Source organism: Ambystoma mexicanum, chromosome 5p, assembly GCF_040938575.1.
Source record: "Ambystoma mexicanum isolate Mex_15411 chromosome 5p, UKY_AmexF1_1, whole genome shotgun sequence".
Classification (NCBI taxonomy): Eukaryota; Metazoa; Chordata; class Amphibia; order Caudata; family Ambystomatidae; genus Ambystoma; species Ambystoma mexicanum.
Genome location: NC_090930.1, coordinates 1,005,792,308 through 1,005,864,396, shown reverse-complemented (window position 1 = coordinate 1,005,864,396; position 72,089 = coordinate 1,005,792,308).

Genomic DNA, 72,089 nt, shown 5'->3' with positions numbered 1-72,089 from the left:
GAATAGTGTACCTTCTGGTGCCAAACCAGAGGGAGGCCAGAACAAGCCACCATTCCAGAAAGCATTTGGAAAATGCTTTGTTTGTGGCTCTACTGACCATGTGAAAGGAGATCCCAGATGCAAGGGTAAACCTTCAGGGGTCCAGCTTGTCTCCTTAGCCTTCGCTCCAGAGGAGGAAGTCCAAATGGCAAGTGGAAACTTTCTACTGCTGGCTGATGAACCCATTGGAGTCTCAGCCAGTGTTTCTTTAGTGTCTCTGGGGTGTGGGAAAAACAGAATTTAGATGTCTATAATTCTATCCCAGATAATACTAAAGAGTATTATAAGGACAGTGTCCAGGTGAATGGCCAGGAGACTCTTGCCATTAGGGACACTGGAGCCAGCATAACTGTGGTGGATACATCTTTTTTTCAGGCCGTGGATGTTGCTAAGGCACCCAAACGCCTCACCAAGTTAGCTGGAGGGCCTGTGCAGATGCTTCCCCAATTACCAGTTCTCATCCAGTGTAATGACATGACTGTGAAGATACCTGTCAGCATACAAAGTGAGGTACCAGGACGAGTTCTGTTGGGTAACGATTTAAAAACTCTCGGAGTTGTGTCTCATACCCCCAGACCTCCTAGTAAACGGTTACAGGAGCTAACCAGACCTGCAAGGGAGAGAACCATGAGAGGTACTCCCCAGGAGATGATGAAGAAGGATATCACTCCTGCTCCACTGGATTTGTCAGCTGCTGTCTCAAAGAAATCAGAAGCGAAAGGGAAACCTAAAACTTCTAAACCGAAACCAGCAGCCAGCACTTCAGTGCAGCCAACAAGGACCTCCCCTCGGTTGTCCACAGTTACACCCGTAACTCCCCCTCCAGCTGAGGCTGAGAGGGTGGTACAACCCTGTGTGGTAGAATTAGACTCTGAGGAAGAGCTAATGGAAGGCCAGGAACTAATTGGAGATCTGGATCCTGTTGATTATCCTGAGCTGCAGTCTTTACTGGCAGAAGGTGGACCCAATAGGGCAGACTTCAGTAAGGGACAGAGAGAATGTCCAACTCTGAAAGGTCTTTGCCACCAGGCAGAAGCTCAGGCTGAAGGGCAAGAGCCTGGGAAATACAGGATGCACTGGGAAGATGGCCTCTTCTACAGTTAACCGACCGGGTCTGCGCCTGTAGACTACAAACGTCTTGTAGTACCCCAAGAGAACAGACAACAGTTCTTGCAGTTAGCCCACGAGATTCCTTTGGCTGGTCACTTGAGTTTCAAGAAGACTAAGGAAAGGCTCTCTCTCTGCTTTTATTGGCCAAAGATGGGGGCCGAAGTAGAAAAACACTGCAGGAGCTGCCACACCTGCCAGACCTCTGGTAAAATTGGCTCCAAGAATGCGGCACCTTTAGTGCCTCTCCCAGTTGTGGGAGTCCCATTTGAGAGAGTAGGGATTGACATTGTTGGTCCCCTTGATCCTCCAACCTCCTCAGGCAACAGGTTTATACTTGTTGTAGTAGACCATGCTACTAGGTATCCTGAGGTCATTCCTATGAGGACTGTTACAGCTCCGGCTGTGGCTAAGGCCCTCCTTGGTATTTTTACCAGGGTTGGGTTTCCTAAGGAAGTAATCTCTGACAGGGGGTCAAACTTTATGTCCCACTACATGAAAGCCATGTGGAAAACCTGTGGAGTTACTTACAAGTTCTCAACAGCTTACCACCCACAAACCAATGGGTTGGTAGAAAGGTTCAACCGAACCATGAAGAGCATGATAGGTGCCTTAGAGGACCCCCTTAAATGAAAGTGGGATCTTCTACTGCCATGCCTTCTCTTTGCTTATAGAGAAGTCCCTCAGGAGGGAGTAGGTTATTCTCCCTTTGAGCTTCTCTATGGTCATCCCGTCAGAGGTCCATTGGCCCTGATTAAGGAGGGGTTGGAGAGTGCTCCTTCCCCCAAGCCAGTCAGAGTGACTGACTATGTGATAGGTCTCCGGAGCAGAATGTCACACATGATGGCGGAAGCAAGTGATAACTTGAAAGCTGGACAAGCATTGGTCAAGCACTGGCATGATCAAAAGGCTAACTTGGTTGAGTTCACTCAAGACCAGCTAGTTCTCGTTATGATCACAACAAGGCAGAGGGCCTTGCAAGACAAATGGATGGGACCCTTCAGAGTTGTGGGTAAACTTGGAGTGGTCAACTATCTGGTGGACTTGGGCAATCCCAAGGAGGCTCCAACAGTCTTCCACACCAACCGACTCAAAGCGTATGTCTCGAGACCTGATGTAAGAGCGTTGCTTCTAGCATCATCAGAGGAAGAAGAAGAAGAGAGTGAAGCTCTTCCGGATCTCCTCAGAGGCTTACCTTTAGACAAAAAAATTGAAGGAGTAAATCTCTCTTCAAATCTGACACCTGAGCAACAAGAACAGTGCAAATCTATGTTGAATCAGTTTGCCTCTCTGTTCTCACTTTCACCAGCTTGACCCCTTGGGGCCAGCATGACATACTCACTGGTGACTGTCTGCCAGTGAAAAGCAGAGGATACAGAATGTCAGAAAGTGTAAGAACCCAAGATGCTTGATCTCGGGGTAATAGAGCCCTCTACTAGTCCATGGTCTAGCCCATTTGTGTTAGTACCAAAGGCAGGATCTAAATAAATTCTGTGTGGACTACAGAGCTCTTAATGCAGTCACCAAGACTGATGCCCACCCTTTGCCAAGAACAGATGAGTTGGTGGATAGACTTGGTTCAGCCAAGTTCCTCAGCACATTTGACTTGACGTCAGGCTATTGGCAAATAGCTTTGACAGACCATGCCAAGGAGAAAACTGCATTTTCTACCCCAGCTGGCTTGTACCGTTTAAGGTAATGCCTTTTGGATTGAAAAATGCACCTGCCACATTTCAACGGATGGTAAACCAGGTTCTGAATGGGATGGAGGACTTCTGCATGGCATACTTGGATGACATAGCAGTGTTCAGCAATTCCTGGGAAGAACATGTAACCCACCTAAGATATGTTTTGCAGGCTCTTGGATGAGCCAATCTGACCATAAAGGCGAGTAAATGCCAAATTGGACAGAGTAAGGTAGTCTATCTTGGACATGAGGTAGGAGGTGGTGAAATAAGGCCTTTGCTCAGTAAGATTGTAGCTGTGCAAAATTGGACAACACCTACTACTCAGACCCAGGTGAGAGCCTTCTTAGGACTCACCAGGTATTACAGGAATTTCATTGAGAACTATGGGACCATAGCTTCTCCTCTGAATGTCATCTCCTCTCCAAAATTCCCTAAGAAGGTTAGATGGAACGAGGAGTGCAATCAGGCCTTTGAAAACCTGAAAAAGGCTCTTTGCCAAGCCCCAGTACTCAGAGCTCCTGATTACCACCAAACTTTCATTGTGCAGACAGATGCTTCAAATGTAGGAATAGGTGCAGTACTCAGTCAACTGTATGGAAAGGTAGGGAGCACCCCGTTTGCTTCATCAGCCGCAAGCTGAAGGATCCTGAAACAAGGTGGGCAACAATCGAAAGAGAGTGCTTTGCTATCGTGTGGGCTCTGAAGAAGTTTAGGCCATACTTGTATGGTTCTACTTTTGTCATTCTGACTGACCACCAACCCTTGAGATGGTTAATACAAATGAAAGCGGAAAACCCAAAACTACTGAGATGGTCAATCTGCCTGCAAGGGTTTGATTTCACCATTGAGCACAGGTCAGGGTGTCACCACCAAAATGCTGATGGTCTCTCTAGGATGTATGTCATCGACTAGAGGTATGAGACTCATCCAGGAGTGGATTAAATCCTTACCTTTCCATTGGGTCGCCTCCAGACCTTCTTAACTTTTGTTCTAAAACTGGTACAACCTTTCTTTGACATTTTGCTACAAAGACTTGAAGTGCATTTCCACTGTGATACTTTTGGGACACATCGCCTTGCCTCTCTCCGAGTGGGCCTGGCCTCTGAACTTTGTGATCTACAGTTGACCCTGCCTTGCTTGCCTTGCGTTTGCTTCGTAAAAGTGTTGGTACTGAGTTGGTTTCATACCCTGCCTTTTTCTCTCCCGTTATAACGAATACTAGAGTGCCATCTAGGTTAAAGCATTCACCTCTGTCTGCAAATAAGTGGTGCCGTTGAACCTAGACTTGTCGAAATATTGTTATGGGATTGATATATACTTATAGTAATTGTGATTGAAGTTGTTTGCCATATTAGTGCCAGTGTGTTTTTCATAGATGTGTTTTTAAATAAATAATTATATATCTTTACACCCAAGCTCTGATCAGTGTCTGCTTGTTCTACTGTGTAAATTGCCCTATCTTGTATACTCTAAATACGGCCTAACTCGGGCAGACGGGGGGGGGCGCTGTTGCGCTCAGTGAAGATGGCCGCCTTCTGATCTGCTCCGAGCCGTGAGGCGCCCTTCTTGCAGAAATCCTCCTGTTTGCCTCGGCGATATACATAGCCATCCGACGGAGGTGAAAGCTGATGTGACGAGACACCCGCCGGTCGCTTCCCGTCCCCCGGACCTCTGCCGCTGCGGGGCTACGAGCCGCCGCGGGTGTGACGGGAGCGTGTGCTTCCTCCGATCCCGTTCTGAGCTCCGGAGAATCGCGGCCGTGTCCCGTGGCTTGAGGCCTCCTGTGGGGGAGGGGCGTCCTTCCCGCCCGACGCGACCGCTCTTTCTACCTTACGAGCGAGTGGCTGCTCGGCGCTACAGCCTGCGCCCCTGAATCTTCGCTGGACTCGAGAGCGTTTCGCTCCGCTGCCCCATCCCAGGCGGTGTGCTGACTTGGACCGGTCCTCCGCTCCTGGCTCCGGGTGGTGAGTTACCCCCGGGCCCCTGATCTCCGTTACACCTATCCTGCTGACAGCCCCTCCGGAGCTCCACTTTCCCGGCGGCCTTGGGCGGCGTATCGGCGTCTCTGAATCACCGTGGGCCATCACCCACGTTGGAGCCCTCCCCATGTTTTCGGGCACTACACTTGGCCCTATCTGGTGGCTGCAACTCCATTCCTCTTCTATCCTGATACCCTGAGAGGTGGTGCCCTCCCTACTCCCTGGCTGATCCCGTCTCCGGCTACACCACCCCCCGGACCCATCAGCCTACATGAACTGGCCCGGGGGCGGCCTGTGACATCTGCCCCCTCCTAATTACCTATTATCGAGTCACCTTGACACGTTGGGGGGCGCTCTGTTCCCCGATCTCCCGTACTGATGCACCACTTACTCGCCTTGCTGGCCCTTGTTCCTCTGGAGTGCTGACCACCCTGCAACTTCACACGAGGATATACCCCTGTCCCACCTCATCGCAGTGGCTTCCCCTGGCTCTCCTACTAATTATTGTCTCCTTGGCCCCGGCGCCCACAGGATCTCTGAGGTTTGCTTGTGGTTTCCTGACTACCACATGTGTTAACTGTCCGTGGAGACACTCCTGACCCGGGGCCGGCGGTCCGGCGGAGATTGGTCCCCCCATCTGAACTCGAGTCGTCCCGTCCTGGGCTCTGGCCGGTGGCGGCCCCATACACGCGTCCGGGTGCCCTCCCTTGGCGCCCTGCTCACCCTCCTGTCTGGCCCGCTGGTTTTGAGCTCATCTCGGGTCGGCATCATGTCGACACGGACGGGAAAGAAGCAATCCTCCATCAATATGTTTACGAAGCCTCCGGGGGGATCCGGGGCGGAGACACCTGCACAAGAACCATCCGCTTCACATGAACAAGAACCATCCGAATCTCAGAAAATGTTGGAATACATCCGTGAGGGATTCACCACAATCCACAGCAAACTCGACGACATGAATGGTACCATATCCTCTATTAAGGCACATATGGAGAGGACAGATGGTCGTGTGACCGAGATTGAATCGCGGGTGAGCACCGCTGAGGATGGTCTGGGCTCCCTTCGGGCGGAGATCTCCACGCTATCCGCCCACGTGACAGAGGTGGAGAAGAAGAATGAGGATCTTGAGTCTCGCTCGAGGCGCAACAACCTCCGCATAATTGGGGTGCCGGAGGATGGCATACAAGAACCCATGGAGGACTATGTGGAGAGCATGCTACTCCGACTCCTTGATTCCCCAAAACTCTCCTCACAATTTGCAATCGAGAGAGCCCACCGTGCACTTACAGCGAAGCCCAGGCCTGGCGCTCCTCCGCGCCCCATCATAGCCAGAGTCCTCAATTTTCGCGACCGGGATGCCCTCCTTAGGTCGGCGAGAATTAAGGGAGACCTTTTGTTGGGCGCAGCCAGAATCCACCTATATCCGGACTTCTCGATGGCGGTCCAGCGTGAGCGTAAGTCCTTCCTGGCGGTGAAGAGAAGACTGCGCGAGTTCCAGGTCAAATATGCAATGCTATATCCCGCCAAACTACGAATCGAACATTCAAACCGAGTATACTTCTTCACGCTACCAGAGGAGGCCTCTAAGTTCATAGACGAACACTTTCCCGGCTGAATTGTACCCACAACACTCACTGCCATTGCTGAATATCTTGTTACATTGGTCCACACACTGTGACATCGGCCTAACACTACATGGGCTCATTGGTGTAACGATGCCGTTGGGCCCTGGCCCAGAACTCAGCTAGACTTGTAGCATTCCGTCATTCCCGGTTGCGGCATCTACGTAGGCTCGTGGACTGACAGGATTGCCGTCCAACCCATCCTGTTCACATCGTAATGGAGTTTGTTTGTGTCTTTGTTTTCTCCCTGTGCGATTCGTATCGAACACACTAACCGGGTTTACTTTCTCACGCTGCCCGAGGAGGCAGCCAGGTTCATTGATGTACGCCTTCCCGGCTGAAATGTTCCCGTGACAGTCACTGACACTGGCTCGCAACGGATCGCCCTAATTGCTGAATTGACACCGTTTAATCCTGCCTTAATTCCTGGCTGAATCTTTGTCATTGCGCTATTACCTGATAAGTCTCCCGTGTATTGCCTCGTTCACATCTCTTGACAAAAATGTTGGTATCACTGGTGTTGTTTCTCACTGTGACTGTTGCCTCCAGTTCCACTGGCCTATCACAATATGGCCGGGTTGCTGGGCAGCCTCCTGCTCGGCCCACCCCCCTCCCCGATAGGCTCTGGATGCCCGTCAAATGCTTTTCTCACCCTTGTTCACCTCTCCTTAGGATTTTCTCTCAGTTCTCGTAGTTGAGCTAATACGATTCTCGGTCCAGTGGATCGGTTGTACACACATTCCATCCCAGTTCTCTTGTTGCATCACCTGCTGTCCATTCCCCCCTCCGTCACCCACGGACCCTCCCCTGGGTGGGAACGGGGAATATTAGTGGGCATTATGTTTATCCTAAAAATTGCCTTATGGTTCGGAGCGTCGCCGCCAGGCCGGTACACAGGCCCCCCAGGCGTTGATGCCATCGTGTTTGTTCTGGTTGTTTGGGTGCGGGTTGTTCATCCCTTCGATTGGGGGAGGGGTGTGGGAGGGGGAGGGGGGATCGGGGTTAAATGCTAAAAGCAGCTTGGTATTCGCAGAAAGGGCAGAGCCCGAAGCATCATGGCCCCTTCGGCGTTTTAAATTGATCCGCATTGAGCACCGTCCTTGGGGAGCACATTTTCACCCACCCGTATTTCTCTATGACTATCCCTGGAGGGTCGAGTGAGGAAACCCTGACATTTATGAGCTGGAACGTACGGGGACTGGGTAATTATAAGAAAATGAGGTTACTACAACTTCAAGCCGAGCGACATGGGACTAAAATCCTTTTCCTTCAGGAGACACATGCATGCACAGAATACTGCGAAAAATTTGCTAAAACATGGGGTTCCCAGAGGTACTTTACCACCTATTCTACCCAGAGCCGCGGGGTTATGACCCTTATTCACAGAAGTCTCAGATACAACCCCATCGCCACGATTATCGACCCCCTGGGCAGATACGTTCTACTCCATGGTATCCTGCAGAATAAGGAAGTAGTCCTGTTGAATATATACGGCCCCAATATCGATGATCCCGGATTCTATTCTGATCTTATAACTCTCTTAGATGGCTTCCCTCTGATACCGATTCTCTGGGGAGGCGATTTCAACACAATATTCGACGTGGATCTGGACAGATCTGGTTCCAGACCCCGTCAACTCTCCAGAGCGGCTTACACTACACTCTCCTCTCTTCCCCGCCTATCCTTATTTGACGCATGGAGCCTTCTCTACCCTGATTCCCGCTCTTATTCCTTCTACTCTACGGTTCACGACTCCTTCTCTCGGATTGACAGATGGCTGGTGTCTGATGGGCTAATTAGGAGTGTATCTGGCATGACAATCCTCCCCAGGACCCTATCCGATCACTCCCCTGTAACTGTTACATTATGCTGGGGCCCGGATCGGGATCGATCCAGACACTGGAAAATGAAGCCGCATTCTTTACTCGATTCGGTATTTAGCTCCGAGATGGAGTCGGCGATCGAGGAGTTTTTTGAGATCAATACCAACTCCGTGTCCTCTCAGGCTACCCTCTGGGAATCCTTTAAGGTGTACATCAGAGGCATTGCCCTCTCCAAGGAAAACGGTATCCTCAAATCTATTCGCAGGGAGATCGCCGAGAGCGAGGCCACGTTATCTTCACTGGAAGCTCAGTATTCCCTAGATCCAACCCCTGTAACCCTCGCGTTAATCGGCACTGAATTGGACATCTTCCGCGCCCTTGCGGACCGCGAGCTGAAGTTTCTTGATAATCCCGGGCGGGCGAGGAGGTATGGTGAGGGCGAGCGCCCTGGCCGTCTCCTAGCTAGACTCCTCCGCCATGAGTTTGGCTCCCCACCCATTCCCGGAATCCAGAGACCCGATGGGTCCATGGCCACCTCCCCTGGAGATATCAATGCGGAATTCCTTTCCTTCTACCAATCCCTATATGCACACTCTGACAGTGCCACCGATGCAGAGATCGATGCTTACCTGAATGGACTCCCACTCTCGGTCCTCTCTCCCGACACCATCGGATCCCTTGAGAATCCATTCACCCCTGAGGAGTTCTCGGATGCTATAGACTCTCTATCCTCGGGTAAGGCCCCAGGTTCAGATGGTATCCCTGTCGAATTTTATAAACATTTCAAATCACTCCTGCTCCCCCACCTGGTGGCTCTTTGGGAGGAATCGTTGGAGGCGGGCCAGTTCCCCCCTTCACTCCGCGAAGCCACCATAACAGTCCTACTAAAACCTAATAAATCCCCCACTCAATGCGGTTCTTACCGCCCGCTCTCACTGATCAATTGTGACGTAAAAATCTTCGCAAAATTACTCGCTCTACGACTGGTCCCATACATGCCACATATCATCCACCCTGACCAAGCGGGGTTCATCCCGGGCCGCTCCACCTCCTTAAATCTGAGACGTCTTTTCAACATTATAAGCAGAGTGAACCCTGGCGTACACGCGGTGGCCGCGACCCTAGACATGCAAAAAGCTTTTGATTCCGTTTCGTGGAATTACCTCTGGCGGGTACTCGATAAATGCAAATTTGGTCCCACCTTTGTATCCTGGATCAGGCTACTTTACTCTAATCCCGTCGCCAGAGTTCGCACTGAGGACCGCTGCTCCCCCCTATTCCAAATAGCTAGAGGTACCAGACAAGGCTGTCCCTTTTCGCCCTTAATCTTCGCGGTGGCAATGGAGCCGTTTGCGGACATGCTTCGCCAGAACCATGCACATAGGGGTCTACGTACTGCCGGTCGCTCAGATATAGTCTCTCTATATGCCGATGATGCTCTTCTCTATATCCGCTCCCCCGAAACTAATCTAGCCCCAGTACTTGCAGACGTCGCTCTCTTCGGACGGATCTCTGGTCTTACAGTGAACTGCTCTAAATCAACCCTTTTTCCGCTCACACCCAGCACGCTCCCCCCTCCCGATGCCATGGGATTCGCATGGGCCCAATCTAGATTCACGTACCTGGGCGTAGTAGTGTCACGTCATATTGAACGGGTCTTGGAAGATAATTTCCAGTCATACCTCACATACCTTATGACAAAAATACAGGGCTGGAACAAACTTCCGATCTCACTTGCAGGCAGGATTGGGGTACTGAAGATGGTGGTACTTCCCCAACTACTGTACAGATTTGCCAATATCCCGCTGTGGCCGGGTGTTGAATTCTTTCAGACATTGACACGCTCTCTTAATTCCTTCCTCTGGCATTCCGGTGCGGTCCGCCTTAAGCTTAAGACCCTCTCTGCCCCAATGGAAGCTGGTGGCTTTGGGGCACCAGACTTCCTCAAGTACTGGCTGGCGGCTCAACTCCAACATACTGCACACTGGTTCAACATATCGGACCCCCCACCCCACGTTAGACTGGAAAGACTGTCAGTCAACGATCGCGACATCCGATCTCTGGTGATCATGCCAATCCCGTCGGCATCAGACTCACTGGACCCAGCGACATGCACATCATTGGCCTTGTCCAAATCTTGGCAAATAATGGGCATCACCCATCCTTTTCACAGTAACTTTCCAATTTGGAATTTCCTCCCTGGGGTCCCGCGAGTCCCCCCCTCCGTGGTTCGCACATGGGCCGAGGCGGGTTATGAACTGCTGCGCGATATATTCGAACAAGGTAATTTTATAGAATGGCCTGACCTCCCGGCCCCCCTTAGACGGAAACCCTCCGTCTGGCTTCAGTATTCATCCCTACGTAGAGTACTCAAGCACAAGTACACAAACTTTCCATCACTGCCACCTGATGAACCTGCAATCACCGAACTTTCCTCACCTGACCCAATGAGGGGCAAAATCTCCAGGCTATATACCTTACTTCAAACCAGGACACCCCCTACATTCCCCAAACTAAGGCGCTCCTGGGAGACAGATCTCGGCCTCGAGATAACCGATGAACGTTGGTCCCACATGTGTGCCCGGATCCACGGGGTGTCTTTCAACTCCCGGTTCAAACTGATCCAATTTAAGGTGTTCCACAGGTACCACTACACCCCGACCAGGCTACATCGCATCTCTAGCGACTCCTCCCCCAGGTGCCCTAGATGCAGCTATGAGGATGCTGATTACATCCACATGATCTGGTCATGTCCTCGACTCACCCAATTCTGGTCCTCAGTGTGCTCCACTACATCGACCATCCTTGAATCCCCCTTCCTTCCAGCTCCAATGAAATGCCTATTTCATGATTTCCCTGAACTCCACCGCGACTCCAGGAAACTGGCTGGTCTCTGTATGCTACTAGCGGTGCGTACAATCCTACTTTGCTGGTTACGGCCTATCCCCCCCACCCACGCGCAGTGGCTCAGAGCAGTTACGTGGGCCTCCGATACTGAAGAATCCTGGGCGGTTCAACAACCCGCCTGCTCCAGGCCTAGAGATATATGGCAGAAGTTCCGCTCGTTCATGTCCTCCACTGACACCGACTCAGATTCTGTATCTCCAGCTCCCTCTCCTAACCCAGCCTCAGGTGGCCCCTGAGCTATATTTCATTTACTTTCGTTTCGTCCTTCTATGGGCCCCCCAGGTGCATATGTCGATACCCTCTCCTTTATGTATTCCATTGATATGTATTGTATGTAATGTGCCGATTGCCCTGAATTGCTTCTGAAGGCTCTATTGTTATTCACCTGTATCTGTGTTACCAAGCTGAATGAATAAACAAAAGTTTAAAAAAAATAAATACGGCCTAACTCATCTTGAGAGAAGTCTGACTGCTCAGCCACAGTTACCAGGTAAATCTGGGTGGTACAGACTGCTACCAATTGGGTTTACTGCTAACTCCTGTAGTCTTAAACTTTTTGCAGTGGTCCCAGAGGGAACTGCACAGGTTTCTGCCTAACATTAGCCATGCAGGTGGGAGCAGGAAAAGGGCCAAGAGATTCCGGCCAGAGAGCTGCAGGGAAGGAGAGAGCGGGTGTGCCGATGAGTAGAATCTCAGTCTTACTGGCATTAAGGCAGAGGTCATTGGCGGCACACCACTTCTGGATAGCAGACAGACAGTCAGAGATGAGGAAAGGAGAGGAGGAGGCCGAGGCCATTATTTCTGCAATCACTATGTTCATGGAGTCCATAGTATGGTCTTGATGGAAAGCAGTGGAAAGTTCTCCTGGGCAGATAAGGATAGAAAAGTAGAAAACACAAAAGCCCTTCTTCTTGCACTATGCACAATTAGAATGAGAGAAGCAGTCAATAGGTTTTGGATAACCAACAGGTTTGAAGATTTTGATCCTCTAGCCTTTTTAGTGCTTGCTGCTTTGTCAAATCTGGATGTAACTGAATTGTTGCCTACAAAACTCAAGGAGCACACAATAACCATTTACCCTTATTTAACAAGATATAAGTTGCAACGACTCGGTACTGATCTTAAAAACACAAAGTGATCTAATGTGAAGGAGAGGAGTCAAAAGTCTTGCATAAGTATTTCGCACCTTTTATTCATGCCACACCACATTTTCAATCATGTGTATGGCGGAGAAGAGGGGTGGGACACAACTTGCATTTCCACTGCCTTTTTTTCCTCTCCACCATACAAATGCTCCAGCATTTGCACTGGCATGGATTTTCATGGAGTCCACCGGTTTTATGCATCCGCATAAAGCATTCAGACCCTTACAGATCTGTTGTACAAGCTGCTTGGCATGCAAGCATTCAGGGACGTCAATTCACCAGAATAGCAGGGATAGCGGAAGTGACATCACTCACCCATTGACATTTCCAGTTCTGGAATCACACAACCTTTGCCCCTAGTGACATCAGAAGAAGTGACATTACAGATGCAAGATAACACCTTAAGAGTGATGAAACAAACATTTAGGAATGGCAAAGTCTAATTTAGGTATCAACAATAGTTTAATTAGGTTACTGCATTGGTATGCCATGGTTAGTGTCGAAATATGCCAGGTGTGCACACAGCAGAAGCCGTTTAGGTAACGGACACTATCATATGCCTGAAGACTCTTATACAGCTTGTTACCGCCATCATATTTCGGTTATAACCTTGCACACCAGGTATAATCATTACAGTCTAAATAGTCCCACATTCTTAAGTGCTGTTTTAATGTGCCTTAATGTGCTGAATGTGGTCTCTGACATGCTGATACTGACATCCTATGCCAGAAGAAGCCAAACATGTCAGGTACAGCCATAATACACAAGACAATCTCATATCTCTTGGAGATTCCATCATATGCCAGGTGTAGTTTCAAATAGATTTTATGTCAGTTAATGCCTCATACACCTGTAATAGATGTCATGTGCATGGCACAGCCTAACATGACCAGGTGCTGCCATCATATGCTAGGTGCAGACTCAGAGGTCAAATCAATACTGCCCAATGTCAGATAAAGCTTCCTATCATGTGTATAGTCACCATAAGTAACATCCGCATATGTTCAGGTGCTGCTATCATTTGCTAGTTTCAACCTCACATTACATCAATGTACTTGTCAAATTACGATTCAGAGCTAAATGAGCTCCAATATGGGGCTATATTGTAATGCACTGGCGTGTAAACGGAAAATGTAAATGTACGCTTTCCATTTATGCTCCAGTTCATTTTACAGCCATTTGGAGGTGCAGGAAGGCAGTAAAGCACAGAGACAGCATCCTAGTTTTGCTTTCATCCTCCGTCTGAGGAGATCATATGGTTTTACTCCTGCAGTGCAATTTTCATGCAGGCGTAAAACCAAACATTCCAGTGGAAAATGCCTTGCGTTTACACCTGGTCTATAGAAGTCAGATTCCATTGGAATCCATTATAAAATATTGCCCGCAAAGCTTATTTTCAGACAGTGTCTTATTTTTCTCAAAATGGAGAGTAAAAATAAAGAGTTAAGGTGATTTAACCACTTTGAGAGTGATGGAAATTGCACACATGGGCACAGCAGCTAGTAAGTGTAAGTGTTGGTAGTCCCCTGCATTCAACTACCATTTTCAACAAAAGTATACACATAATGTGTTTATTTTTCAGTATCCTGTTGCGCGAACAACACTGTGAAACCTGTTGTTAATGGATTGAGCACTGTTGCTACGTTGAGGGGACTGTTCACCATTTTCACAGACAGACAGGGAAGGGATGTGGCTTTTACGCCTTCTGTTAATGTTATGCCCCCCTGTCATTCATTTATAGGGCAAAGGAGGGGCACAATGCAAATTGCATTTCTGCCGACTCCCTTCTTCTCCTCCATTCAAATGCCCCAGCACCAATGCTGGGGATCTCTATGAAGTCTGGCAGCTTTATGTCCCAGCATAAAACAGGCATAGGCCATAGGGATCCACTGTAAATGCTGCCTGCCATTCAAGCACTTTTCTAGGAAAGTCTTACAGTTTGTCTCTCCATTGGAGCCTTCTGAACACATGACTGCTTCTCCTGTTAGACTTAGAATTCTATGTCAAAGCCAAAGCATCTCAGTCTGGCTCCCTGGTATACTATCAGCACCTAAACTGACTGCTGAAATCTTGCAAGACTTTAATGAAGATGTTGCTGCTAATAAAGCATGTTAAGCATATAGTGAAAATGTTGATGGTGTTCAAATTCTGCTGTAAACACTGCAGAACACCTTTCCCAATCAGCCACACTCGTCACTTGACAGCGACCACATGATACAGGGCTTGGGTGGCCCTTTAACAACTTTAAAAATCGAGGTTCTCAAAAGGTCCCATTCTCCTACCAGATCCCAAAACCTTGATACGGTGTGTCCGCCTTACTGTGGTGACTGCTTGGATGACGGCCAAATGGTCATGATAAACACCAAGATAACAGAAATATTGTCAGCATGTGATCAGAAGAAAGACAAGTCACCCAGGCGCCCACTAAAAAGCACAGGGAACAACATCTATTTCATCATGTTTGTGCATAACTCCTGCTAGGTCAAATACTTTTTTCACACAGCGTACTAGCTCTTTCTCTATTGCCTAATTGAATTGTTGATTGACGGCTTCATTCCAAATTCGACATTCTGCTATCCTTCACCATTCTATGAGACATGAGATGACCCTGTGTATTATTGATTAGCTGCCTGTCACAACCTTTGTTATTATTTTTATAACTGCGTAGGAGCAGAGATCAGGTTTACTTTTGTTGGCAGGCAGTTCCTGATCAGCTATTGTAAATTAGTCTAGGATGTTGTAGATTATTTTCATAGTACCGAAGTGACAGTGTTCTCCCCAATGTATTTACTGCATGAAATGAAATGTGGATCCGAGACAAAGAATAAACCAATGACAGAGGAAGACTTCTTAGTGCACCTCACCTCAATACATCCAATTCGCATTAGTGAATCTGTCACTCACTACTTTTTCTATGCTTTTGAGTTCAGTCTAGTTAGTGAGTCTAAATGTTGCTCCTTCTCCTGACTGAGAGTTTATTGTGCCCTCCCAATCTACTATACAACTTCTTTAGATTATGTCGGGATAATTAGGTACATGTTGAATTTCACTCCTGTTAGTCCTGTAACTAAGGAACACTTAGAGTCCTCATCCATTAGAGGTGATGGGTGTAATTTGTAAGACATAGTTGTGACCGTGAATTAAGGTTTCCAATTTTTCATTTGAAATTGAAATTAAATTTGGCAATGAGCCCGCAGTCTTTGTCAAATGTTCGATTGGCTAAGAAGCTTTGCATCATTTTATACCATTTTAATGCAGTCTTGATGGTGAGCTCTGGATCTAATCCTGCCCCAGACAGTCTAATAGCAGTAGCCGTAAAACAAGGGTTAGATACAATAGGCTTGCTTTGGGAACCTTGGGATTATGCTTAGTTGATGCCTGGTAGCTGAAACTCTGTTCTGACCTGGAATAACACTTCTACTCCAAAATCAACAATAATTAATATTTTATGTTTTGAGATATCTAATAGAGCATGAGAAGGACACTCTGGGAAATGATCCCCAGTCAGATCATGCACCACGTAGCCTGGCTATTGTTCTGGCAGCTCTCACCATCAAGGAGACAAGATGGAGATGTAATGACTCCCATTACCATACCATTGATGTCACAAGCAGCCTAAAGTGGGAGATCAGGAAACTTATAGCAGTCAAAATAGGTTCTGTGAGTAAAGTCTCAACAGTATGACTTGCCACCAAGGCATTTATCAGAGGGTACTTGATATCATTTGCAACTGTGCCAAAAAAGGAAGCAACTGCTGGAGCTGAGAGAGGAAAACATTCTAAAAAATGATAATAGGCGAATGCTACAATGAAAAATGGAAATGGTACCAGAATCAAGCAAAGACATGCAATACAACACCTTAAGCATGACAACCACTGGCAGCAAACTTTCAGAGCAGTATTTTCCCTATTTTGAACAAACAGAATTACTGGGACTTGGGCGAAAAATGTGTAAGGCTATTGGCTGGGTGGTTACAGAATCATCACATAATGTCCTGGGAGTAGGAGAATTCAAATTCAACAGAACTATTCTATTGGATGATCGTCCACCACATTTTTTGGCAAATATGAATTTCTTTAATCTGAAACAGGGTGTACAACTGTTGTAATGATTCTCTCCTTGAACAGCTTAGACATTCTAAAGGATATCACCCGAAAATATTGCACACCATTACTGCAACACATTTTTATAAACAAATGTTACCACATTTCATTTAGAAAATAGGTGGGGTTGGGAATTAATTTAGGTGGGGATGTGGTGGGGGGGCTGCAAGGGGTCACCCATGTATTTTATTTTAGATACAATGTGCACAAAATTTCAGTAAGGAAATTGTTGCATTCACATAGATCCTTCACTATAAAGCTAAAAATACCTCAATTCAATTGATCTCTGTCTAAGGTTTCACAATCTCTTTGAAGAAGGTCTAACATGACTTCAACAAAAATGTGGATTGCTTACAGAGATCCGAGAAAATGTTAAATGCTTAGTAAGATCGTATGCACAAAAAGGACAGAGTCACACAGGTTTGCAGCATCTGCAGGCCATCTGTGCTATTTAATGAGAACTACAAAATCCTGAACAAGACATTGGGGGTCATTCCGAGTCCGGCGTTAAGGGAAAAACGAGGCCGGTAAAGGAATAACGACTTCCTTTACCGTTACGGGCCATTCTGACCCGCCACACCGTTATTTACGCCACCGTAAACTACGATGGCGTAAATAGCGGACCAGTGTCGCGCGCCCGACACACCATTGCGGAAATAACGGGAAGACGTAAACCATCTCCGATTCCAAGCAAAGCGAACACGGAAATAACGAGCTCCACAAGGGCGCAAAGTACCTTACCGCCATGGCGTTAATACCGGCATCGCGGGGAAGGTGTTAACAACCCTGATCATTGTTTGGAAGAGGAACATGTGCACCCAATCAGCACAGGTGGAGGCAATAGAGTCTGGCACAGCACAAAAGGAGCACACCCACACACCACACCCCCTCCCACACCAAGATGATACCAATTGTAGCAGCATTCCTGCAGCTGGAGGCCCTGCTTGCAAGGCAGCAACAACAGCAACCACAGCAACCACAGCCCCCACCACAGAGGATACACAGGAGGAGAAGGAGGGTGAGACAGGGCCAGCATGCCCTACCGGTGCAGCCACCATTACCACGCCGGCAGCCCCCAATTCCCCGCATCAGAGCCACCCCCTTCAACCTCACACCAGAGCAGATCCACACTCTGTACCGGCTTGACTGGGACACCATAACCACCATAGTGGCCCTGATACATACCGACATAGTGAGCCTCATAGAAATCAGCACTGCCATCCCCCCTCTACTAAAGGTAGTGTCCGTGCTCCACTTCCTTGCCACAGGCACCTACCAGCATACAGTGGGGCACATGCATGGCATTTCACAGCCAATATTTTCCCGGATACTCAACGAAGTGCTGGATGCCCTCCTCAAGCACAGAAGGGACTACATATGCCTCCCCCGGACTCCACAGGAGATATATGATACCAAAGCTGCCTTCCATGCACTTGCAGGCATGCCAAATTGCATAGGTGCCCTCGACTGCACCCACGTAGAATTGGTGGTTCCTCATGCCATGGAGGTGCCGTATCGCAACCGCAAGCAATACCACTCCATCAACGTCCAGATGGTGTGTAATGCCAGTAAAGCCATCACACAATGCAATGCTCGGTACCCCGGATCAAATCATGACTCCTTGGTCCTGCGGAACTCAACACTACCAGGCTACATGGACCGACATGCCGGACAACGTACCTGGCTGCTTGGTGAGTAACCGTAATGGGCCATGGCAGTGCATTGGGGCTCTGAGTAGGTTGTCAGCATACCCCACTGTGAAAGGGGGCGGGGGAGATGCATACTCCACCCGGGAGGGAAAGTGGGGGGGATGCATACTCCACCCGAGAGGGAAAGTGGGGGGAGGATGCATACTCCACCCCGGAGGGAAAGTGGGGGGGGGATGCATACTCCACCCGGGAGGGAAAGTGGGAGGGGGATGCATACTCCACCCGGGAGGGAAAGTGGGGGGGGGATGCATACTCCACCCGGGAGGGAATGTCAACGCCATTGTACATTGTGCACCTCACAGAACGCTGTGCCCCATGACAAGTGGCACGCCACATTACCACCTAACCACACAGTTGTGAATACGAGCCAACACCTAATGGTACCTGACAAACAGTTACCCTGGCCAAAGACCACGACACATGCACACCACATCGGTGGACCTTACACACCGTAAGGTCATCGTGCACCATGCAGTGCAATAGCACCATGTCGCTGACTCCTGCATCTCAACACAAAGGACAGTCATCCATGGGAGTGCATAGAGGTTAGTCTAACAGGGATCCTACTGCGTGTGACTGGTTCGGCACCTCCATAGGATAGCTGCCAATCACCATGATAGGGATCAGTGCTGAATGAAGGGTATGCTACCAACTACTACCAACACACCCTTACAGCAGGTCTTACGCAAGTCATCAATTAATGCAGTCCAACACTGCTGCATGCATAAACGATGCACATGCAACAAGACATGAGTGCGCACCATGACCCATCAGGGAGAAGCTACCCCCTCCATTCCATTGGCCAGCACACATGGCCGGACCAGTAATGGGTTGACTGTATCCAGGGACATGTGTGCATGGCCAGTCATCACCCGCTGCAATGTAAGACTAGCACAGTTCTCCACCATGAATGTACTAACACTTACCTTCATTCCACTCTCATGCAGGTGATGCTGGCTACCCCTTGAAACCGTGTCTCATTACCCCGGTCCGCAACCCCCAAAACAGGCACGAGGAGGACTATAATAGATCTCATACCCGTACACGGGTGGTCATAGAGCAGGCCTTCGGCCTTCTGAAGGCACGATTCCGTTGCCTCAGCCGGTCAGGTGGGGCCCTCATCTACAGCCACGAGAAGGTGTCCAAGATCACCATGGCATGTGTAATGCTGCACAAAATGTGCATCCGTCGGAACGTGCCACTGCCTCCTGACGTGGGACTGCTACCACCAGATGAGGAGGAGGAGGAGGTGGAGGAAGGAATGGCAGAACAGCAACACGGTGCCGATGCACGGGAGGGACGTTCTGTGCGACCAGCATTGATCGAGCAATATTTCTGAATCACAAGTCAGCTGAGGGGGTGAGGATGACAGGGCATTGGGCACTGGGTGTGGGGATACATGTACTACATGCACTGTGAGACATTAAAAGACACATGAACAATAATGAATGTCCACTCTGTATTGTAGGATAGACCAAACTGTGTATTGTATGATGATGTCCAAATGTGTACAGCAGATCCTTCACCCTCACCCCTCCCCCTCCTCCCAACTCCCACACACACCCTCAACCCCCTCCCCCTCCCCCCCAACTCCCACACACACCCTCAACCCCCTCACCCTCCCCCCCAACTCCCACACACACCCTCACCCCCCTCACCCTCCCCCCCAACTCCCACACACACCCTCAACCTCCTCACCCTCCCCCCACAACAACCCCACAATGTTCCCATCAGTGCAGCATTGGCCACATGTGTGTGGCTGCACGGTCAATGGGCACTGCCAGAGCCTGGGGCATCCCTTCCATTCTGGCGCATCGTGCGCAGTGACCTACGGACCGGGCTGGTCTGCGTGGAGGAGCTCTGGGAGGGTGGCACCTCCTGCTGGGGCTGTGGTCTGGGGGTGCTGCCTCCAGGGCATCAGCAATCCTGCCAAGCATCTCACAGATGCGGTTTATGCTGGTACTGATGATCTCGCCCAGAGCCTGAAGGTCATTATGAAGCACCAACCCTGATTGCCGGTTGTCCCGGAGAAACTCCTCTATTATGCCCGTGAGGTGCTGGCAGCGGACTGTTTCTGCAGCCGATGTGGGCGATGTGGTCGGCAGGCTTCGTGTTGTTGTGCCTGCAGGACTTTCAGGACTTCCTGCAGGGGAAGTGGGCTCATGACAGACAGGTGTATCCCCTTCGCCTGTGAGCCCTGAGCCTTCACTCGACCCAGGGTCGCTATGGGCAACCTGGCTGTACGAGGGAGTGTCTGGGCTCTGTACATAGTCATTGGGCTCCTCCACGTTGTCAATGGTGTTTGGTGATGTGCTGCCTGGCACATCGAGGAAGCACATGGCAGCATTCTCCCCTGACGCACTCGATTCCTCATGGTGCAGCGTGGGGCATGTGTCCCGCAGAACTGCAGGCATGTCCAGGGCCGCGGATGGGGGTTGTGTACCCTCCATGGGGGTTGCTGGGGCAGGTGGTGTGGCATGTGCCTTCTTCCTGCTTGCAGGTGTGCGCTGTCCCCTGCCTGTGCCCCGGGAGGTACTTGTCCGGGGGCCTTCCTGGTCCTCACTTTCATGACCGGTGCCTGTGGGGGGCAAGAGAGAGACGGCATGAGCAATGATCTGGGGGTCAGAATTACTTCCAGACAATGGTATTATGATGGGATAGCAGCGTTTTGGTGACATTTGGGTGCTGAGTGGGACTGTGATCTTTGCTTGGATGGGAAAAGCATACTGTCGGCAGGGTCACTCATGTTGGCGGAGTACTGTGGTGACTGACATTGACCAGCTTTTTGTGTGGCATGCCCAATATGGGTGTCAGCCTTGCACCTGACATCATCCTGGGTCCCAGTTGTTACGGCATCATTGGAGGGGGGGGGATTTACCCAAACATGATGTGACTGCTTGACCAGCCCTTGGCGATGACTTGCATTAGGGATGCATGTACTGTTTACACTCATGGCACTCACCTGCGTCAGCTGATGAAGGATCACCGCAATCCATATCGCCGACACCTTCGATGGCTTCTGTGCCCATCATCTCCGCACATGTTTCCTCCCAGGGCATCATTTTTATGGGTGAGGCTGGGCCTCCACCTGTCTTTAGGGCCAGATTGCGGTTTGCTGAGAGGATGGCCCGCACCCTCAGACGGAGGTCATCCCAGCGTTTGCGGCAATGTGTCGTGCTGCGGGGGGTGTTTCCGACAGCGCTCACCCTCTGCGAGACCAGCTCCCATATCTCCTTCTTCCTGAGGATGGTGGGCCTGCGCATGTCGCTGCTGAAAACAATCTCAGCATGTTCATGCAGAGTATCGACGAGTACCTGGAGCTCATCCTGGGAGAATTACTCCTTCCTGATGTGCGCAGCACCCTTTTTTAATGCTTTTGGCATGATGCTGGTCTCTGGAGTCTATTTTGCCTATCACAATATGCCCACGAGTCCTGTATGGAGAGGATTGCAATGGATTGGGATTTTAAAGATGGCCGCCATTATGCTTCCCGTTCCTGTTCGATGACGTAATTTCTGTCTACGGTTTTTACCGGTGCCCGTAATTTACGGTCATCGTTAATTACGGGCACCGCTATTTACACACTACGTGGAGGGCGATGGTGTTAGTTACGTCTCGGTTGTTGTCGGTAAGGGGTTTGACGCGCCCTTTACCGGTATGGCACTAGGGGGTTTACCGGCATGGCAGAAAGCTCGTGCCCGCGAGGTCGGAATATGGTGCTAATTACGCCCTGCTACCAACGCGGATACAGTATTTCCGCCATGCCGGTAAAGTCAGGAATTTAACGCGAACCTCGGAATGAGGCCCATTAACAGATTGTCTAAAATACATTCTCAACAAATGTAGTACGTTTTGCAGACAGCTACAGAGTAAGAAAGGACATCATATAAATCATAAGCCATGGTGATAGTTTTTCAGCCATCCTCGGCTAAAAAACAACATTGAAGAGTATTTATTGAAATATCTTTTTGAGATGCAGAATGGAATACAATTTCCAACAATCTTCATTAATGATATAAGGGGTCTGTGCACAAGTTCCTGGGTGTTGATGACTATGAGTCCGGTCTTTTTTAACAAACCAATTCTGTTCAAAAGACCAATTAAGAGTCTCCAATGTCTCCTTTGCTGTTTAGCAATGGAAGTCCTAGCATGTGGTTTGAGTACACACACTAATCTGGAACTGGAAAGAACACATAGAATCCTCTTCTATTTGATGACATTTGGCTATTGACCCTAAGTGCAGTGAGCGTCTCAATACTAGCAGTTATGCAAATCACTGATAACTTTAAGCATTCCTTAGAAAGAAAAGATCAATTGGACTATATCCAAGATGCTCTGGATGCCCCAACATCTTAATGGATGGAGAGGTCAGAGGGCTGGGAATCCAATGATAAAAACATCAGGTGCCTGGGAATAATGTTCCCCCCAAAACCATGATCATTCGCCCTTGGAACTTTCTGCCTCTAATGAAATCCATGAGAAGATGTGCAACAAATGGCAGAATATACATAAAGTACTTTGTCCAATACTAAACAATATAAAAATGACTCTTTTACAAAAAATAGAATGTGTATGTGCTATTCATCATGCATGTTACTGTAAACGTTCTATCGTTGCCTAGAATGTTTACTTTATACCTTCATGTGGGATTAGAAAAAACATTAATATTCTGGAAGAGATTACAAACGTTTGTTAAACAAGGTCATTTTGGCCTCCCTTTAATCCAACTATATCAGTAAAGCATTAATTGTCTCAAGCAAGACCTCTTTTCATAAAAGGGAGCTATATATGTCTGTGTGGGCACGTATTGAGACAGGTTACATGACCAAGACATGAATGGAGTTGTACCTGAATGCAAACAGAAGCACCTATCCTGAGAGAATCTTTGACAGTCATAGAACATCAACACAATCTTCCCAAACTATGGTCATGCAATAAAGACAGGTATTTTAAATCCAGAAATGCTTCAACATCACACAACCTCTAGGTGAGAATGGGTAAAATAATGGTGGATTGTCTGCTATGGTTGTGTCATGGCCTCATGGATGCAAAACAGTTATTTTTACTTTACTTTACTTTAAATTGATTTGTATAGCGCGGCCATAGACCCGAAGGCGTGAGGGCGCTACAAAACAGATAACAATTAAACAGATTCAAAAAAGTAGAAGAGATAAGATATTTTCACTGACATATATCAGCTAATTAGTTAAAGAGATGAGTCTTCAACCTCCGTTTAAAGATCTGAAGTGACCCAGAGGACCTCAGCTCGAGGGGAATGGCATTCCATATGTTCGGACCCATTACAAAAAAAGCGGATTTAGCCACCTTGCCAGTGCGGCATCTTGGAACGAATACGAGATGCTGTGAATTAGATCTCAAAGCTCTTATGTTAGTTCTGGTGGTGAGAAATTGTTGTAAATAATTTGGCATTTTACCCTGTAATGATTTGAGAGCGAATCTCAGCGCAAGTGCGAAAATCGCAGCAAAACCCGCGCACAGCGATTCATGGAAGTCCGTGCGCGTATAAATCCATGGATGTGTGCTAAAATCCTGCGTGGCGCACGCTGGCGCACACGTCTTCAAACAGCGTGCGCTACGCGCACAGCAAAAGCACGCATAGTGAAGCGCACACAACAAAAGTAGGCGTAACACGGGGCGTAACACGTGGAATGGGGAACAACGCGTGAAAATGTGGGCATCACGGGGGAAGTACAGGATGCAAATGCGCGGAACGCCCACATGCATGCCTACAACACGTATTCATGGAATCGAACGGGGCTAACGTGTGCACCAAAAAAGACGCGCTAATCCGGAAACACATACACCAGCAGGAAGCAGGCGTATGTGGACCCACGCAGCATAAAATTGCGCAAAAACAACAAACAAGCTCAGACGCCAAGATGAATATACTGTTCCTCGCAGCAGTGGTCGTGGGATACCGCAGGAGGAGGAGGAGGAGGAGGATAGTCAGGCCCAGAATTTTTACACCCAGAACCAGCCTTTTTGGGATGCCTGATGACCAGGTGTATGGGAGGTACAGGTTTCCACCTCACATAATACTCGACCTGGTGAGTGAGTGGGAGGATGACCTCACATCACCCACCCTGTGCTCCCAAGCACTGAGCCCCTTGGAAAAGGTTCTCAATGTACTGCACTTCTTGGCCACTGGTTCATTTCAGCGGACAACTGCCGTAGTGGGGGGGGAGGTTTCACAGGCCACGCAGTCACGCTGCCTGCACCAGATGTTGGCAATCATGACTGCACGCCCATCAGTCCGCAGGCACATATACCTGCCCAGAACACCTGCAGAAAGGCAGGCTGTCGTCCAGGAGTTTTACGGGGTGGCACACTTCCCCAAAGTGCTAGGTGCCATTGACTACACCCATGTGGCTCTACGTCCTCCCAGGGTAACTGAGACATCTACAGAAACCGCAAGCACTGGCATTCCATCAACGTGCAGGTAGTATGTGATGCTAAGGGAATCATCACCTCAGTATATGCCAACTATCCAGGGTCCACCCATGACAGTTTAATTTACAGAATGTCAACCCTAAACCGGGACCTAGAGGCTGGGCGGCATGGCGATACATGGCTGCTTGGTGAGTATAAATGCCCCTGCACATGCATGCTTGTCAGATACTGAGTAATGTCACAACCCCACTAATGATACCCATCATAACCTCCCCAGGGGACAGTGCCTACCCACTGAGCACCCACATGATGACACCAATTCGGAACCCCACTACACCACCCGAGGTAAGATACAATACAGCCCATATTGCAACCCGGGGCATAGTGGAGCGCACATTCGGAGTGCTCAAGTCACGCTTTCGCTCCCTTGACCACTCCGGTGGGCAGCTGCTATACGCGTCCCCAGTAGTGTGCAGGATCATAGTGGCAGCATGTGTCCTGCACAACGTAGCAACACGCCAGGGCCTGCCCGTGGACATGGTGGTGCCCCCACATCCCCAACCACAAGCAGGGCCTCTGCGCATGGGAGGGGAAGGGGCACGTGGTGAGGTAGCCCGTACGCAGCTGATGGCTAATTACTTCACCTAAAATAACACCCCTGTGGAGTGCACACAGCCCTGGCACATACCAGCTGACAATCAATGAAGATGACTTAAGGGACAGTCAACTGTCACAACCATACCAGCCTGAGATTGGTCACCTGGAATTGTTCCGTTGTGTGCATCCCTACCTGTCGAAAGACAACCAATGCTGTGTCACAAAAAACACACACATTTATGCTGCATGAATGACTACCCCCTTGCAAAATACAACATCAAAATAGCGCCATTTCACCCAACCCCTCCCCAGCTCCGCCACCCAACACACCATGGCATGTCATGCAATGTGAAAGCAAACAAAGCAATGCACAACACCTGACACAAGTGTCACAAAGTGCACTGTCCCAAATGGAAACTGCCCACAGACAATATGCTCCCAGTAATCAATAACAAACAGCACACATGAACAAATACTTACCACCAACACAATACAGCAACACACCATGAAACATTGCAAAAACATGACAGTACTAAGTCAAAGTAGTGGTAGTCTTACAACCTGAATAAGCCAACATGTCTTCCCTGTGTGATTGGCAAATGGAGTCTGTTGCCTGCTGTTGTTGCTCCATCTGCCTTTCAGGGGGGATAATGAAAGTGGCCACCCTCTCCATTGCCTGAGCCATCATTTCTACTGATGCTGCCTGTTGGGTTGCCATACCATACATGGAGTTTTCCCATACAGTATTGCCTGGTGACGCACGGCCACCGCGTCGGCGGGCAGCCCACCTGTTCGGGGCAAGGCGATCTGCACCTTGCTGTGCTGGCACTGCCTGAGGCTGCAGGACTGCATTCTCCCTCTTATCTGCTGGCCCAGGAATAGGATCAGATGCTGTGGAGTGTGACCCTGCATCTGTAACCGCCAAAGGTGGACCTACCAACACTGACATCCCCATAGAGGGTTCTACCCCTGGTGCAGGTGGGTTGGACAGAATCCCTGTCAGAAGCACTGACCTGCGACAGCACATAAGTCTCATCATCCGACTCAGCACCTGAATAGAGGTCTGGGGAGCTGCATCCAAAGGCACCCCTCGACAGTTTGGTCTGCAGTACCAAAGTGTTTTCACCCACCACCACACCACATCCCCCACTGGTGCCTGGTCGTGGCTGAGAATCCTCCTGGGTCTGCACCATCTCCTGAACCTCATCAGCATCAAGTGCGTCGTCACCTGCAAAAACATGAAACACAAGAAATGGAAACAGGCATGAGCACCATAGCACAAACATAGGCCTGACAAGACAGAGATCCTGTACATGGTTTACACATGTCCCACATGACTATAACCCTGGCATGCATGCACTGTCAATGATTTTGAAGGGGAGTCAAAAAGGCAGACAATGAGGACACCAAGATGGAAAAGCAAAACATTTGCAGCATGTCGTGTAGCACTGGCATCACACATCAGCCTGTGAGTGGCATGTCCAATACACAAACATGACACATGCCAGCACACAGATGTCATGTAGCATAGCCATGGTAAATTAGACAACTACAGCGATATGTCAGTGAATGAGTACTGTCACACATCCATGTCACATGGACATGATGAGAAGATTAATGCAGAATAGTGTTGCAAAATATGCATGTGCCGCACACTACAACACATCCAGTGTACAATTAGACATTGATTGTAGGCAGATGTACACATCAATGGTTGGTCACTTCAGCATGACAGGAAACAACTATCATGTTCCACATGCAAACAGGCCCAAAAAATAAATTTCAGCAGGCCAATACTCCCTCGCCCTGAATGGTTTAATCATTCACATAACCAGGTAACTAAAGTGGCACAATGTGGGGTGTAAACAATGACAGAAGCATGTCACATATGTGGCATTAGGGATGAAAAAAGCATATGAAAAATGGGATAATCTAAACAATCAGCCTGAATGAACACAGAAAAAATCAGAACAATGTTGTTGCAAGATGATAGTTCAAGTGCAACAGCAGTAATGTGGGGCTAATTGGCTACTGTGGGCAGAAGGGATACTGTCATACCCAAATCAAAGGCATGTGAATGTATTGGAGGAAGCACATGGGTGACCCATAACACTCAGGAGTACACACCCTCACCTGGCACTCAATCAGAACCCATCACCCAAACAACATACACATGGATTACACACACATGCATGGGCACTCACCGGACAATTCCTCGTAATCAGGTAGCTCTCCCACGCCTTGGATCTGTTCCTCTGTGACGAAGGTCCCAGCAAAAGACATGTTCAGTGAGTTTGTTGTCCTCTGGTGGAGACCCACCGCCAGTCACCAGAGTAGCGGCATGATTTGAGGCCAGCTTGTTCTTTGCTCAGCGTTTCAGGTCATTCCACCGCTTGTAGAAATCATCAGCTGTGCGCCTCACAAATCCAAGGGCACTTATGCCGTCCGCAATGGTCTGCCAGTGTGCCCTAGGTTGACCAGGTGTGGTCTTGCACCCTGCAGTCACCACCATTTTGCGGCTTTGTGCCGACACATAGGTCACAAGTGCATCAAGTTTGCTGTCATTAAAGCTAGGCTTCCTTGACGTGCCGGACTGTGTAGCCGTGTCTGGGGTCTCAGCCTGCAGTGCCAGAGCACCCTTCTTTCTCTTTTTCAAAGGTGGAGCAGAGCCTGAGTGGCTTGCGCTGCTCTGGTCAGTAGGGGCAGAAGCTCAGGTGGACTGGGTACTGGGAGTGTGCGAGGGCACAATGAACATAGGTCTTGGTGCAGGCATTGGCTGAAGTGTGATGTTGGCAGGGGCAACGTCGGTTTGATGGACCAGGACTGACACTGTCCCGGCTGGGAGACTCAGTGCTGGGGTGGATAGAGCTGCAGCTGCCCCTGCAGCCTCCCCATCCTGCCTACTTGGGGCAGCAGATTACATCGCTGCCCCAGATCCACGTGGCCTGGTGACACACGTGGCTTAGACTTGCTGACCTGGAAGTCAGCCTGGGAGTCATCCTGTGCCGGGTCAGGTGCCACAATGGGCTGGTCCAACAAGGGCTGAGCTGGGATGGTGTCAGCCACGTTTCCCTCAACCATGGGGGGGGAGCATGGGTGTCCCTGATTGGTCCTCCACACATGGGGGTCTAGGGGTACCCTGCAAATCCTGGCCACATCCCCTACCGCGCCCACCACGCCCTCCACCTTTGCCTCCTTTACCGCTTGGTCGCCTCTCAGCCATGGCACTGATGTTGTTGTGCGTATGGGAGTTGCAATAAAAATTGTCCTGGGCAATTGGGGGTGAAAGGGGTAGGGTACTAGATGGAATTCATACCCTAGTGCTCTAGCAATGCTGTCTGTGGCCCCTGGGGGAAGAGGACGGGTCACGCAACCCACAGGCACCCCAAAAACAAAAAGTAATGTGCACGCAACCCCTCGTAGACCACGTGCGTGGAAAAATGAACCCGCACTACGCTGTGGCACCCAGAAACACAAACATAAGCGTACGCATGTTACACGCAGCCTACAATGACCTATGAAGGGGTACGCGACACACGGGGCAAGCACAGTTGGTAAATGCATGCGTGACTCACCGTCTGCCTGGAAAAAGAACGTGAAAAAAACGCACGTGTGTGGGTTGGCAACGCCCCCGCCAAAAGAAGAATTGTACGCTGTCTGAGAAGACAGGACAAAAGAAGAAGTGAATGCTGTTTGAGGAAACAGGCCCAAAAAAAAAATGAACGCTGTCAGAGGTAACAGGGAGTACGAACTTGAAACGCTGTGAAGTAATCATGTGTGAACCAACAAGAAGTACAGAATTCACCCACTCGCTCTCCACGAAAAGCACGTACAAGGAAATGGGGTCCTACACGTACCTTTTAAAGCGGCCCACACGTACAGCGTCACTTACGTGTGTACGCGCTAAGGCCCTTTCCTCCAATTACACGAGCTGACACTCGGACGTGCAGTTTTTGGACGTGTACGATGAACATGCACCCGTGTTGATGGAAACGCCTGCGCGCGTCACGTCACTTACGCGCGTAGGCTCTTTCCTCGGATTACACGCATTCACACGTGGACGTTCAGTTTTTTCACGTGTGCTGAACCATTATGCCCACGTCACGAGGGAAATGCCCACGCGAGTCACATCACAGAAGCGCTTACACGCTAAGGGCCTTTGGTCCAATGAAACCGCGTACGTGTGCTGACGCGCTTATGCGCGAAGGGCCTTTCCTCGAATTACATGCTGACGTGCAAGATTTTCACATGCCAAATCACTCTGTATCAAGCTGGCCACGCAACAACACACGGAAGACCACGATCCTGCTCTGAAGGCAAAATTACTGCCCCCCAGGGCCCCGAGCACGCTCCCACCTGCCATCTGCTGCTGCCTGCCTGCCTGCTGCCCACGTGCCCTGGTATTTGGTGCCTGCACATCGCCCAGGGTTCCAGTTGCTGTGTCCACCCCTGCTGGAACAGAAGACTCCCGACTGGGATACCATCGCTCCACAGCCCAGCCCCAGGACCCAGTTGCCCACCCACGCCTGCCTCGGGGGTTGCCAATTCGGGGCAAACACCATCTGAGACCAATGGCGACCCCCAGCCAGAGAGGTAGAGGGCCACCAGCTTCAGTGTGAAGGAAGTTGGTGTCCTGGTGGAGCATGTCCTGGGGCAGTATGATGCCCTCTTCGGAACATCACGCACCAACAAGGAAGGACGGGAGAGGATCTCGGACGACGTAGTGGTTGCCATCAATGCGGAGGGGGTGGCAACCCGCGACATCAAGCACGTCAAGAAGCGCTGGGAGGACTTCAGGTCCAGGACCCTCCACAAGGCCTGGCGCCTCGCAGAGGCATGAGTGACATCCAGATGAGGGTCCTGGAACACGTATGCCCAGCGCTCCACGCCCAGATCCTTCAGAGGAAGACCCGTCTGGAGTTGAGCGGTAAGTTGCCAAGCATTGTTGTGTGAGACAGGGCATGTTGCAGTGTGCTGGTAGTCTGATACTTGCCTGTATGTGTGACATGGGCCATGTATGTATGTGTGTGTGCAGGGACTTCATGTTCATGCATGTGAGACCAGTAATGTGTGAACCACATGGTTGGTGCATGAGTTCCAATGAAACATGGGGAGCTGTATGGCAAATGCACACATGAAAGCATGCCAGTGTCTGTTCTTGCGCATGGTGGGGGTGTGAGGGATGGGTGCTGCTGTCATGTGCATGTATGGTGCACATGTGTGTGTGTCTGAGAAGTGTGTCTGTGACTTTGATACGCCATGGATTCATGACACATGTCCATGATGATGTGTACACTCACTCATGCAGTGTGGTCACCGTTGTATGCACTGTGTCTATCCAATGTGTCTGTGGTGTACAAGGCATGATGCGTGACCCTCCGGTGATGTGTGTGCATGGGATCAGTGTGAGCCATGATGCATGTGAGTTTGAAGGAAACATTTGGATTAATAGAGGCCCTTGTACATGGATGCTGATGTTGTTTGCAGGCGCCGTGCCTGTTTAAGCATGTGTGTTGCGTGCATTCACCCATGTGTTGTGGAGGGACAGGATGGAAGTGACGTTAGACACTGCCACTCATGTGTTATTGCTTCCTGTCTAGGCGAATATTGTACTGGACTCTGATTCTTGTGTTCTATGTCTCCCTCTACGCAGCGTCAAGTGAAGAAGACGGCGGAGACGGCGCTGTGGAGCCAAGCGGCGTGGATGCCTCCACTGGGCGGTGACGCAAGGCCCAGCCACCCTCCCAGGACTTGCCATCATCCGGGAGCGATGGGGCTGGTGCCACGTCTGCCACTACAGCTGTGGCGGAAGGGCCGGGTGAGCCCCCACAGGGGCTTGCAATGGCGGAAGACGGTACGGAGACATCCAGGTTGGTGGTCTCCACAGAGGAGGAGGAGCCCGCTACTGAGCCGCACATGGGGCCTGGTGGGGGTAGTACCACTGGTGCAAGTGGTGCAGTCCAGGGCCAGGGTCAAGAGGCAGCACAGGTCACCGCGGAGGGGCCTGTGCATGTCCCTGACCCTGTGACTGCACCACCATGCACCAGCAGGGATGCCCCGTCCCAGGCCCGTCCGCTGGCAGATGCCCCTCACTGCTGGGGGGTGGGGGTGCTGGAGGACATGAGTGGGACATGAGTGGGGGCCTGCTGGCAGGTGCCCCTCACTGATGGGGCGTGGGGGTGCTGGGGGACATGAGTGGGGGCCTGCTGGCAGGTGCCCCTCACTGCTGGGGTGTGGGGGTGCTGGGGGACATGAGTGTGGGCCTTCTGGTAGGTGCCCCTCACTGATGGGGGCTGGGGGTTCTGGGGGATATGAGTGGAGGCCTGCTGGCAGGTGCCCCTCACTGATGGGGGTGGGGGTGCAGGGGGACATGTGTGGGGGCCTGCTGGCAGGTGCCCTCACTGCTGGGGGGTGGGGGTGCTGGGGGACATGAGTGTGACATGAGTGGGGGCCTTCTGGCAGGTGCCCCTCACTGATGGGGTGTGGGGGTGCTGGGGGACATGAGTGTGGGCCTGCTGGCAGGTGCCCCTCACTGATGGGGGGTGGGGGTGCTGGCGGACATGAGTGGAGGCCTGCTGGCAGGTGCCCCTCACTACTGGGCGGTGGGGGTGCTGGGGGACATGAGTGGGGGCCTGCTGGCAGGTGCCCCTCACTGCTGGGGAGTGGGGGTGCTGGGGACATGAGTGGGACATGAGTGGGGGCCTGCTGGCAGGTGCCCCTCACTGCTGGGGCGTGGGGGTGCTGGGGGACATGAGTGTGGGTCTGCTGGCAGGTGCCCCTCACTGATGGGGGGTGGGGGTGCTGGGGGACATGAGTGGAGGCCTGCTGGCAGGTGCCCCTCACTGATGGGGGTGGGGGTGCAGGGGGACATGTGTGGGGGCCTGCTGGCGGGTGCCCTCACTGCTGGGTGGTGGGGGTGCTGGGGGACATGAGTGGGACATGAGTGGGGGCCTGCTGGCAGGTGCCCCTCCCTGCTGGGGGGTGGGGGTGCTGGGTGACATGAATGGGACATGAGTGGGGGCCTGCTGGCAGGTGCCCCTCACTGCTGGGGGGTGGGGGTGCTGGGGGACATGAGTGGGGGCCTGCTGGCAGGTGTGCCCCTCACTGCTGGGGGTTGGGGGTTCAGGGGGACATGAGTTGGTGATCACTAGTGCAACGTGACACGTGGCCTGGCTGGGGGGGAATGGCCATGGTGGACGGGCTGCTTGCGGGACATGTCCAGGGGTGCAGGGTAGTCCCCTGTGGTGTGGGCTGCCTGCAGGGGCCGTGGAGGGGGTAGAGGGGACACCTGGGAGGACCCGCACTGCCAATTCACGTGTAGGACTCCCCGCGCACCACACTGGATACACGTAACCCGCTCTGACAGCAAATTTGCGTGTGAAAGTTCCCGCGCACCCCAGTTACACACGTACCCCGCTCGCACAGGGCCAATCGCGTGTGAAAGTTCCCGTGCACCCCAGTAACACACGTACCCCGCTCGCACAGGGCCAATCGTGTGTGAAAGTTCCTGCGCACCCCAGTAACCCACGTACCGCGCTCGCACAGGGCCAATCGCATGTAAAAGTTCCTGCGCACCCCAGTAACACACGTACCCCACAACCACAGGGCCAATCGCGTGTGAAGGTTCCTGCGCACCCCTGTAATACACGTACCCCGCTCGCACAGGACCAATCGCGTGTGAAAGTTCCCGCGCACCCCAGTAACACACGCACCCCACTCGCACAGGGCCAATTGCGTGTGAAAGTTCCCGCGCACCCCAGTAACACATGTACCCCACTCGCACAGGGCCAATCGCGTGTGAAAGTTCCCACGCACCCCAGTAAGACACATACCCCGCTTGCACAGGGCCAATCGCGTGTGAAAGTTCCCGCGCACCCCAGTAACACACGTACCCCGCTCGCACAGGGCCAATCGCGTGTGAAAGTTCCCGCGCACCCCAGTAATACACGTACCCCGCTCGCACAGGACCAATCGCATGTGAAAGTACCCGCGCACCCCACTAATACACGTACCCCGCTCGCACAGGGCCAATCTCGTGGGAAACTCCCTGCCCTGGGGTGTACATGTATTCGGAGGGGTGCGCGGGGAGTTTTACTGGCGTTTTCGTGGTTTGGGGCCTGTGCGCCATGTATGGGATTTGTGCGCTGTGCAGGGTCGCTGCACCACTCTGCACCACGGCTGGTTTTGGAGGCTAAAATCCATGAATACGCTGTGCGCGGAAATGGATTTTAGCGCACGCGGCTGGTGCAGAAAGTCGCACGCACACACTGTGCGCCAGCCGCGTGCAACACTTGTACGCAGAATTCGATGAATTACCCTGATAATCGTCAGGGTTCTGAACCGGATTCTGGACTCCACTGGCGACCAGTGTAGGGTCCGTCTAGCTAGTGTAATATGGTCTCTACGCTTGAGTTTCATGACAACTCTAACAATGCTATTTTGGCACATTTGAAGTCTATTAAGGCTATTTTTGTCCAATCCTAGTAACAAACTTGAGCAATAGTCAATTTTAGATCCTATTATAGCTCTTGCAATCGTCTCTGTATTTTTTTGAGATAAAAAAGGTCTTAGGTGTGCCAACAGTTTTATATAGTAGGTGCATGAGGAGACTAAGCTGCTCACATATTGCTTCATTGATAGTCTCTGGTCAAACGTAACACCTAACGTTTTTACTTTTTTTAGCGGAATGATGGTTTCATCTCCCATCTGAAAACTATCATAGCCAGGACCCAGCCTTTTTAGATTCCGTGAGGATCCAATAACAAGAAGTTCCATTTTAGATTTATTTAATGCTAGCTTATTAATGACCATCCAGGATTCGATGATGGCAAAGACTTTTTGAATGGCTAATACATCCACATCATGTGAACCAAGTAATGGGATGACACATTGCGTGACATCCGCATAATTCATGAATATAATGTTCTCATGATCTAACATGGAAAATAATGGAGCCGTAAAGATGTTATAGAAGCATGGGGATGTACAGGCCCCTTGTGGGACACCACAAGCAGTTGTGATAGGCTCAGACTCTGCCGTACCACAAAACACCCTGCTATCTCGAATAGTGAGAAAAGAGAGAACCCAATTAGTTGCATTAGGTGAGAAGTTAGCGACCTCAGACAACCTGGTGGGAATGCCGCTGAGAGATCTAACAGCATAAGTAAAGAGGCCTCATTGTGATCCATACAGGTTAATAACTTAGCTTTAAGTTCTAATAAAGCGGTTTCATTACCATAACCAACACAAAAACCAGACTGATGATCGTTAAGAATAGGGTATTTGTTAAGATGTTGAGATATCTGAATATAGGCCATACGATCAAGGATTTTGAGCAAAAAGGCAGTGTTGGTGCTAGGCCTATAATTATTAGGAAGATCCACTGATAGACTTGGCTTCTTCAAAATTGGCATAACCCATGCTTTCTTAAGATCTTGAGGTACCGAACCTGACAACAAAGAGGCATTGATGAATTTACAAATTGCCATAATAATAGTCGGAGAACAGGTTTTAATCATCATAGTGGTGAGAATGTCATCTTTGCATTTTGTAGCTTTAAGTTGTTTAATAATGACTTCTAAGTCAGCTTCATTAATAGGAGCGAAGTCAAAAACTGGAATAGCAGGAGATCTTTTATAGGTCCAGTCCCCTATCTTAAGTGCATTGTCTTTTAGTGTGTTACTTTTTGTTTCAATATTTTCTCTAATAGTGTTTAATTTATCGTGCATGGCATGCTGCATTACATTACACCAAGTGGTATTGTCCTTGATGGTTCTCTCTGTGGTTCTATGATTAGTGCTTTCTTGCTCTTTTAGAATGTGAAAGAGTTCTTTAGAATTATCTTGGGCGCTTTCTATTCTATTATTAAAAAAGTTTCTTTTAGCATCAATGATGGCTTTTTTGTAGGAACTAGCAGCTAGTTTATAATTCTGAAGAAGCATGGGTATACTCTTGTTTCTCCACGCATGATAAGATTTTAATGTTAAGGATTTCAAAGATTGTAGTTCTGGAGTAAACCAGGCATTACGTTTAGTTTCAGATTTTACTACTTTGTTTTTAATAGGAGCTATGATGTTAGCAACTCTATTCAAATTCATAGAAATTGAACTGGATAATTCTTCAGGGGTGTTAGCACTAGAAAGATTCAATGAGTTATTGAGTAATGGTTCAATTTTTTCAGAAGTAATGTTTTTCAGGTTATGATACGTTATATATTGGTGGCCCACTAAAACCCTCCACTAGACTGTGAGAGATGTTTGGTCTGCAACAGATGGAAGCATATCATTATTCATGACTCAGACATGTCCTAATAACAGATAGGGAAAATTGGTGGGAATTAAGCAAACCCCCTTTCCCAAATGATACTGTGTTTCACAGAGGCTTCTACGAGCTGTCTTACTCCAAAATCAACAAAATGTTACAGTCATATGACATTTGCTTGTTTGGTACATTTACATTAATGGAATGAGCAGCCTGGCTTTAGCATATCAATCAGAGTATAGATGAAGACTATAGCTGATATCCCAGATGTGCAAATCAGCATAGGAGACACATGTCATCAACAACCATCTGCCTTTGTTCACATTAGATACCAAAGTGAATATTCATAGCTAAGTTACAGATGCTTTACTTGCTGGCAATAGGTCAAATGGAAGGATATTTTTTGAATATATTCTTCTACTGTAGCAAGGTCGAGCCTGGTTGGAGAAACACTAATGGCACCATCAGCTTAGTTTAGAGAATTAACCTTTAGCCAGACGTGATTGTACTCCAATGTAATACTTTAATTGGTACCCAGTCAATTTACCAAACATAATTCAGAGTGGTACATTCACCGAAGACCATAATACCGAAGAACACAGACAATGTTAGATCAATTTGCATAGGGTACTGAGGTTAAGGGTTAACATGAGTTGGGATGGGGTAGGGGTGGCTGAATAAGGATAGGAAATCATGGTTCTTGGGGGAGGAGACCCCAAATAAAAAATAAAAAAAATCTGTGTTTTTCTGTATTTTGGTCGTGTTGAAATGTACCACTCTGAATTTTCAGTCGGTAGCATCACATATAACCCTTTAATTGATCACCCGATGGTTACAATGGACCACAGACATTTTGTTAACAATTGACTGGCAAAATGTAGGCAGCTCATTTTAATTATTATTGAAAGGTTAGCACTGCTCTCCAGGTTGAAACTGCTTGGTGAAAATTAGAAACGTTGCTACCATAGAAAGGGTGACTATGACATTCTGGAATGGGGACTCCTTTTTCCAAGATATCAGTAGAGACTATTTGAGCTTTTCTGATATCTGATGTGACACTTCCCATTGAGAAATTACTTCATCAGGACTTCCAAGCAGTATAGTCAGAACTGATGGATTTCCTTTGTTAATCAAGGTAAATAAAATGAGTACCATTAAGTTAACAGTAAGAGCATTCACTACTAGTGTGCTTATAAGAGGCTTATAGTGCTGTATAGTAACAACAATATTATTCTCTTTATTGTCAGCTTCACACACTCAGCACTATCTTTTTCCTTATCTATTATTAAGTACTAGTGGAAAAGGCTGTGTACATGGGCTAATGTGCATAAAGGAAGACATTTTCAGAGTGTGCATATATTATGTGTAATTCATGTTAATAGAAAAAAACGTTTTTTTTGTAAAGCATCTTGCTGCTTTTACGTGGAGGAGTAGTAACCTCAAACAAAATCTCACAGAAATCATTGAAAGTTCAACATAGTACATACGGCCAATTGTTGTATTTGCTCCATATTGTCTTGGATACCACTTACAGGTTTTGGACTCAAATATATAATGTTGAGGGATGTCGGAGTAATACAATTCACATGCAGCATGATTAGAAGTAGGCATGAGATCATAAAATAAAGTAAATTGAAGTCAAATAATGTTTAACATGTACATAAAGAATATTATTGTTATAATAATACATACCAAGAAATATTAAAATGAATAATTAAATAATACAGAAGTACATTGAAAAAAATATATATATTTATATTGTTGGAGAAATAATGCTAAAGCAAATGAATTTCTGTTTATATGTTTTAAATATATATATATATATATATATATATATATATATATATATATATATATATATATATATATATTCTTAGTGTATGTAACTTGAAGTATGCTGTTACAGTGGTATCCCTGTCTTGGGCCTTTTCTGCAGCTAATTGTATGTTATCATTGTCTTATTGTTGTATGCGTAAGGCAACAGCTCCCTCAAGTGGTGATAACAGCAACGTGGACAGGACAGCTTCGGACAAACATACATCTGGCGTTTTATTATATAGTATGATGACGGTTGGCGTGGAGGTGTAACACTGTTGTGCTTAAATTGATTGAAACGTTTCAGCATGGGTGGCCCAAAGTGATTGCACCTTACAATTCGCCAATACATAAATACATACATATATAAATGAATAGTTTGATATTAATTTCCAAAAATATAAATGCACACATAAACACGACAGACTAAGAGGATAACTCTCAAAATAAAGGCATCTCTTTAGAGATGGAATTTACACATGTGTAAAATATATACAATCCACAAAAGGTGATACAAGTGTATTTCACTCAAATCAAAGTTTCTACATAAGGCTGATTTAAAAGGGATTAAATAATGTACACTTCTATTTTTATGACCCAGGTGTCTTTTTATGCATCTACAGATTAAACAACATAATGCAAATACCACCTTCCATTAATTGATTTACTGTATATGTTGCGTCTGGGGAGGGACAATTGTTGCAGTATCAACGAGTAGAGTAGGGCAGTCAGACAAGATAAGGATGTATACTGCTGGAAGTCACTTTTACCTAACTCTCCCTTTAACCTGCCTCTGCTTGGACTCCTGATGTGTTATCCTTACATTTGTTCCCCCATTCTTACACACTTGTATTCTTCATCTACAGCCTACTTACAGGTTACCCCAGGCAGGGGATCAATGTGTCATTTTCCATGCAAGCCCCGGCACTCTGAAATCTATGAAATTCAGTGAAAAAATATTGTTAAAAGGACATTATGGTTACAAGTAAAACCAAAAAACCCTTGAAACTCACCAGTTATGATAAGCTAAGCAACCATAACTCACACCACCGCCGTGCACTACTAAGACTAGCACCCAGGATATGAAAGATGACATCACAAATGTCATTGATGAAATCACATATCTGTGTCACTTGTTTTTGTTCACTGACATGTCTAGGCCAGTTGGTTTGCCTTGCAAGCCATAAAAGAGGCTGTTGATCCATATCGTTCCAGGACAACAGTACTCTGTATATACTGCAACAAACCACTATGCAGGGGGGAGCAATTCGAAGTGCTTTCAAGGCTGCAATAAAGGAGCATGTGGTTGGTGACCCTTCCCTCATTTCCCTCCCCAACTTACTTCCTGGGGTCTCCTGCAAAAAAAAAAAGAAAAAAAAATGGAGGTTCCATTTAGAGCCACCTTTCACAGATAAAAACAAAAAGTACTAATATAAATTAATCTTATAGGTTCCATCTACTTTACGTTTTTCAATAAAGTAGTTAGGCTCAATAAGATCCTCCAACATTTCCAATAGCATTCTTCACTCTGATAATTGAAATAATGTACAATTGTATAGTAGTGAAAAAGAAAAAAGGACAGAAATAATTTTCTGTCACAAATACTTTCTCTAGCAAACAGCACCAACCAATATCAATTGACCTTTATAACTATCCACGAACTCCGCTGTCCCCTTTCCAGCACAGGCATCATTAAAACACTTAGATAGCATGTGCACATCATCGCCCAAAACAGCAACCTCCATCTGACCATTACTAACACTCTGGACGTTCTTTCCCCAGTCATGAGGATCCGCCTGAAACCTGCCTCCAAGCATAATACCTGGTACAACTCTGAATGTGCAGCTCTGAAACGCAAGTGCAGAGCTGCAGAATGGAAGTGGCAAACCTAAGGCTCCCCCTCTGACAAAATGGCCTGCCACCTGTTCCAAAGGCAATACAGACTCTCCATCTGTGCCAAGAAAAGGGCCCACATTAAGGCATGGGTATCGGCACATTGCAGCCACGTCTAAATGTCCTCATGCTAAATAAGATCACAGGACTGAACTGCAACAAACCTCGCCACCTCCCACTTGCGTTGCAACACACAGCCTTGAACCCTGGTCTACCAGAGCTTGAGGCCCAGCATTTAACCACTAGACCACAATGGCTTGGCGCTGCATGGGGCATACATTTCATACTTAGCCTATAATTTGATATGTTCAATGATAAAAGGCTAGGTATGAAACTTGTGAAAATTCAAACATTAACATAATTGAAGCATAATGGTTAAGTGCTGTGAAATCCCTAAAGCCAGGGTTCTCTGATAGGAGTGTTCAGCATAAATGTGTTTTTTTTATTTCATTTTTTCTATTTTTTAAAAATGTGGATGCTGTGTTTTATGAGATATTTAAAACTAAGAAAACACACAGCATTCAGGACCATGGACTGTCTGCCATCCATGCATAAACCGGGAGCGACCTTGCTTAGTTTTAAAGCGAGGAAGGATCCAGCCCCCTAAGGCCATGTTTCTCTGAGTGTTCTTCTAAGAGTGGCCCATATATTAGGCAACATGGACTTAGTAGGCTGACCCCCTTCCTCACTTTAAAGCTAAGCAGGATTTGTTCCAGATATTGCTGGGATGGCAAACCACTGTTGCTGTAAAATACCTGTTTTTTAAAAATATTTTATTATTGACTGAGACACTACAAATACCAGAATGCAATTCAGCAAATGCAAAAAAATGGACTCTGAGATTAAAACCTTCAAGGACTGACATTAGCATGGTTTAAAAAACGAAAATAATTCAGATGTCCATTTCGGTCGCCCATACATACAGTAACCGGTACTGACCCAGCTTAGCTTCAAAACCGGTCTGACTTTGCTTAGCTTCAAAGCAAGAAAAGCGACAGCCCGTTCCCCTAAGTGGTCTTGTGAGTGTGACTTGTTTATCAGGCAACATGGCCCCTTCCTCAATTTGAATCTAAGCAGAGTCTGTCCTGGTTACTGCATGAATGGGATACCTGGATGGGAATTGAGTCACTGACCATGGGCAGTGATTTTTCACCCCCAACATCACTATAGTTATAAAAATATCTTAATAAAAAAAAATGTAACTGCGGGTACTGAACTACACATACCGGCGGTTATTATCTGTATTGTCCTTTGTAACCCAGGATATAGCAGAGAATATTGTCAAAACAGCAGGAAAAAAAAATACTTCCCATGCCATCACCAAGTGCCCCCCTCATATGTGCCAGCTGCCCCCAAGACCTAAGATTGCCTTCTCAACTCCCATGCCCCTCTCCATTTCACCCCAGAGCACACGCTGCTTCTGTGACACAGTTTGCTTTCCGATGCCGGCTATTTGCGGCTATAGCCAAGGCTACAGATAGATTTGTGTTGCAAACTCGATCCTTGGACTCCCCCACCTCTACCATGACGGCATGTGTATGTTTTTTGACCTGCAAATAGCTTTTAACTGTGTTTCATGTTCCTATAACTTTGGCTATAGCCTCGAATATCTCTTGCATCGAGAGAAAAACAAGATGGCATTTGTTTCATTTCTGAAAACCATGATCCTGCAATGCACCATTGGAGATATAACTATGATTTTTGGAGAAGGGGGCACCCCCATCTTTGTCAAATAGTTTCAGACCTGGTCCAAATCAGTCCAGCGGTTTGGGCTGTGTGCTTTGGCAGAAATTGACCTGGGGGTGGGGGACCGCAGACTTTTAATCACTTTCGACATTTTTGCCAAATCCGTTACTCAAATCAAAAGTTATTAACAAGAGAATTTTGAGATGTTCCTATGTGTCTCAGGCTCACCTTAACTATAGCCGCTCTATAATATAATATAATATGGGATACATTACTCACCGTAATCGTATTTCTGATGCTTGTATCTGCTTAGATTCACATGCTGTGCATAGGCCGACATCTAGTGGAAGCTGCGGAGTATTACAGTTTGTTTTTCGAAACTCGAAAATGGGCGTCGACACAGGGCGTGCCAGTAATACTATCCCTAGTGTGACGTCCACTGTACCCAAGATCCCTCACTCATCTAGGATCCTCAGATTGTATTTTTTCTGACATGAGGTAGCATGAGGAGTAGCGTGAGAATAGATAATCTAAGCAGATAGATAGAAAGGTAAGACTACAAGCAACCATGCGCCTTCTCTCAGAGGGGAGGAAGGGTGGGTCGCATGTGAATCTAAGCAGATACAAGCATCAGAAATACGATTACGGTGAGTAATGTATCCCTTCTGAGGCTTGTGGAATCTGCTTAGATCACATGCTGTGCATAGATTAGCGAGCAGTACCTGAAGAAGGAAGTGGGATGTGAGAAGGGTCATGAGCAAATAAATGTCTTAGAACCGCTTGTCCCACTTGTGTATCTGCCTTGGTATGGGTGTCAATGCAGTAATGCTGAGTAAAAGTGTGAATAGAGCTCCAAGTAGCTGCTTTGCAAATGGTGTCAAGGGGTACATTTGCAATGAAAGCCAGAGTGGCCCCAATGCCTCTTGTAGAGTGGGCTCTTGGCGTGAAAGGCAGAGTCTTTTCAGAGAGTGAGTAACACAGCTGGATACAGTTAATAATCCACTTCGAGATGGCATCTTTAGAAACGCGATCCTCCTCTCTGCCTGTAGCTACGGAGACAAACAGCTGATCTGTTTTCCTTAGCGGTCTGGTTTTATTTACATAGTAGAGGACCGCCCTACGCACATCTAGGGTGTGTAGTTTCACCTCAGCCGAGCTTTGAGGGTCCTGGAAGAAAGCCGGAAGCTCGATGGACTGGTTTACGTGGAATTTAGATATAAACTTAGGTGAGAACCTAGGGTGTGTGCGTAAAACCAGTTTGTCTTTATGGACAGTAAAAAAGGGATCCTGCACTGACAGAGCCTGAATTTCACTGTCCCTTCTTATAGAAGTAATAGCTACTAAGAAGGCCGTTTTATAAGTCAGGTGTTTGAGACTGCTTTCATGCATGGGCTCGAAAGGGGGGCCCATGAGCTTAGATAGCACCACATTAAGGTCCCACCATGGTGGTGGGTTTAAATTAGGAGGGTGAAGTCTCTTTACTCCTTCCATGAAGGCTTTAACTACTGGTACTTTCCACCACAAGACCTTGTTATGGGAAGTGGTGTATGCCGACAGGGCTGGCAGGTGTACTTTCAGTGAGTTAAAAACCAGTCCTGCATCCAGCAGATGGAGCATGTATGTAACAATAGTGGAAGGAGTGCAATCAACTGGGTTGATTTCTTTACTCTGGCACCAGATAACAAATCTCTTCCACTTGTCAAAGTAGCAGTGCCTTGTGTTTGGTTTCCTAGATTCCTTTAGGATATCCATACACCTCTGTGGTAAATTGAGATGTCCAAACTCTATGACCTCAGGAGCCATGCTGCCAGGTTCATTGAGTTGGGTTGCTGATGCACTGTTTGACCTTGGTGCTGGGACAGTAGGTTGTACCAGGCCGGAAGTTTGATGGGCTCGCACACCTCCGTCCTGCGTAAGTGTGGGAACCACAGTTGTCTTGCCCACATGGGAGCAACTAGGACGAGCGTCATCGACTCTCTGTTGATCTTGTTGACCACCCTCCTGATGAGAGGAGTTGGTGGAAAAGCGTATGCAAACATCCCTGACCAGTTCATCCACAGGGCGTTCCCCTGGGAGTCTGGTTGGGGGAATCTGGATGCAAATCCTGGGCATTGTCTGTTTTCGCTTGTGGCGAATAAGTCTATAGTGGGGAAACATCACTGAGAGAAGATATCTTCTACGACCTCTCTGTGTAGAACCCATTCGTTTTCCTCTGGGAGGGAGTCTCTGCTCAGAGCATCCGCTAGGGAATTGAGCTCCCCTGGAACATGGTGTTATGACAGGAAGATGTTCCGTCTGAGTGCCCATATCCAGATTTTCTGGGCAAGCTTGGACAGATTTGGCGAACGAGTCCCTCCTTGCTTGTTCAGGTAGAACATGGCTGTCGTGCTGTCCGTCCGGATTTGCACTGACAGGTTTAGTAGGTAGGGCTTGAACGCTTGAAGCGCTCTGAATACTGCCAGAAGCTCTAGCAGGTTGATGTGGTTCTTGGCCACTGAGGGAGACCAGAGACCCTGAGCTGTGTGGTGGAGATGGTGAGCTCCCCACCCCGTCAGGCATGCATCGGTAGTGACTACTACCTGTACTTCGGGATCGTAAAAGGGTTTCCCCTGTGCAAGATTCTCTTTTGTCCACCAGTGAAGGCTTTGTACCAGTGTTGGCGAAACGACCACTAGATCGTCCCACTGACCACTTGCCTGAGACCACTGTTTTGCCAACCATTCCTGCATGGGACGCATGCGCAGGCGCGCGTGGGGGACCAGGTAAATACATGACGCCAACGCATTGCTTTGCGTACCGTTATTTGGTGACCGGACTGATATTGCGGAATTTGCAGTAGTATATTCCAAATTCTTTCCTCTGAAGGAAATGTCAACCCCTCTTGAGTATCTAGGATTGCTCCTAGAAACTGTTTGGAGGTGCTTGGCACCAGGCTTGACTTTTTCTCGTTGATTGAGAAGCCTAATTCGTGGAGGAGGTCGATAGTCCTTTGAATGTTTGTCCTGCAAATTACTGGGGTTTCCCCCGTTATGAGCCAGTCGTCCAGATAAGGGTACACCGGGATTGCCTCCCTGCGTAGGTGTGCAGCCGCCACCACCAGTACCTTGGTGAATACCCTTGGTGCCGAAGCTATCCCGAAGGGCAGTACCTTGAACTGGTAGTGCCGACTGTCCACCTTGAAGCGCAAGTACCTTCTGTGCGCTGGGAACATGGAAATATGAAAATAGGCATCTTTCATATCCAAGGTTGCCATGTAATCCCCCTTTTTTAGGAGGGGGATTACCTCTTGTTGAGTAGTCATTCGAAACTTTTGGGGCTTGACATACTTGTTGGCAGGCCGTAAGTCCAATACTGGGCGCATTGTCAAATCTTTTTTTGGCACAAGGAAGTAAGTTGAATAAATACCCTTGTTTACCTGGTGTCCCGGGACGAGTTCTATCGCGTCCTTTGCTAGCAGATTGGCGATCTCCTCGAGGAGAATCTTTTGATGTTCTAAAGAGTGTACTCTTTGTCGTGGAGGATGGTTCCGGGGACGCTGCAGTAGTTCTATACAGTACCCTGCGGATACTGTTGACAGCACCCATCTGTCTGATGTGATCCCTTCCCAAGCCTGGGTGAAGTTGGAAATGCGTCCTCCTACTGGGATTGCGTGAGAAGGGACCCTGAACTGAGCGTCACTGCTTTGGTGGAGGCGTGCCGCCTCCTCTACTGGGGCTGCCTCTGCCTTTACCACGTCCTCTCCTATTACCCCTGCCGTAACCCTGGGTAGACTGTTGGCTGTTGTTGTTCCACTGTGTACCCTGCCCCTGGGAATAGTTTGATCCTCTCTGGGAATTTTGGCCGCGTGGGCGACGAAAATTTCCATTCCCTCTCTTGTTAGGGGGTTTATTGGTTAGTTGGCCAAGGGACTTGAGTGTCTCATATTCGTCCTTGGCATTCTTCAGCGCATCCTCGACCGCCTTACCAAACAACAGATCGGCTTCCACTGGTTTGTCCAACAATGATGCCTGGGTTTCTGCCTTAAAACCAGACTGCCGTAACCACGCATGTCTCTTGATAACAGTACCTTCTGCTATCAATCTGCCTGCGTTGTCCGTGGCGTCAAAAGTTGCTTTTAAAATGCAACCAGACACGGCTCTACCCTCTGCTGAAATTCGTGCTAACTGGCCCTTTAAGGGTTCTGGTGCAGAGGCTATGAGTGCCGCGACTTCTTCCCACTGATGGCAGTTGTAGCTGGCCAACAGGGTGGTGGAGTTTGCAATCCTTGCCTGATAGGCGGACGTTGAGGCTACTTTCCTGCCGAAACCATATAGTTTTTTGCTCTCCTTGTCTGGAGGAGCTTCGGACGATGACAAGGGTGTACCAGCCCTCTTACGAGTGTTAGTGACAACCAGGGAGTCTGGCTTCAGATGTCCTCTTATATAGAGAGGGTCAGACTGGGCTGCCCTGAAAAGTTTTTCAACTCTGGGATTGACTGCTCTGGTGAGGTTCAGGTTCACCAGGGACGGGTCTATTCTTCGCTGAATAGACTTAAGGATAGGGATGGTCTGGGCAACAGGCCTCCTTTCTCCCACTAACTCCTCGGCGAAGTCCCTCTCCTGCTGGACACCGTGGGTGTCAATATGGAAATGTTCTGCAGCTCGTGTGAGAACCTCGTTCAGGAGGGGTTGGTTATCGACAGGGGAGTCGGTAACCGGGGCTTCCTTCTCTACCGGGGAATCTACTCTGTAGGTTTCAGGGTCTTCCTCTTCCTCTTCTTGGTCTTCCTCTTCCTCTTCTTGGTCCTCATCATCCCCATAGTAGCCGTCCCGGTTTGCTCTTCTACCATGCCAAATTCTTGGTCCTCACCAAAGGAAGTCTCTCCTTGATACTGTGAGTATGACCGTGAGTATGGTTGTACATCGAAGGGGTCCGAAGACCTCATAGGTGTCTCAGACCAGGGCTTCTTACTCGGGGGGATAGGATCGTTAGAGCCTGAGGGTGCAGACCCTTGTGGATTATATGAAAGGAAATGGTCTGGATTTTTATCATAAAAGTCTGCCAAAGAAGACATCCTTGACATGACCCTATCTATGTCATCACTCGACCATTCTCTGGAACTGGGAATGACTCTCTCAGAAAGTCTAGGAGACTTATCCTGAGTAGACTTGCTGGTTTTAGAAATAGCAGCAGACTTGGGCTTGTCTGTCTGTTTATGAGGAGTGGAGTGTTTTACAGGTGTGGAAGAGTGCAGTGGCTGCTTCTTCTGCTGTTTTCCCCCCTCCCCATGAGTGGAAGAGTGTTTTCCCTGTCCCTTTGTGGTTCCGGAGGCTTTCGACGCCTGGCATCTAGGATCGGGGGTAGAGTCCCTGTCCTTCGAACGTGGGGCCGCGCTGATCTTGTCTGCGGGCACCGACTCCTGGAGAGCGGGCTGGGGGTGGAAGTCGTCTTCGTCCTTCGACGATCGAACTTCCGTTAGCTTAGGGAGCGAGGCACTCTTGGCAAGAGTGGATGATTGCCTGGAGTCATGCGGCGATCTCGATCGAGAACGCCCAGAGGACACCGATTCGGACCGTTCTCTATGTGCCTCTTTCCGAGAACTCGACGTCGTCGAGTCTCGGTTGGACTTCGTGTGTTTTGTGTGAGTGGTGTGTGAAGCGCTTGTGTCGCCGGGGGTCTTCCCCATAGCCGCCCTGTCGGACGACCTTCCGAGGTCGGGGACTTGCGCTCGGCTGTCTTTAGATGCCGTAATGCCCTCGCCGTCCGAAAGCACGGCGTCGCTGCCATCGCTGAAGGCGCCCTCCACCGCCATGGCCGCCTGCCTGGCGTGGTGGGCCCAACACTTCGTCGAACGGTCCTTAAGTGACTTAGGTTTAAACCTACTACACGCTCTGCAGTTCGCCTCGGGGTGGTCCCTCGGCAAGCAGAGATTGCACGTGGCGTGCCTGTCGACCCAAGGGTATTTGCGATTGCACTTGGGGCAGAATTGAAAAGGGGTACCCTCCATACGCACCTTGAGGCAGCGGGCTGGTAAGTGTAGGAAATGTATAAGATGTACCTATATCCAAAGAGTGTGGAGTATGTCCAACCCCCCACTCTCCCTACTTGCAGGGCCGAGGCCGAGGCCTTCCAAGGCCCGGGCCGAGGCCAGAGGCCTTCTGAGGCCCAAATCTGTCGTGCAGCAGCCGACGGTCGAATTCTTCTACAAGCCGGCGTCGAGTGTCGAAGTTCGACGTTGGGGAAAGGATGTCAATTTATCGATATTTTAGCAAAAGTATGGCTAAGGCCAGGGGACTCCGCAAAATGCTTCCGACCAGTATGGCGGAAAAAAACAATCTGAGGATCCTAGATGCGTGAGGGATCTTGGGTACAGTGGACGTCACACTAGGGATAGTATTACTGGCACGCCCTGTGTCGACACCCATTTTCGAGTTTCGAAAGACAAACTGTAATACTCGGCAGCTTCCACTAGATGTCGGCCTATGCACAGCATGTGATCTAAGCAGATTCCACAAGCCTCAGAAATATATATATGATTATTAATCGAAAAGATGCTGAAATCCACACATTATTTTGCACTAGGGTTCAAGTTAAGTCAGAATACTCCTATTCTTACACAATGTTATTTAGGAAAAATGGCATTAGTGATTTAAATTGACATCATTTGAATGCAGCATGCAGTTTTCTACTCATTTCAGTGGACATTGAAAGGAGGTTATTTTCTCGCCTTCATCCTAATGATGTCAATTTAAATCACTAATGCCATTTTTCCAAAACGACCGTGCACAGGAATAGGAGGATTCTGCCTCAACTTGACTGCTAGTTCAAAATAACGTGTTGATTTGGTCTTCTTTTCGATTAGTAATCTCTTTCTTGTGTGACAGTTTAAGGCATAAAGCATTTTTCTTTCTCCAAGAAAAGCTTCTAGCTCGTAGTGTTTTCCAGATATTTCAACAGAGAAACATGAATCGATTCACAAAGTATTGTCCATGGTGCTGATGTAAAAACAGTTTCCTTATATTATCATATACTTGCAATACAACTTGTCCCATTTAATGAACATTGTTTAGAAATTACTGAGCGAAATATCAGTAACTTATCTCATTCTTATTAAACACCATAGGCTAATGTTACAATTTGATAAGAGCATTATAGAATTATTTTCCCCATTTATTTAACTATTTTTCCTGAGTTAAGTACCCTTTAACACAGAGAATTACATTTTTGGTTGGGTGTATCCACAGGTATTAGACGATTCTATGTCTGTCTAGAATACTCATCTTTATTTGATTATTCATTGAATAAACTTTGTTAAAGGTACATTATGATTGCAGAGCCAAATCGAAAAACCAACAAAATTCACCAGTTATGGTAAGCTAAACAACCGTAACTTTCCACCCCTGTGATGCACTGCTCATATTAGGACAGAGGACATCAAAGATGATATCTCAAATGGCTTATGTTATTTTGAGCAGTGCATGCTGGAGGCACGAGTTATGGTTACATAACTTACAATAACAGGGACATTTCTTTTTTTTCGATTTTGCACTGCAATATCAACATCCCGTTAACCATTTTTTTTCATTGAATTGTCAAGATACTTTTTTAGCAACTTAACCATAATGCCTGTTAATCAAAGTTTTTTCACTGAATTTTAAAGGTTTTCATTACAGCAACCTAGCCAAAAGTCCCTTAAAACCACGTTTTTTTTTACTGAATCTCAATGGTTTTTATAACTGAGGATGTTTGTTGATGTACCAGCCTTGTATTTAAGGTAATACAAATTCCTCTTTTAACATATATCAAAGAGCTATAATGCTCTTTCAGGAAACATATCATACTATATAATGAAAGGCCAGATGTATGTTTTGTACGAATCCTTCCTGCCCACTTCGCCTGTTATGACCGCTAGAGGGAGCAGGTGCCTCAAGCATACACCAATAAGATTTCACGTTCATCTTCCAGGTGAACACAATTTGTACTTCAACAATGATAACATACAATTAGGTGCAGAAAAGGCCCAAGACAGGGATAGCACTTTAAAAGAATACTTCAAGTGACATACACTAAGAAAATATCTACATTAAAAAAAAAAATCATACCAACATAAATTCATTTGATTAAGCACTTTTTCACTAACAAAATAAAATTACTTTTTTTCTTTTCAATGTACTCATGTATTATTCATTACAATATTTCTTGGTATGTATTATTATTATTATATCAATAATATTGTTCATGTACGTTTTAAACTTTATTTGATTTCAATTTACTTTATTTTCAAATCTTGCTGCATGTTAATTGTATGACTCTGACATCCCTGAACGTTATATATTTGAGTTCAAAACCCATAAGTGGAATTCAAGACAAGGAGGAGAAGATACAACAATTGGCCGTTTGTACTATGTTGAACCTTCAACGGATTCTGTGAAATTTTGTTTGAGGTTACTACTCCTCCACGTGAAAGGAACAAGATCCTTTACAAAAATGTCATTAAAATACACCACATAATATATGTACACTCTGAAAATGTCCTACTTTATGCACATTAGCCCTTGTACACAGGCTTTTCCACTAGCTTCTATATATATTTGTAGCACATATTGATGTGTGTTTGTTGTGCAAAGCATGCTGAGGAAGCAAGTTGTGGCTGACCTGTCTGGTGCGTGAGGTTCAGTCAGGCCCCAGACTTCACCCAGTTACACAAAATAGCCACTGGACCTGGCCGGGGGCTGGTGCAGTGTCCACTATACCTTCATGGGACTATGAGCCACTGTCCATGGCTTGTGCCAATGACCCATATGCCCAAACACTGGAGGATGGGCTTCCGCCCAGTGGCCACTTTACCCCATTGTGGGACCGTGAAACACGGCCCATGATTTGCATTTCCTAGGGTATGGGGTTAATGACTGCACCATGAATCATGGCCTGAGGCATATACTAGAAGCCTCTAAACTGTCATAATGGGATTGTGGGCCAATGACCATAGCTTGCGGGGATGGCCAATGACTGCAATCCTGTGCATGGGCTCCAGACATGTTGTAGGCTGCGTCAAGCATCCAGTGGTTGCTGGTGACTCATTTGATTGGAGGGGCAAATACATTTTTGATCAACATATGGATTTCTTTAAAATAATGGGTGAAAATGGTGCATCTTACAACACACTTTCTAGAAAGAATTGGGTGAAAATCAACACAGTTTGCAATTTATTTTGAAGGACAGAGCAGAAAATCCAACAAATGGCAAGTCACCAACAGAGCACAGGAGCATTATCAAACACATTTTTATGATGCTTTTGCATACAATAATTGCAAGTATTCTGCTGATATAAAAAATAAAATCTCTATGCTGCTTGTGTTCATACATGTCCATGCTGATTAGCTGCACCAACTGCAAAAACCATATAAAAACACAAACAAAAAATGCCAATATCCCAACTGCATGCATATATATGTGTCATTTTATGATTACACAGCATACAGGACGTGTGCTAATTAGTTTTTCAGATATTCTCAGAAAAATAATTAACACAGAGCCTAAAGCAACACCTTTCATATAATATAGCTGTGGCATCAGGCACACGAGTAAGTCAAGATGTGGCGGTGTACTTTACAAAGGGAAAACTGCAGACAGCCCCGCCTTTGTTCCATGAGACTGTCCCAATTCAGAGAAATCAAAGAAATATAGAAATATGTTTAGCAAATCAATGCTCCCATGTGGTATGAGTAGTTCCATTACTCCAGATCTGGTCTTTGATTTGCATTAGTACGCGGCAAGGGATAGTCAGATTGCTGCAAATAATCTGATTGGCCCTCCATGGGTCCTTAACAGTCCTACAACGCACCAGTCGCTGCTGTGTTCCTCAGAGTTCCTTTTCAGAGTGGCAGCCATTGAAAGGCAGAATGGACCACGTGTAGTCCCTTCGCCCAGATCCATGGTGGCCATTTTCTTGTTTTCTTTTTTTTGTACTTTTTAAAATTGCCACCATGGAAAGGGAGAATGGACTCTGTTTCCCGTTCCATGGAGGCCATTTGTGTTTTTTGGTTTTTTGGGTGCTAAACGCCGAAGTATCTCGCAACTGAAAAATGAGTACCCAAGTCTCACGGTCAGGAGTACTAAGAGCAATAAGCACCTTGCTGGGGGGAGCATTACCGATTCAGGTAATGCCCAGGGTCTGTAACTATGGGCCCCCCGGGCATTACCTGAAGCAGTAATGAATAAAACAGGAAAGACAGCACTGGATTAACTGCACTGGTATGTGTTATAATGAGCTGGGATTGGGGATGGGGAGGATGGAGGGAAAAGGAAACATGGGGTCGAATGTGCACTTACATTAATTCCCAGCAGGGAAGAAGGCACCCTCCCGCTTCCGAGGAGGCTCGGAGGGGGGGGCTTTAGATGAGGTAAAGACCGCATTCCGAGCCTCCTTATTGATTTGGAGGTCACCACTCCCCATCCCCTCACTGATTGCTAATTAATAACAACTCAGATTTGGCCACTTTGCTTATCATGCCAGTAAAGTTTATGATTGCCGAAATCGGACAAGTAACAAAGAAAAAACAAATTGACAAGATTCCCATAAGTCTCAATAGGGTGACCATTTGATACCATTGATACAGAGTTCAGGAACAGCTGAACAAAATATTACAAAGCTTAGCCCTGGATTCCTTTCCTTGGAAGTAATTCGAATTAATATGTCTAAAACAAGTAAATAGAACTACAGCAACATTCTGCACTCTATTTTCTCATTGGTAAAACAATGTGAATCACCTGTGGATGGAACTAATGTTGATAAAATTAAAGGGTCGGGCCACTTTATCTTTCAGAAAGTGCTAACCCGCAAAATCTACAAGATTATAATCAATATGGCTCGATCTCTCTCATGCTCTTTCTGTGGGACAAACCAGCTGAACTAATCAGGGGTTTTAAATTGCATGCTCCAAGACCCTCGGTGGTTGCAAAAGTCACAAAGAATGATGAGGCACTGGCCCTCATTACAAACCCGGCTATTAGTACCATGGTTGGTGCCGGTGTTGTAACGAGTCCGCCAGGCGGAAATGGGGAAATACCGCCCCATTCCAAGGTTGGCGGGCGGTATTTCCCCATTTCCCCATGGCCCTTCCCCATTCCCATTTTTGCCCCATAGGGCTCAATGGGAATGGGGAAGGCGGCAATTACGGTACCGCAAATTGCGGTACCGTAATTGCCTGCGAGGTCCCTTTGCGGGTCCCTACTTTAACAGCTCGTCCAGACCAGCCATTCAGGTCGGGTCCCGTAAAGGGACCTCGTAGTAAGGCGCTAAGTGGTTAACGGTGCCAGAGCCTTTTATGGCGCCGTTAACCACTTAGCGCCAGGGTCGTAATGAGGCCCACTGAGTTCTGGAGTCCCCCAAGCTAAATCCTTCTGCTGCGTATGCATAGGAATGTTTATCAAAGGTTCAAACTGCAAATGTAGGTCACCCATTATTATTTGCACATCGACATACCTAGAGTACGAACCTATTGTTTCATAACTGAGGCTCTTCAGATGTTTGATTATCAGTCAACAGACAGTTCTCTTAAACTACCTCATATAAATGTTAAAGAGAAAAAAAACAATAATTTGATGCCAATAAGACTTCCCTTGGCTGAATGTCGAAAGAAACCATTTCAAACAGTGTATCTTGTCCATTTAATGAGGTTTAATCGAAGTCATAAGCCCCCAACTTCCTTAAGAGCAGGACCGGGGTACGCATTTGTTTAAAACGGCGCCATGGTTCGCAGGATTCCTTAAAAGACAAAATAGTTTTGGTGTATACAATTATGGTATTCTCGTCATCAACCTAATTTCATGGAGTATGATAAGAATTAGATGGTCAGCCTATCACAAGAACAAAGAGACAATTTTATGTCAACTGATATTGTAGGAGTAGGGGATACTTCATGCCTTGCCATAGGCAGTTCCTATGCACATTCACTCTAGATTGTCAAGAAAGAAGCCCTGGGTTATGCTCCTTTGGTGGAAGAAAAAAACTGTGACTGAAACATTGAACCTATAGATGAGGTGGCCATGTGGTGCCTCTGCCACTTGCTGGACAACATCTACATTTTGTGGACCGTACACCTTCACCCAAACCGTGACTCTTCAATGTGATTTTTATTGAATTAAAGGAAATGGGAATTGGGTCTGGCAAACTTCCAACCCAACAAGTATCATCTCTAATGGACAATAGGCATCCAATGGCATGTGAAATGCATTGAATTACTTTGTTACTAAGTAGAGCAACACCCTAATATTAACCGCGTCACAGCTTAGATATCAAAGTCATAAACACAATACAATTGACATTAATACATTCGAATGAGCTCTAGGGAATGTCAGTTACATACAAACCCATACCTCTACCAACCCTTGGTGATCCAAGAAGAGGATCAGCAGCCTCTGTATGAGCCTTAGCAGTAAGCAATGAGGAAAGCAGGAAAGGCATATTCGGCTTTTTGTCTCCCAGAACATGAGAGATTGTCTAATTGTTGGCTTCAAATGTATAGTCGAGGAACTAACACATGAAGGGCCATTATGATTAATAATAGGGACATCTTTAGATTGCGTACATATTCTTTGGTAGACAACTTGCAAAGGTTGCAGACGATCAGTTATAAGCTGAATTGTTGGGTCGAATTATTAGGCTTTAGCAAGCTAAACAAGGCTTGACATTCAACCTGGGAATGCTTCATAACATTCTCAATAGGCATGCATTCCTCTGTCAGTGCAGAGTTTATAGATATGAACACATTTGCAGCAGAAATTGTTAGCAAAAAGGTTTGACCAAGTACGTGATGACGAAGTTAGCTTATTTGTGATCATTAGGTTCCACATTTTCTAAATTAATACATGTATTTGTCATTTCTATCACCAGTTCAAGGGAAGGAGATATTTGTTCAAAGTCACCCCTACCTTCCTCTTCCCATTTTAAATCAGAATTGTTATCAAATTGATGAACATCACTCCTATCGCTTTAGTATGGCTACACAGTGTGGGTGATAGATCAGTTTCACGTGACGTCCAAGATCCAGTTGGGACATCCCGAGAAATCAAGGGTTTCTAGGAACTTGCCTGAGGCCATTTCTGGACCAATTGAGAGAGGTCAGACTAGGAAGTAGAACTGTTTTGTAAAAGTAAATTAAAGTAAACAATGAATTGAATCAATTACTGTGCATTATGATAATTCCCCTTAATAGAAGTATCACTTAGCCATTTCACAAGGCTTTGCTCCTTCCCAGTCTGCTTGTTTACTGCATACACATCATTGGTAAAACCATTTAGGTCTCATTCCAAAGACACTCCACAAGTCGTATCTTGTTAAGCAGAAGTTTTTGCACCCTCACTATTAATTGGTTCCAGTGTTAGAAGAAGATACACACAAGATCCGTGTCTGTGAGCAGCTTCTTAATCACTTGGGCAAGAGCATCAGATTTGCTCGATGGGGCTGTCAAATCCACAGGTTTATTTTGGCTATTCTTTCTGGATGGGGGAAAAGGAAACTACTCTCTCTCCCTTTCACCATGAACAACAGATGAAATGCAGTATATAACAGCTCCAAATTCAAATGTTGGTTAAATGAAACAAAAAAAGACATGAATATCTGACTGTTCTGAAAGTTCAAACAAGGGGGGTTCTGGGAGTTTCTTCATCTACCGGCCTATATCCTGGGTAAGAGTCTCAACTAGATTCTTTAGCTCACCATCTTTTTCCTAGAAGAGAAATTTCCACTCTGTATCAGTCTTTGTCCTGCCCAAGGGTAGTCCAGCACCGAAATGCCAGGCAATTCTCTTCTGAACAAGAGTACCAACAGCAACCCCAGAAACGTGTTTTGGCCTGATTGGGCCTCATCTGTGAGGTGGAGCTGTGCCTCTCTAAGAACAGTGAGCAAGGGTTCCACGTCTGGATTACCCTAGTAATTTAGCGCAAAAACCCAAAGCTACTTCAATATGCACAAACAAGTGTGGTTCTGGGAGTTTCTCTATCTACCGGCCTATATCCCGGGTTAGAGTCTCAACCAGATTCTTTAGCTCACCATTTTTATCACAGAAGAGAAATGTCCACTACATATCAGCCTTTGTCCTGCCCAAGGGTAGTCCAGCACTGAAATGCCAGGCAATTCTATTTTGAACAAGAGTACCAACAGCAAGAGTACCAACAGCAAGAGTACCAACAGCGTCCCCAAACACGTGTTTCGGCCATGTATAGGGATGCTTGTGGTCTTGTGCAGAAGGGATGTGACCTAGTAGTTCAGCCTGGACGGCCCCTTTTGGGTTCTGACCAAGCCTGATTTGCATGTGGTTTTTCCACTTCTGTAATGACTTGGCAGGCTGAAAAACGATGGTCTGGAGGGTTGCCCAGAGCTATGCCCGTGGTTATTATTAATTCAACACCTTCCAGCCATCACCTTTTTGTTTTGCTAAAGTCACCCCGAGTGGGACAGGTATGCCCAGACGTGGGTCCCGAGTCTGCCCGGCCTAGACACCGAAGCTACTCCTCACTGATGATGCCCAACAAGGCTGAAACATGTCTGGGGATGCTTGTGGTCTTGTGCAGAAGGGATGTGACTTAGCAGTTTGGGCTGGACTGCCCCTTTTGGGGTAGGAACAAGTCTGATTTGCATATGGTTTTCCCCTTCTGTAATGGCTTGGCAGGCTGAAAAACGATGGTCTGGAGGGTTGTGCAGAACTATGCCCGTGGTAATTCAAAACCTTCCAGCCATCACCTTTTTGTTTTGCTATGTTCTGAAAGTTCAAACAGATCTCTTAAGTCTTTGAAGTTCCTAGCAGCATTCATCCTCCAAATTCCACCTAGTCCGCTAAACTGTCTAACTGCGGCGCATAGCCACACGTTGTAGGCTTTGCTCATTACAGGGGTTATGAGGCGTGTGAGCAACGTAGGAAGCATATGGATGGCAGAGCCATAACTGCTGTAGATAAAATGCCTGTGGGGTCCATTATTACAAAAATGTTTATGAAATATCTCACTATTCTACTAATCCCACACATAATATTCAAATTGTAGCTGCGCAGTTACACTATTCAAAACAATCGGATGGAATAATATTAAAAGAACTGCATTCCCCAACCTTCGGGTCCATGAGCCCTCATCTGGGTGCTGTAATGAAAGGAGAACCTTTTTAAGTTAAACACATTCTAAAGAGGCTACTGTCTTTTACCCAAAAAGCTACATTACTGATATCCCATTCAGTGTCACAATCAGACTATTGCAATGCAGGGCTTCTAAACATCTTTTCCTGAACTTCTTCACAAGTTTCTGCTGCTGATACCAGAAGTGGCATTGACTTCAAGTCTGCAGTGGTGAGTATTTACTAAGTTCCAGAACCATAAAGGTGGCATAAAAGTTAAAACCAGGCAATGCCCTGTCTTGATATGGAAGTTGGCCCATCGCACTTTTTGGGCATTGCACTGTGAAGGCTTGGGCAGAATATATCTACTCGACTTAATAAGTGTGAGATACGTTGTTTGGTCATACAAATATGATGTTGTGTCCTCTAGAACTGTCACATTCATGGGTCTGCAACCTGTGGCTATCCAGATGTTTTAGGCAACAATTAATATGATCCCCCACATTTGACTATGCTGGAATGGGCAGATGAGAGATGTAGTCCAAAACAATTGTGAAGAGTCCAAAATTGCAGATCTGTGATCTACTCCATAACATCCGATAAGAACGGAATCTAGCAATAATGCTTTGACATGGGGGGTGTACATGGCCAGTAACGGCCTGCCAGCGCAAACCCAGGCAGATTCTGGCGAATTGAGGGCCTTGGCGAAGGTTGTAGGCTGGTACAGTTCTGTATGCTCTCTGCTGCGGCATGATTTCTATTTGCACACCAGGTTTTGCTTATTGTGTGAGCCAATCTCCAGAGGAAAAAAACAAAAAGATGTACACCACCATCGGAAAGGGACTAAGTCCCTTTTTGATTTCTATGGCGGCCGCGAGTGAGAGGGGTGTCGCGACTGGAGCACAAAGCTCTGGTCCAGCATTTAAGTGAGGGGAGGGAAGTTTTTAGGTTGGTTTTGGGAGGGGTGGGGAGGCAACAGTGAGAGGCTCCCTGCTGTCTCCCCACATAAAATGAAAAGAAAAGATGGCACCACCCGGGGAAGGGCCTCAGGTGCCTGGAAACAGCAGACAGGACACTGTGTATTCTCCCCTGCTGTTCCAGCTGCCATATTGGCTGAGCGCACTTCCCCGGGTGCAAATAGACCTTAGTTCTGAAAGCCTTTTTGAGTCACCTATTCAGTTGTTTCTTGAATAGGTTTCTCTGACGCTCTGTGTCGAACTTCCACGGGGCACCGTGGCTGCATGGAGGGATAGGCATGGGACACAGCACAAATAGCATAACCTTGTCTTAAATATTGTGTCAAACAAGGCTGAATCATTGGAAGAGGGCTAATGCCCCAAAAATGTTTCACATGATTGATTTAATGCAAACCAAGGGTAATGCATATTAAACACCTTTGCACATGTTGTCAGCCCTCCTCATTCCAAAATCAGAGAAAATAGATAGCACTAGCAATTGGTATTACAGTATGGTCTGCAAAGATGTTATCTAAAACATTTTTGGAAAGTAAGCATTGTCTTATAAATGATGAATCTCACTTTTCAAGGTCATATAGTAGTTCAATGATAGGTATTTCAGCACCATATGTTAGCAATCATGGCATACATTGAATTATGTCATGGCAGAGTGACTGCTCTGAAATATCAGGCTTGTTGTTGCTAATGAAGATCCAACTGCTCACATTCATTAAAGGTATCCTTTTGCACCAGATAATGATTAGGTTGATTATATTAAACTCATGGGCCCATTATTTAATTGCAAGGGCAGATTATAAATACAGTCTCAAAAATATATTTTAATGAAAAACGTTAGATCTTGACCTAATCACATCAACCCTATGCTATCTAATTAGGGATGCACAAAATCATTAGAGTTGCAAAATATTAGCTCCAGTTCTATCAGGCTGCTCGCTGCCCCGTCCTAATTATATTTTTTTTGCTCAATGATAAATAGTTAATGAGGCAAAAATGACAAAAATTTGCATGTAGGCAAATTAGTTTAACGGAGCAATGTCTTTCTGTACTTCAGCGAGTGACCTTTGTCCAATAAAAAGGATGTCTTGCACGCTTCAAAATGATTGCAAGGTTGAGTGTCCACGGATGAAAAATGGCTTGTCGAAACAATATAAGAATTATAAAACGCAATATCCGTAAATTCTCATCAGGTTTGCGAATGCCTCCTTTGCCTTTACCTTCATCAATTTAATAAAAGAAAATTAAGCGTATTATAAAACATCAATTTGTGGGCCAATTTTTTAATCTAGAGCGCAAATATGAAGATCAAGTTAAGAGCAAAGCAATACTTACAGGGACCGCATCGAGCAAAAACCAAAAATGCTACTGAACATTACACTTAGTCGTGCTCAATTAAAAATGATGATTTATCGCTTTACTTGTTTCTATTTTGTTCATTAGGCTATTCGCAATTAAAAAATTGCTCTTGTTTTAAAATCAGTACTTCCGCAATGTTGCTGTAAATCACTGCGTTTTCTGCTACTCTGACTGCAATTATGATCTAAACAAAAAATGAGAAGATGAATAAATCATGCAAATGCATGACAGCCTGAGAGTCTGCAACACAAAATATTATAAAAGTAATTACATGCTGAGAGGAGAAATGGCTCCTTTCTATTTGTTTTATTTTTAATATTGGATTGCATTTTTATAAATGGTATGTCTGCTAAATGTCTAGACCCATTTACAACTCCTTATTTTGCTCTTGCAAACAAAATACCATGGAGTGGAATTTAAAACGTATGTGGGTGCAATGGTGCCAGGGAACTGTTCCATCAAAAGCTGTGCCAACACATGCCACCCGCTTCATAAAGGACATGTGTGAGGGGGAAGAAGGGCTGGCTTTGTATGTAATGTACACAAAGACATGTCCTCTATGTATAGCCAAGTCTCAGGCCCATTCTTGATACCTGAACATGCATTAAATCACAGACACCATGTGGTTGGAGGGCTGCGGTGCAATCATTTTACATTGGAGGTCAATGAGGTCTCGTACAGAGACACGCCTTAAAGCAATGGTCACTGGAAATGCAGCTTTTACATATCCACATGGGTTTGGAGTGGGAAATGTATAAATAATACAATATAAACACTCACATCAAGCACAAGCATTTCTAATTTGGACAGATTAAATCTGCATGTGATCTTCAGGGACCCCTGGAAGCATTGTGCTTTCCTCGCTGCCTGTCTGTGACCAGAAGCAGGAGAATGAGCCACAGGTCTGAGCAGATCAAAGGGCATCTAATTTCGAACAGGGATGTGCTTTGTTCTGTTTACAATCCTCCTGTGTCATGTCACTGACGACATTCAGCGGGCGGGTTGGTTCACAAATGTGAATCTGCCCATCCAAAAGATGTTTGCACAGGCAGATTCATTTTTGTAAATGTTCCCACTCATAGAAAATGGGTGTTTTCCCCACTGTGAGTTTGCAGAGCATGAGCAAAAATCATCCCACTGAGTGTGCATGTGCTGGTGAGATGTTCTAAATGTAAGATCAGTAGAGAAGGGCAGTGTGTCGGCTGTTTGTCCTCTGGAGACTACACCATTATGTCGAGCTGCACTGGGCTTGCCGGCTTCAGTGCCATTACATCACAAGCACACAAAAGCCCCACTCTCCCCGCGGTAGAGTGGAGCTTGGCCGCAAGTGGGCTCTTTCCTCTCTGAGAGCAGTGTGGGGGCCTGAACGGGCTACTTCTGATCTAGGGACCACGACATTAAGTCGAGCCGCACTGGGCTTACCAGAGTCAGTGCCATCAGAAGCACACAAAAAAGCCCTGCAGTCCCTGCAGAGGAGCCGCACCATCAGTGAGCTGATTCTGTTGTCACGTGCCGTCCCACAGCGTTCTAGGGCTAAAGACTTTGGAAGTATTTACTCTTCCAATACATCCTTTTTATGAATGTGGAGCATCGCCTAGTGAGAGAATACGTAGTCTTCAACAGGTGAGAAACAAAGGAGGTTTTTGTTGGCTTTTGGTTCATTGTATCAAACAACTTCTAACATTACTGTTCACTGGATATTGTATTAGTTATCCTGCTACCTTATTGCATTTGCATCTATACTACTAGCTGCACTATCTAGCAGATAGCTGCAGTAGCTTTATTATTTGATTAACCTGGATTTGTTTAGAGGTCTAGCTAGAACGGGGCAGGGCTGATCAATGTGCTGTTTAATTTGCTGGAACATCCAGAACTGTTCCCCCCTTAGTTTTTGACATATGGGGAAAGGCAAAGCTAATTCACCTCAAGCAAGTGGCCAAAAAAAGGCAAGAATAGTGTTTAATCTTCAACTTCCTGCACCTCCAGTAATGCATTAGATTGATATACAAAATAACAGCTATCCCTCAAAACATACCTGCAAGAGATCAAGGGTAAACTCAAAAAGAAAATTCGAGTAGCAGAAAAGGCATCAAAAGTTACGCAGCATGATTTGCCTTTCCTTTTGTGATGATAGCATAGCCGACCTGGAAGGTGTGAACGCTGATTTCTTTTTTGAGACACCCCCCACTCATAAATGATCCCAGGAGGATACTCATAATTCTAATTCTAAGTCCAATGAAAATAGTTTACAACCTGCAAATTAATGTATAGATGATGACGTGCCTCTAGATTTGGGAAGCTCTGCAAGCGCTCAGTTGATACCTGGCACTTTAATACTGAAGGACCACACAGCCATGTCAACTATTGTTTTCTCTGCTGACAATCTGACACTTAATTCAACCTGAGGCAAATTGGACTGTCATACTGTGGATATTAGAGGGGCAAATTGCGCTGAAGCTTTGTTGAATATAACCAAAGATCTAAAAGCTATAAAAGTGGAGAAGTTACAGAATTCTACGTCCTTTCTTAATGGTTTTAAAACATATGTGTTTAACATATTAGTCATCATGGATGGCATTTTAAGAGCTGTAAGGAATGCAATGTTATCAATGGGCCTCATTACGACCCAGGCGGTAAGTTACCGCCTGGGCCGTGACTTTACCACCATGGCGTAAACTATGTTTACGCCATGGTGGTTGGCGGACTTACCGCCCCATTCCGACCTTGGCGGGGCGGTAAGTCCCCAATCCCCATTTACCCTTCCCCATTCCCATTTTTGCCCCATAGGGCATAATGGGAGTGGGGAAGGCGTTAATTACGCCACCGTAAATTACGGTGGCGTAATTAACTCCATGGTCCCTTAGCGCCATGGATTTTAACACCTGCTAAAAGCAGGTGTTAAATCCGCCATGGCGCTAAGGGACCTCGTACTCAGGCGGTAAGGGTCGGCGCTGTTTACGGCGCCGTAAAACCCTTACCGCCTGAGTTGTAATGAGGCTGAATGTGTGTCCAGGTCTCATAAACCTCACTTAAAGGGCTATAGTAGTATGGTGGAATCTCAGAATTGAGTAGTTACTGATAATCTTGAGAAATCAAATTCGATGGAATCATTTCACCTGCCCACTAGACCCACTGCTGAGACTAATAGGACGAGCATGGTGATGCCTGAAGTCTTAGTTGAGATCCATAAATCTAGACATTCTATCATAAGGCCATCTCAGATATCATCATTTGCATTGAGAATAGAAGGTCCTTCTATTTTTGAATTTACCGTCAGCAGCCATACCTTTGGTTTAAGTGAATGTAGGAGTGAACCCGGTGCCAGACCCATACAAAGAATCAACGGCCGCACTAATTTACACAACCACCCACTGGATTAACAACAAACTACAAGGTCAGAACATCAATCCCCAATTGGTTATCATGGTGAGAAGGGTGAACCTGGACAAATATTCAAAGGAGGCCTTTGGTGGAGATTGTATAATTACTACCTTTTCGGAACACAATTATCGCAAACTATGTTTTTTTATTCTAACCTAGGATGTGGGTCAGCTAATTGACAGCTAAAGAGTGTTCCTCTTTATTTTTATGAATTTTATTTTATGATGATTTTTGTTCAGTGGTTGCCCTTCTCATATGGTCTCGGAGTGCCTTACAAGGTTCAAATCTTGAAAAGGTTGGAGGTGAAATAGAAGTACATTATGTTTTCAGGATAGGATAGGAAGATTAGGATAGATAAGTGACAGCAGGGAAGATGGCGGGTGAGTTATATGTGGGGAAATAGGTAGATTTTGAGTGGCTTACTCAAAGTAGTGATGGAGTGTGCAGTGTGCATGTGAAGAGGTAGAGTGGTCCATGCCCTGGGTTTCCAGTGGGAACATGCTTGCTTTTGTGTGCATGTATGTATGAAGAGTGGAATGTGTATGAAATGCAGGCCTGCTTGTCTGGTGTTTGTGTGGGTGATATGTTTGAATTTTGTCATGAAGGTGAGATGGGGTTTTGTGGTGGGTGGATCTGAAAAGAATGCTGAATCCTTTGAAATTAATTCTTTGCTGCATAGGAAGCCACTGGAGCTGGGTAAGACCTGGGAATGTGTAAATATTTTGCTCGGTGGATGATGGGTCTGGCTGTTGCATTTTGCATGGCTTGCAGGGGGGTAATGATGCTGCTGAGGAGTACACTTCCATAGCCAAACTTGGAGAGAACTAGTGCTTGTTCTGTGGTGTGAAAGTCATCGGGAGGAAGGGTGTGTCTGGTCTTTCTTAGAAGGTGCAGTTGTAGATTGCATGTTTTGGTGAGAGCAGCTCTGTGGTGTACAAATGAAAGGTTGGGGTTGATGGTGAATCCAAGGGATTTGACAAGTGCAGAGAGGGATATCTGTGAGCTGTCCCTTGCAAATCCTTTGATCTAGGGAGTGAGTGCAGGTTTGTGTGTGGGTTCGGGCAGATAAGGAGGCATTCACTTTTGGAGGAGTTGAGCTTCTGGAAGTGGGTGGCCATCCACGTGGTGATGGTGGAGAGACAGCTTCTGAGGATGTGAAGATGTGAGGTGGGTGGGATTTGCAAGTATATTTGTGTGTCATCTGCGTATTGGTAGAAAAGGATGTTGTGCTTGCTAAAGGTCTGTTCATGAGATTCAACATATTGGTTGAAGAGGAGTGGGAGGAGCATTTAGGACCCCTTACTTGACTGGGATGGGGCTGAATCGAAAATGGGCCATGGTCAGTAAGGAAGGAGGTGAACAAGTCGAGGAATGGGCCTGAGAGTTTTGTCCTGTGGGATATGACGTTGAATAGAATGGTATGGTTGATAGTATCAAAGGCTGCAGAGTGGTTGAGGAGTAAAGGTAGTGTTGGTGAGGGTGTCTGTCTCGATGTTATGGTGCTATAGAATGTGTCCCATGTTTTGGAATGTTTGGGAGTAAGGTGTGGGAGTGAGAGAACAGAGGGAGGGGCTTGCACAATTGTATCCACCTTTCTACATACCTGGCCACATGGGGTTAAAGAATTAAAACTATTTGGTTATTCCTGATATAATACACACTTTCGCTAGTCATCCAGGGCAAAATATGTATAATATTTACAATACAGCACCCTTCTAACACCAGGAAAACTCTTGTGTCTTATTCAACTGCATTGAACATAAAGTTTGGTTTCACTATGGACAAGAACATATTTGAATTACTTTCTTCTCTTGAAGTAATAGATTTACTGCCCATTCTTCAGACCTCCAACCCATTTACGACCACCATAAAGGGCATTTATCCCATAGTATTGGCTATCAGTTCATGGACAGATCTCATTCAAAGTGACAGCTCAGTCCAAGTGGTGCATGAATTAAATAGATTAGCTTCCTCTGTGTTCTTGGTTTCTTGGAGCATTGCAGGTGCACTGAATAGATTAAATGCCCCAGAAACACTTACTTTATGTTCAGCTGATATAATTATGCTGCAGGAGACATGGGCAATAGAGTGTCTTATAATATATGGTTTTCTCTGTTATCACATGGAGACACTTTGGTAGGATGGGTTTAATGATTAGATCTACCTGGAAGAGTACTCTTGTGAACCTACTTTACATTTTGTGCAAATACTGCAACTATCTGCGACAAGGTCAGATTATTTGTTGTTGATTAATGTTTATAAATCACTCAAAAAACATAAGGGTTCAACTAGTCTGAATCTCTATAAAATGTGCATGGATAATTGTATGAATACAGTAACCAATAAGGATGCATGCATAATCTTGGTAGGTGACTTTAACTTTTGACTGGGAAATGGTCCACTAAGACATCTGTGTGACCACAATGAAGAGGCATTTCCTTTTATTTGTATAATATAGTCAAAAACTTTTCATACATTTGCCTAATAAAACAAAGTGAAATAAACATATATCTGAGATTAAATCAAATAGATTTACATTTGAACACAAAAAATGAGAAATGGATGAATCAATTCAATTTCATCAATTAGCTGTGAAATTAATATCCAAAGCTTTATTAAATAGTAGATTACTTTTGTGTCATTACCTAACAAATAGTTTTCCCAACTGTCAGCACAATTAACAGAATCCAAACTCAAGTTGCCATTGGCCAGCAGTGCATTCCTTCATAGATTGCCAAAGCTGTAACACTCAGTGAGCAGGTGCTTTTCAGTTTCCAGTGAGGCATAGTAGCAGATTCAGAAAGGAAGAACAAAGTGAGGGATGCAGAGAGGAAAAGGAGAAGGGAGCTAACGCGACATTGAGGTTGGCAATTGACAGCAAGGGATCTACAAGCAACCAGGGAGTAGACAATGGAGCTGATCATTGAGTTTCAAGTAGGGTGGGGAGGTTGTGTGGACCTAGGTGTTAAGGAGGAGCCATTCATTGAAGAGGAAGGTCCTAAGCTCTTTCCTGAACTATAGAAGTGATGGGGCAAGTCTCATGTTGGCGGGGAGGAGGTTCCAGAGTCTTGGAGCGCAGATGCCTGTCTTCTGGTTCTTTCCTTCCTGCACCGCTGTAATTCAAGCCTGCACATTACCTTACGTTTGGTGGATCGCAGGCCACTGAATATGTTGAGTTTCTCATTGAGGTAGCTTGGGGACTCCAGGATGACAGTCTTTTAAATAATGCAACCAGGTGTTGAAGGAATTCACGCTGATCTATTTAATCAGTTAATGGAGGGTTTGCTGACCTCGCAACAGCTAAAAAAGAGAGTAATCAAGCTAGAATTTGATCTAGCTATAAATATCATGAGGAATTGACGATCGTTGTGGCATTGAAGGGCAGCACAAAAAACTCACCAGGAGAAGGTTTTGCTGAGTCACATTCGGTCCGCTATTCGTAGATGCATTGTTGCTATGGTGAGATTATATGTTTTGCCTTTAAGAGGCTGTATGTTGAGGCAGTTTAGGTCTAAGTACTGTACTTGTGACATTGGTGCTATAGAGGATCTACTGCATTTCTTGTTCATTTGCAAAAGATTATTAGACCTAAGATGACAGTGGCTCAAAAGACATTTTACTTGCAACAATATAAGATTGGTTCTGGAGGCAATGAATTTTGTTTTGTCATGTGTTGATGTTTGTTTTGTAAATGATTTATGCAAGTATATTATCACCCCGTTAAAGCGTTTGGAAAGGAATATTTACATTTTGTATTTTATTATTAGCCTGGGTGGTTAGAACTATATATTGTATCTGTTAACAATTTTTGTGTGTTTTTAGTTTACATTTGATTTTGCATTACCATTTTCTAGGTAAATGGTGTAAACCAAAATAAAGTATTACTTTCTTATACTTTCTGACTATTTAGATATTGAACAACTATTTGGGCCCACCTTCTGTCTTTTTTGTTTAATGCAATGATTAGGGATATGGGTTTGTCATGTTCTTGGAAAAATGCTATAACTACCCAATTTTTTAAAAAAGGGAGGAGAGATAATCTTTTGGCATACAGGCCAACCTTCCTCCTGGATTCATATTTTAAAATATTTGGACGGGTAATTCTGGCAAAACTAGATTCCTGGGTATCAAAATGCCACATTTTACTCAATATTTAGTTGGGCTTTCAACATGGACCTGACACTAATGAGCAGATTTTAACTTGATATATAATCATTGCCAACTCAGTGTGCATTAAAAAACAGGAACCCACATATTTGTTGTTCATGGATCACTATTCCTACTTTGATAGAGTTAATATGGCTGAATCGTGGTGGATACTTATATCCATAAACTTCCCGGCACCATTGCTGGACATACGGATTTGGATTCACGAGGGAACTTGTGCTTCTGGTAAGAAAGGCCCAAATGAGAAAAACACCAGAGTTTTTTTTTAGTATGCCAGGGTTGTGTCTAGGCTCCACTTCTTTTTTCACTATACATTAATAACCACCTTAATGCCTTGTCAATGGGATGATGATCCATAAAATGGTAACTACTGCATTTCCACACTGCTATATGCAGATCATAACGTGATCATGCATGTATTCCCTGTGCCTTGCACCAACCTATTACTGCATACATTCCACTCATGAATTCGCTTGACCTAAAGGTCAATGTAGAGAAATCAGCTTTAATGATATGCTATGAAGACCAAAAAGAACATCAAATGCCAATGAAAACAAAATCCATTCTTTTAAAGTATTTGATTATTAAGGAGCCCAGTTCAATGCAGAGCTCAGTGGCAAGGAAATGATTGCTAAACAAGGTGAAAAAATTGAGAGTGGGTATTTCTTGCTTTATGAATATGTGTAAGACGCAACCAGTATGGATGGTTCTTGAGATGTATAGGACTAAATCTCTGGATATTGCTATATATGATCTGTCTTTATGGGGAAGATCTTGCCTCCTTACAAGTTTTAGAAAATGATTTTGTCGAGAGACTCTTTGGTGTCCCAGGCTCATTGCCCAATTTTGCTATGCCCTTTGAATTGAATTTAGGCTTTCTTACTGACAAACTCGCCTTAGAACCTGTGCTGCACTGGTTTCGTTTTTGGAATAATAGCAAGGAGATTTTAATACATTCCATTTTTAACTATTTACTATCTAATTCTAGTTATTTTGCAGCCCCCTGGCTTCGATATAGAAGTTCCTTTCTTTTAAACGTTAATCTACACAATACATTTACTAGCCATGCTCCAATTAAGAAAGGGGATTTTACCAATTTGAAAAGTTAATTAAAACATTGTGCAATCCCAGAGAGAATTGAATGAACTAGTTAAACCATCTAACCTCAAAAATATTATTTTCTCACCAACCTCTTTGCAGGGCAATTTAGAATACAGTGACTATTTGAAGGACAGGCGCCTTATATGAGAGCTTGACTACATTGTTTTCCATTATGCACAGTAACAGCTGTGTGGTCTGGTAAGGAGGGAATTCACAGATGTCTTGTTTGTCAAGCACCTACAGAGGATCTCTTGCATTATTATTATTTTGCCTGGCCTATCAGGTAATCGGGCACACTACCCTTAAGATAGTTTTGAAGGAGACGGGCATCCATCAATATCAACCAGTTATTTGCTATCTACACATGATGGATTCAGTTAATTCAGGATGGATATTATTATCCTTTTTGCACATGGCCCTTAACCTTAGGCATACCTGTATGGAACAAAGTATGCTTTAATATAGATTGTGTAGATTCCTGACCTTATGAACTGTTCTCTGAATTGAATATGAAATCTTATAGATAACCGATATGATTTTATACGTTTTTAATTGTAATTTTACAGTCAAATGAACCTGTATTGGTTTATGGATTAAGATCATGTTGTTTATTAAGTTCAGTATTTTGGGGAATGCGTGTCATGCACATAATACTGTGCAATCTGCTGCAGTAGCCAAATCCCGGTGGCGGAGGTTTATAATATTTTTCGTGGCTGCAGAGAGCTGAGATCAGGAGGGAACAGTAAACAAAGCAGCCAGAAATGGCCATTGGGTTGCATGAGTGTTGTACAAAAGATGCAATAAAATAAATAAAATATCTTTAAATCCGGTTTCATCTGGGGGTCAAGGCAATGACCCGGACAGAAAGTGCTGCTTTGTATGTACTAATTTGGGAATTACGGGGAGTTTGGGATCAGCCCTGTGGCTCTTGCAAAACGTCATGCAGATCAATATGTTTATGTACACTTTATTCAAAGATGCATAACCCAACCACACCTCAGTTGGGAGTAGACAACTTTACAACTTTACATTCAAATTAAAGAAAGAACAGAGTGACTGAAAATGGGTTACACTTCAGAGATTAAATCTATGCCTTTCAACATGTATGAATTATTGTGGAAATAAGAGCCTTAGTTTTCTCTTACAGTTTATCAAATGAGGTCCCTGAATAAACATCTGTCAGAAGGACAGAGTCATAGCTTGAAAAGGTGTGGTTAAGTGCATTGGATTAGTTACATGCATAGTTTCAGGACTTAATGGAGAAATGCTTTCGATGAGCATGAAGTTGCTCAATCTTAATGGTTTCCATTTTGAAATTGAGGCCACGCAGAAAGGCTGTCAGGAATTTTTTCTTCTTTTTAAATGAGTCTATGCTTAATTTTAAAAATGTAAAATATACTGTGTGGTCAACATATATGGTTTTGGACCGGTAGAAGAGAACTCCTGTATTTTGTTAGAATTGCGTTTATTGTATTGTATTGTATTTGTCATATGTATAGCGCCATTTTACTATTATTATAGTTAGTGGGAATGCCCCCGAATTCAAGAGTGTTGGAGGCCATGGAATACTATTAGGATGTGGCTGTGCATTTGGCCAGAAAAGGCTTAGCAGGGCTGGCCAGGCTCCGGTAGAAGAGGAACCCATGTGGTCAGGCATGTGGGTGAATGTTTGGAGGAGTGGGGTGGCGTCAGTGCTAGAAACTTGCTGAGTGTTCAGCATGCTCACATTTTTCTGTAGGTCTGCACTGCATTCTGCTGTTGGAGGTGTTGAGGCATAGTCTGGTGTCAGTAGGCAGAGAATGTATGTGAACCGCACAACCACATTTTGTTGTAGTCCTTGCTGTATACTTTATAGCGCCATTTTACCATTATTATAGTTAGTGGGACTGCCCCCGAGTTCAAGAGTGTTGGAGGCCATGGAATACGATTACGATGCGGCTGTGCATTTGTCCAGAAAAGGCTTAGCAGGGCTGTCAAGGCTCTGGTAGAAGAGGAACCCATGTGGTCAGGCATGTGGGTGAGTGTTGGGAGGAGAGGGGTTGCGTCAGTGCTAGATACTTGCTATGTGTTCAGAATGCTCACATTTCTTGTTCTGAAGGAAATCGGGACCCATATTATGGAGAGCTCAGTGCGTGATGCACATGGCTTTGAAGAATACTTTTAGGCTAACCGGGAGCCAGTGCGAAGTTCTAAGTGTGGGGATGATGTGTTTCCTGAATGAGGTAGCAAGGAGTAGTCTGGCTGTGCATTTTGGATATGTTAAAGTTAACTGAGCTTGCATGCAGGTTTGCCAAGATAGGGAGTTGGCATAGTCCAGACACAAGATGATAATGACAAAGAAAACAATGGGGTGGGGAGGGTTAGCTTGACAGTAGTTGCTGGGAGTTGTGCCCAAGCACTATTTTGTGACACAAAGGAAAGGGAGGGCAGTCAAACCTTAAAAATGTTTTGTGGGCTAAACTGAGCAGGGGTAATGCTCATAAGCCGTTATGTGTAATGTGATATCTCAAACAGTAAAAGAGGCTCGTTCCAACCTGTAAGGAATCTGGAGAGCACATTATACCTCCTATGCAATCTGTAAATCTAGAGTTATAACTCTGCTTGTCTAGGTAGGAAAGACAGAGGGACATTGAAAGTTCTCACTATCCCTGCCTATCCTCCATGGTATCCCAAGTAAGTGCTGGTATGCTGCCTGCCTAACAGTGGATAGCAAAATAATTATATAGCTATATTGTTTTACAAAATGTTCTCATTTAATGGTCATTCATTGTCTGACAGCCCAGGTATTGTATTTCTCACAGTAAATCGCGGTAAGGACAGGATGGTTAAGGCATGAAGCTTCACTTCATTGAAGTGTTAAAATGCATGGTGGAGCAAATTCCCAGTCAGTATTGTGACGAAATTAGCTTTATTAACCCGTACTGAGGGTGAATGTACCCAAATTAAAAGTATAACTCAAAATTAAAATTAAAACAACGTGCTTTGAAGACTGAGCCAGGATGATAGACGTTAAGGTTGCTGAGTATCCATATGGCTCTAGCATGGTGTGTGGCAGGAAGCCTCCTACCATCTCCACCTGTCTGTCAACCGGTTTTGGTGGTCTATTTGGTTAATATCACCTTCTTCAGGACTGTCTTCTTTTGGTATAGCAAGGCGTATTTGCTTCCATTAAGTGACTTCAACTCTATTGGTCACTATTAATGCATATCCAAACTAAAGTTAGATGGATGTGGCGAGTCAAGCAATTTGCGTGACTTGCCACATCCATCTATATGGTTATTTATTTGTGGGAGTGGGGAAGGCGTTAATTACGCCACCGTAAATTACGGTGGCGTAATTAACTCCATGGTCCCTTAGCGCCATGGATTTTAACACCTGCTAAAAGCAGGTGTTAAATCCGCCATGGCGCTAAGGGACCTCGTACTCAGGCGGTAAGGGTCGGCGCTGTTTACGGCGCCGTAAAACCCTTACCGCCTGAGTTGTAATGAGGCTGAATGTGTGTCCAGGTCTCATAAACCTCACTTAAAGGGCTATAGTAGTATGGTGGAATCTCAGAATTGAGTAGTTACTGATAATCTTGAGAAATCAAATTCGATGGAATCATTTCACCTGCCCACTAGACCCACTGCTGAGACTAATAGGACGAGCATGGTGATGCCTGAAGTCTTAGTTGAGATCCATAAATCTAGACATTCTATCATAAGGCCATCTCAGATATCATCATTTGCATTGAGAATAGAAGGTCCTTCTATTTTTGAATTTACCGTCAGCAGCCATACCTTTGGTTTAAGTGAATGTAGGAGTGAACCCGGTGCCAGACCCATACAAAGAATCAACGGCCGCACTAATTTACACAACCACCCACTGGATTAACAACAAACTACAAGGTCAGAACATCAATCCCCAATTGGTTATCATGGTGAGAAGGGTGAACCTGGACAAATATTCAAAGGAGGCCTTTGGTGGAGATTGTATAATTACTACCTTTTCGGAACACAATTATCGCAAACTATGTTTTTTTATTCTAACCTAGGATGTGGGTCAGCTAATTGACAGCTAAAGAGTGTTCCTCTTTATTTTTATGAATTTTATTTTATGATGATTTTTGTTCAGTGGTTGCCCTTCTCATATGGTCTCGGAGTGCCTTACAAGGTTCAAATCTTGAAAAGGTTGGAGGTGAAATAGAAGTACATTATGTTTTCAGGATAGGATAGGAAGATTAGGATAGATAAGTGACAGCAGGGAAGATGGCGGGTGAGTTATATGTGGGGAAAAAGGTAGATTTTGAGTGGCTTACTCAAAGTAGTGATGGAGTGTGCAGTGTGCATGTGAAGAGGTAGAGTGGTCCATGCCCTGGGTTTCCAGTGGGAACATGCTTGCTTTTGTGTGCATGTATGTATGAAGAGTGGAATGTGTATGAAATGCAGGCCTGCTTGTCTGGTGTTTGTGTGGGTGATATGTTTGAATTTTGTCATGAAGGTGAGATGGGGTTTTGTGGTGGGTGGATCTGAAAAGAATGCTGAATCCTTTGAAATTAATTCTTTGGTGCATAGGAAGCCACTGGAGCTGGGTAAGACCTGGGAATGTGTAAATATTTTGCTCGGTGGATGATGGGTCTGGCTGTTGCATTTTGCATGGCTTGCAGGGGGGTAATGATGCTGCTGAGGAGTACACTTCCATAGCCAAACTTGGAGAGAACTAGTGCTTGTTCTGTGGTGTGAAAGTCATCGGGAGGAAGGGTGTGTCTGGTCTTTCTTAGAAGGTGCAGTTGTAGATTGCATGTTTTGGTGAGAGCAGCTCTGTGGTGTACAAATGAAAGGTTGGGGTTGATGGTGAATCCAAGGGATTTGACAAGTGCAGAGAGGGATATCTGTGAGCTGTCCCTTGCAAATCCTTTGATCTAGGGAGTGAGTGCAGGTTTGTGTGTGGGTTCGGGCAGATAAGGAGGCATTCACTTTTGGAAGAGTTGAGCTTCTGGAAGTGGGTGGCCATCCACGTGGTGATGGTGGAGAGACAGCTTCTGAGGATGTGAAGATGTGAGGTGGGTGGGATTTGCAAGTATATTTGTGTGTCATCTGCGTATTGGTAGAAAAGGATGTTGTGCTTGCTAAAGGTCTGTTCATGAGATTCAACATATTGGTTGAAGAGGAGTGGGAGGAGCATTTAGGACCCCTTACTTGACTGGGATGGGGCTGAATCGAAAATGGGCCATGGTCAGTAAGGAAGGAGGTGAACAAGTCG